The sequence below is a fragment of the Thamnophis elegans genome, chromosome 15 (assembly GCF_009769535.1).
Source record: "Thamnophis elegans isolate rThaEle1 chromosome 15, rThaEle1.pri, whole genome shotgun sequence".
In the NCBI taxonomy this organism is placed as follows: Eukaryota; Metazoa; Chordata; class Lepidosauria; order Squamata; family Colubridae; genus Thamnophis; species Thamnophis elegans.
Genome location: NC_045555.1, coordinates 18902558 through 18974646, shown reverse-complemented (window position 1 = coordinate 18974646; position 72089 = coordinate 18902558). Strand labels below are relative to the sequence as shown.

The window sequence follows — 72089 nt, the reverse complement described above, 5'->3', positions numbered from 1 at the left end:
TGCCTTTTTCTCCTCTCTTTCTAGTATATTATATTCTTTCTACTTAAGGATTCATGATATTAATGGGTGATATTTTGTAGCAGTTTTAATGTATTGTTACTGATATTTGTACTTTAAGTTGTAAGTTTAATAAAGGAAATTTAGCACAAAAAGAAAAAAAAATAGAAAAAAGAATGTGATGGATCTTGTCCTCTGCCTCTCATTAAAAATGGCTGCCCAATAATCTAGTGAAAGCAATATGTATTTGCCTTTGTGTATTTACCTTTGAAGGGGCGTGGTGGCTCAGTGGCTAAGATGCTGAGCTTGTCAGAAAGGTTGGCAGTTTGGCTGTTCCCTAGCGCCGCATAACGGAGTGAGCTCCTATTACTTGTCCCAGCTTCTGCCAACCTAGCAGTTCAAAAGCATGTAAAAATGCAAGTAGAAAAATAGGGACCACTTTGGTGGGAAGGTAACAGTGTTCCATGTGCCACATGCCGGCCACATGACCACGGAGACGTCTTTGTGGCTCTTAGCTCTTCAGCTTTGAAAAGGAGATGAGCACCGTCGCCTAGAGTCGGGAACAACTAGCACATATGTGCGAGGGGAACCTTTACCTTTACCTATTTACCTTTGAATCAAGGTAGAGTGTGATTAAGAAGCTGAATCTTTGAGCAGCAGTCAATTTGGAGGATTTCAGTCAATTTGGAGAATTTCAGTCAATTTGGAGAATTTCTTCTTCAAATAGATCAAGATTTTAAAAAATTTAGCAATTAATTTTTGAGGAATTGACCTTCAATTTCTGTGGTATGCACAGGGGTCATTACATTTTTCAATTTATAATTAAAAATTTCAAAGTTCACAACCTAGAAAAAGCCAATGATTGCATTTAAAATTGGGAATTTCTGAACTTTATATAGTGTTTTTCTCTTTTATAAATTGTTACTGCAGTTTTTACCTTTGCAGTCTAGGAAACTTATCTTTGCACTTTGAAACTGTTATGTTCAAGCATCAAGTAAGTACTTAAGTCTCAGATACTTCCTATTTGTTACCTTAAAATATGTTTGTGCATCTTTTATATTTTCAGTATATTCCAGGTATTGTTTGAATTCATATTTATTGGAAGAAATAAACTTGAGTTGATTTAGATATCACTCTGAATTTATCTTGGGAAATTCTTTGACATACTTGATTTGTTCACCCATTTCTTCTGAAATTACTATATTTGAATTTATATTTGTTTCCTCCCTTTTTTTTTGTAAACCAGGTTGGTAAATTGTGTAACCATGTTCATTCTTTCAACCTATGATTGTTTGTTGACTGCTGGCTTAAGGCATTTGATTTCATTTCCTCTGTTGTGCATCCTTTCCATACCTCTTCAACATATATTATGAGCAGGGGGTGGGGTTCAAAAATTTTAGCAAGCGGTTCTCTGCCCAGTTGCTGGGTGGGCATGGCCATGGTGGTTGTGGCCTAGTTGGCCTCCTGCACCATGGCGGGATAGGGGGGACAGATGGTATTTTCGCTCTCCCCGGGCTCCGGAGGCTTTCTTTGAGCCTTCAGTAGGGCGAAAACAGCCTCCCCCGGGCTCATCTGGGAAAACCCAAATGTGAAAGCTTCTAGGTTTTCCCCACCTAAAAGAAACTCTAAGCCCCTGTCCAGCATCCACATGTCTGTCACATGGTCCAATTAAACCACTGTCCCAACTGGAGATGCCTCCCAGTCACACCCCTCCAGGTGCAGGGCAGATTGTCCTTGACTCTTGGAGAAAGGAATGTTGTTATGACTATACATCTCCCCAGCTCCCTACAATCCCCCCTTCCAGTTTTCCTGAAGATCCAGTGCCCAAGATGGCTTCCAGGCCTGACACTATCAACTATTCATTAAAGCAATCTGTTGATTTTCAGACTTCTGAGATGATAGTCTGGTGATGTGGCTGCTTTAAGAAGTGCATTAAATATAACCAGTCAAGGCTTAACATCAGTGGCAGATTTCTTCAGGCCTAAAAATTGACTGGCTGCTTTAGTGGGTAGCTGAGGGGTACTGTATTCAAGGATGAACTAAAATACTTCTAAATCATTTTCAATGTGTGAAAATCCTATGTTACAAGAGTGCTGTGAAATGAAATAGGAGTGAGGTCAACGCTTTCAGCACCTCATTCTAAATTGTAGTGGATAAATTCTTGCGGCCATAGCTGGCATCAGAGATTTCTGAGAATGTGACCAAACTTCAATATTCATTCCTGTTGCATCTTTTCTGCTTCTCAGACCAGGAGGCAAGGGTGAAATCCTCCCGGTTCAGCCTGGTTCAACTGAACCGGTCTAGTAGGGATTATCGTCGTTGGTTCTGAAAACCAGTAGTGGGGGGAAAAGTTTCAGAATATCGTGTGGCCTCACAGCTGATAATTGGAAGCTTCCCCCCCCCCACTTTTTAAAGCATTTTATTCCTGCCTATTTGGGTGAATAGGCAGGAAAAAATGCTTTAAAAAGCGCGGGGGGGGGGGGTTCCATGACAATCAGCTGTGCTGTGCGATCGTGGGAAACCTTTTCCCCCACTTTTTAAAGAATTTGTTTACTACCTATTCGCCTGAACCGGTAGTAAAAAAATGAAGAAAAAAAAAGGTTCCCATGATTGCACGGCAGAGTTGAACCTTCCCCCCCCCCCACTTCTTAAAGCATTTTTCACTACCGGTTCAGGCGAATAGGTAGTAAAAAATGCTTTAATTTTTTTTAAAAAATGGCCACGCCCACCCAGTCACATGACCCACCCCCCCAAGCCATGCCCAGAGAATCGGTGGCAAAATTGTTTACATTTCACCACTGCTAAGAGGCCTCCTTTAATATGAGACCATACCATACATTTCAGAACAGCAATGAACTTGATCTTGACAAGGGAATCATCTAGAAAAAGGAATGTCAAACTTGCGTGCATGACAGATGCATCATGTGCTGGCCACGCCCACCCCGGTTTTAGCAAAGGGGGAAAATGTTGCACTACGTCACGTGACGTGTCGTCATGACTTTGACACCCCTGACATAGAAGCAGATAGAAAATTTAGCACATGATAAAGTTGCCAGATCTAAGCTTCAAAAATGTGGATAATCACTGCAAAAAAGGCAGGTATAACTTTAAGCTGCATCAATATGCCTCCCACTCCCCCAGTCAGGGAAATAATAATTCCACTCTATTCTGCATTCATCAGATTCTGCTGTCTAGTTCTGGGTATTTGACTTCAAGAAAGTTTCTGACAAACTGGTTGCAAACAAGGGTGAGAGTAAGGGAGCATTGAGAAAAGACAACTGCAGGGAGAATATGATAGCTGCACCCAGTGCCTGACGAGGTATAGAACAACAACAACAACAAAGAAGATGTTCTTATAAAGGGACGCGGTGGTTCAGTGACTAAGACACTGAGCTTGTCGATCAGAAAGATTGGCAGTTCAAATCCCTAGCGCCGCGTAACGAAGTGAGGTACCATTACTTGTCCCAACTTCTGCCAACCTAGCAGTTCAAAAGCATGTAAAAATGCAAGTAGAAAAAATAGGGACCACCTTTGGAGGGAAGGTAAGAGTGGTGGGTTGCAGACGGTACGTCCTGGTACGGGTGTACCAGTGCCCGCTGGGAGCACCAGGTACCGTTCTGGTATGGTGCTCCGGAGGGCCCACCCACCCGCCTAAACTCCTTATCTGTATTTGAGGTCTTTGGCGCTTCTGCACAAGTGCACGGAGAGTACGGCGCCTGTGCGTAGGTGTCTCGGAGGTGCATGTGGGGGATGCCGTGCCCCGGTTGCAAAGGGACCCGGCACACACCACTGCAAGGTAACAACGTTCTGTGCACCTTCAATGTTTAGTCATGCCAGCCATATGACCACGGAGATGTCTTTGGACAGTGCTGGCTCTTTGGTTTTGAAACGGAGATGAGCACCGCCCCCTAGAGTTGGGAATGACTAGCACATATGTGCGAGGAGAACTTTTACCTTTACCTAGGGAGAATATGATAGCTGCACCCAGTGCTTGTCAAGGTGTAGAACAATAACAACAAAAGATGTCCTTGTAACCCCAGAACTCAAAATAATAGAACAGTTATGATTGATTAATGACAATAAAAGTCACAATTGAAAACAAATATAAATGTTGCAGGATAATGTTGCGGGATCCAATCTGGGTCGGTCACTGCAACCAGAGGCATTGAGTCTTCTGAGCTTTCGGACTCATGCTGGAGCCCATCCTCAGGGAATTCTCTCTAACAGAATGTGTGACATGCAAGACCGAAAGCTTGGAGGACTAAGCATCTCTGGTCCCAGTGATCTACCTAGATTGGAACCTGCAACAATAAAACTCTTCCTAATGGTAAAGTATCAGTATCAGGGACTCCTACAGAGGACTGTCTGCAACAGTGGTGGGTTGCAGGTGGTATGCCCCAGTGCCTGCTGGGAGCACCGGGTACCATTCCGATACAGTGCTCCAGAGGGCCCACCCATCTGCCCGAGCATGGAGTGTATGGTGCCTGCAGGACGCTCCACGGAGCAGCTGGAGCGTCATGGAGGCATCACGGAGGCATCGCAGGAGGTAAGGATGCAAGCGTGTACTGCGCACATGTGCTGCGCATGTGCATGTGGAGGATGCCAGGGCCCTTTGCACTGTACCAGTTGCACTGGGATCCGGAACCCACCACTGGTCTGCAAGCAAAGGTGGCAGCTAGGATGGTGCAACTGAAGCTCTAACCCTCCCCGCCTTTTTATGTGTGACCCATGCAGACAGGCTCCTCCCCTCCCCTGCCCCTGCGATTTGGTAGGCTCCTCTTTTCTGGGTATGTTTAAGTGGAGGATGGGCAGTCACAACTTCGGATGCTTTAATAGCAATAGCAATAGCACTTAGACTTATGTACTGCTTTACAGTGCTTTACAACTTTCTCTAAGCGGTTTACAGAGTCAGCTTCTTGTCCCCACCCCACCCACAACAATCTGGGTCCTCATTTTACCACCTCGGAAGGATGGGAGGCTCAGTCAACCTTGAGCCTGGTGGGATTTGAACTCCCAAATTGCAGGCAGTCAGCAGTCAGCAGCAGTAGCCTGCAGTTCTGCACTCTAACCACTGTGCCACCATGGCTCATTTAACATGGATTCTTGCAGTGAGCAGACAGTTGATGGCTTAAATAACAGCAAACTCTGTTTTCTGTGATTCCAACCTGAAAAAAAATGCTGTCTTTAGATCAAACTTTATTCAGCAATTTTGAAATTCCTTTTCTTGAAGTTAATTGGGGAGCTACAGCAGAGAGCAGGTGAGGTCAGACTGACTGATGCCTGGAGATTATAGAATTTTTTCTGTGTGCTCTAATAAAGATCTTATCTGGGCTGCAGATGACTTGCTCCAACTATCTTCTTACAGGTACTCCTTGACTTACAATCAATTGTTTAGTAACTTTTGAAGTTACAATGATACTGGAAAAAGTCTCTTGAGACTGGTCCTTGAATTTACAGCATTTTTATGGTCATATGAACAAAATTTGGGCATTTGGCAATCAATATATATTTACAATAGCTGCAGCATCCCAGGCAGTGGTGGGATCAAAATAATTTAACAACCAGTTCTCTGCCCTAATGATTTCTTCCAACAACCAGTTCACCAAACTGCTCAGAAAGTTAACAACCGGTTCTCCCAAAGTGGTGCAAACTGCTGAATCCCACCACTGATCCAAGGGTCATCTGATTGACTCTGTCAAGGCACACAAAGGCCAAACAAGGAATAATGGATGGAAACCGAACAAGGAGAGATTCAACCTAGAAATCAGGATAAATTTTCTGGCAGTGAGAACAATCAATCCATGGAACAGAAGTTGCCCTCAGAAGTTGTGGGAGCTTCATCACTGGAAGCTTTCAGGAAGAAATTGGACTGCCATTTGTCAGAAATGGTGTAGAGTCATCTGCTTGGGTGGGGGGGGGGTTGGACTAGATGACCTACAAGAACCCTTCCAACTCAATTAATCTGTTAAATCTGATCGTCATTTGTGACCTTCCCTACCAGCTTCCAACAAGCAAAGTCAATAGTGGAAGCCAGAATTCCATTATAACATCATGATTCAGTTCACAATTCGAGTGATTTAGTTAACAATCATGGAGAAAAGTTTGTAAAATCCACTGTGACACACTTAACAACTATCTTGCTTAGCAATAGAAATTCTGGTCCCAATCATGGTTGGAAGTTGGGGATTACCTGTATATCTTGATGAATGTAATACCGTAGTAGAGTTAAGAAAATTGCACTCAAAATTTGTATGAAGGGAAAGACAGATCTGATGATTCCATGGCATCCAGGGTTCCTTTCAACTTGAGGATCTTGTGAAGGGAAGATCACGAGAGGTCTTTTCTTCTACATGAGCTCTTTTCAGCTAGAAGCCTAATTTGGAGTTATGGCCCTGAGAGATCCATTTTCTAGATTTCTGGTCCACAGAAAAACAATAGGCACAATGCTCTATGATACGGCTCCATTCAGATGTGTTGTGGCTCGCCAGTGCCAATGGAGCTGGCAGCACAGTCGAACAGTGAGGAGGTTGGGAAGGAACATGGGCCAATCCTGGAGGCTGGGGAAGGCTCAGATGAGGGCTCTGCATTAGAGGCAAAGATGGGGCCAAGGCCGTCTGACAGTTCTCAGCTGCCCTCGGAGCTAGACAGCAGTGATGCAGAAGAACAGCTGGAGCCGGTTCCCAGTGTCTGCATGCGCAGAGCTGCACATAAGAAAAGAACAGCTGAGAATTCAGGATCGACTTGGGAGTAAAGCCACAGATGGACGGTGAATGATTCCCCCCTAGGAAATAAAAGAGGAGTGAAAGGGGAGTGGGCTTTTGCAGGAAACAATTTGTTTCATTTCAATTCATTCATTTCAGGAGTGTGAAGATCTGTCCGTGAATCTCAGAGACTCTGTGCCAAGTCTTTCTTTGCACAGCAGTGTGTTTGGAAAATGTTTACACGACAGCTTTCCAAGCTAGATAAGGTCTGTGGTCATAAATTCATCTTTGAAAGACTGCTTACCAGGCCTTTGGTGAATGTGAATGAGAGGAATTCACATCGTTTAATAATTTGTGTGTCGGGACCAGGAATCTGCTTCGTGCTTTTTGGAGAAGCCTAGGGGCAGAACAAGATGCTCAAATGCAGAAAGGGTTGGTTGCTACCTGTGTCTTCCACCTATGTGGGAAAGAGTCTTGGCTTAGCCCAGTTAACAGGTCTTAAAGCAACAAGTCCAACTGAAAACAAGTGACATGGGAATACATTAAGAAGGCCCCAAATATTAGGGAACATGAGAGTATCTCCCTCTTCAGAAAGCAGGCTGCCCGAGTCCTGGACCTTTCAGGGCCCACATTCTTCTCCCCGCCATTGTGGCCTCAGGCCCATTCATACAGTGCCATCTGCTGGTAAGGGGCAACCTCTCCCCTCGGGGCTAACGCCAGAGGGACGAGATGCTGCGGGGCTGCCCTTTCCCTTTTCCCTAAAGTGGAGCAGAATAGCTGCACCCCAGGTTGACCCACGCAGCAGGCTGGGGCCAGCCTGGGGTCGCCTGGAGCAACAACTTTCCCAGTGGCCGAGGCAGTGGCCCATTGTGCTCCCATATTGGTTGTTTCCACGTATTCATCGCTTAATGAAGGTGGATTCCTCTGAGGAGAAATATTTACGTTGGCCTCCCCAGGTGGCCACGCTCATAGCTGGCAAACACAGAACCAGCTGCTCCCAATCAAAACCTCTTTAACTGGCTTTGAGGGGCAAGAGAGAGAGAGACAACCAAGACTTTTTCCCCTCCCCTCAGTGGAGTCGGTGGAAAGTCCATTTCTCATGCTAATCCCCTGGCCTTTCTTCACAACACCTTCTCCAAAAGTGTTTGGGAAAAGTCCCTGTGGCAAGTACACAGCGTCCTGCTGTTTGGATTCTTCCTTGTTTAGTCCTGTGGGTCTCTGACTCCAGCAGGGCCATTTATAAGGGGGAAGGAATTAAACAAAGCTTCAGGAGTTCATCAGCCTCCCACCGAAATTCACAGCTGCTGAATAAACTAATCCCCTCTTCAGGGCTTTCTCTCTTTCAATGGGGCTCTTGCTTCAAAGACACTTTGGGAAAGGACTTTGCAGGAACTCACACTGTTCCCTCAATAGAAGTTAGTGCAAGTATTGTGCCCAGAGCAAGTGCCTTTACAAACCCAAATGGTCGGAACAATTCAGCCCCTTCTGCCTTTATCCGGCTGAAAAGCCTCAATCTACTCTTAAGACATCATCTTATTTTCAGACACTGTTGAGTGTGACGATAGGCTCACATCCCCAGCTGGCTTAATGGAGGCAGAGACACCCACACCGGCCTTGGGATACTTATTGAGAGCCTACTGTTACAGGCAGAAGGGAGGTCCACGCGCGTCTAGCTATTAGTCAGCAGCATTACCTCAATGTGAAGTAATGAAGAAAACTAGGATCATGGAATCCGGCCCTGTCAATTCCTGGCAAATAGATGGGGAAGAAATGGAGGTAGTGATAGATTTTACTTCCCTGGGCTCCAAGATCATGGGGAGTGCGGCCAAGAAATTAAAAAACGCTTGTTCCTGGGGAAGAAAGCTACGGCAAATCTAGACAGCATACTAAAAAGCAGAGACATATAACCCTGCCAACAAAAGTGTGTATAGTCAAGGCTATGGTTTTCCCAGTTGCAATGTATGGCTGTGAAAATTGGAGCATGGCCCTCAGGACATGATAGGATTAGCCCTCCACCCATCTAGCAACAGAACTCCCCACATGGCACCTGAGGAGATTAAATCACCTAGCAAGATTCAACCAAGCTTGGGACTCAAGACATTTCAAAGTTACCCCTGCATGGCTTCATGGTAGTCTGACCACCAATCAGAAAACATTTCTTACACAGGAACAGGAAGCTCCAAGGAGGGGCCTAAGAGAGGGTATAAATCTCTCTCAAACCAGATGCTCATTTTTGCCCAGGACCTCAAACCCATGTGATCCTGTCCACCATTAAACCATCTTTCCAAGCAATCTCCATGTTTCCAGTGTCTTTTCCCCCAAATGGACATTTCTTCCAACATAGGTATTCAAAGAATGGAAATTTCTGTAAAAGGAAGGAGATTTTGGGATCTTGAATAGGAACAGGAAATCAAGAGCAGAGATGGGCAGCATCAAACACTTTCTTCAATGCCTTTCTTGCCCAAACTCTTGTACCCATGTTCTTAGGAGAAGGCCAAGAGTTATGCCAGTGCCCTTCACAAAATCCCAAGATGTGGAGACTCTAGAAAGAGTGCAGAGAATAGCAACAAAGATGATTAGGGGACTGGAGACTAAAACATATGAAGAACAGTTGCAGGAACTGGGATGTCTAGTTTGATGAGAAGAAGGACTACGGGAGACAGTGATAACAGTGTTCCAATATCTCAGGGACTGCCATAAAGAAGAGGGAGTCAAGCTATTCTCCAAGGCACGTGAGGGTAGAACAAGAAGCAATGGGTGGAAACTAATCAAGGAGAGAGGCAACTTAGAACTGAGGAGAAATTTCCTGACAGTTAGAACAATTAATCAGTGGAACCACTTGCCTCCAGAAGTTGTGAATGCTCCAACACTGGAAGTTTTTAAGAAGATGTTGGATAACTATTTGTCTGAAATGGTGCAGGGTTTCCTGTCTAGGCAGGGGGTTGGACTAGAAGACCTCCAAGGTCCCTTCCAACTCTATTCTATTCTAATCCCTGCTTCTGAGGGGGGATGTTATTATTTCTCCCCCTCCCGCAGATCAGTCCTTACAGCCATGAGGAGTACAGTTTAGTAATCTTCACTAATGACTAACAGAAAATATATTGCAATATAGACACTCCAAGAACAGTTATTCTCAAGTACACAGTTATTTTTAATAAAAAAAAACTATAATCTGCAAGAGTAGAGCGCAGTGTACCAAAAATCATCACCAAAGAGCTCTTAAGCCCCCAAATGTAACATTTTAACATAACCATAATCGGTAATGCTGCCACACAATGAAACTGAAGGGGAGGAAAAAGATCAATTAAGTTTCCCCTGCACTGGCTTTTGTCTAATTTTCATTGCTGCAGAACAAACCAAGCACAAGCCATCAGCTGACATGGGGACAATTTATAAGCCACCTGGGAACACTAATCCTTCTATCTGGATGCCAGGATGCAGGGGACAAACCCAGGACACATTTGAGACAAGTCACCCACTTGTAGTAGGCCCACATTCCTCCACAGAGGCCACTTTCTTTAGCCAAAACTCCTTATTAACATCTATCTCAAAGCAGCCAATTGACTCTTTTCAAATGCCTATTCAATCTCTTTGCTATCACGGGAGCAAATTGCAGGCTGGGTAGGATACTCAAAAGACCAATCCTTTTTTTTTTTTTTTTTGAGCACTTCTCAAAATGTGATATCCTTTTGTAACAGGAGACTGGGGACCACATCTGATTTAGAATTGGATGGATTTGGGGTTAATTCAAGTCTGGCAATTTGAAGCAAAGACTGGAGGGAGGATGAAAGGAGGATTAGCAATCCTGGCTAGTACAATCCTTTATCTGAAACATGCTTCTTTGCTATCTTTAATTGGTTTTAACGTCTCAGTGGAATCTCAACCTATCATCTATTTTATCCTCTCTCCGTCTCTCTCTTTCTCTCTCTGTCTCTGCCTGTCTCTCTCTTTTTCCTTCTTTCTCTCTTTCTCTCTCTATCCTCTCTCTGTTTCTGCCTCTGTCTTTCTTTCTGTGTCTGTCTCTGTCTCTTTCTCTCTCTGTATCTCTGTCTCTCTGTCTGTCTCTGTGTCTCCCTCTCTGCCTTTCTCTCTCTGCCTCTCTCTTTCTGCATCTTTCTCTCTCTCTGTCTCTCTCTGTCTTTCTCTTTCTGCATCTCTCTCTCTCTCTCTGTCTCTCTGTCTTTCTCTTTCTGTGTCTCTCTGTCTCTCTGTGTCTGTCTCTGTGTCTCTCTGTGTCCCTGTGTCTCCCTCTCTGCCTTTCTCTCTCTGCTTCTCTCTTTCTGCATCTCTGTCTCTCTCTGTCTTTCTCTTTCTCTCTTTCTCTCTTTCTACTCCCTTTTTCTTTCACTATCTTCATTCATCTCTTTTCCATATCCAATCACCAATTCCCAACTCTCATCGCTATTCCCTTCATTGTGGGAACAGAGAACGTTAGTCCTTTAGTCTGTCATCTGCACCTCTATAAATGTCTGGTTTGGCTCTGTAACCAAACAAGACAGACAGAGACTTCAATGGATAATTAGAACTGCAGAAAAAAGTAATTGCTACCAACCTGCCTTCCATTGAGGACCTGTATATTGCACGAGTCAAAAAGAGGGCTGTGAAAATATTTACAGACCCGTCACATCAACTCCTACCCTCAAAATGACTCTATAGAGCACTGCACACCAGAACAATTAGACACAAGGACAGTTTTTTTTTCCTAAATGCCATCACTCTGCTAAAGAAATAATTTCCTCAACACTGTCAAACTATTCACTAAGTCTGCATTATTATTAATCTTCTCATTGTTCCTATTACCTATCTCCTCCCACTTATGGCTATAACCATGTTGCTTGTATTTTTACGATTTATATTGTTTTATTTGTTTCCTAGTATGATTTGATTGCTTAATTGTAAATTATGACTATCATTAAGTGTTGTACCTTATGATTCTTGATGAACGTATCTTGTCTTTTTATGCACACTGGGAGCATGTGCACCAAAGACAAATTCCTTGTGTGTCCAATCACACTTGGCCAACAAAGAATTCTATTCTATTTAGTGCTGATTTGTCACAATCAAAGTCAAAATTAGCCCAGTGCAGGGCACATTTAGCTTCAGTACTTTGTTTCCCTGAAAATAAGACCTCCCCGGATAATAAGCCCAATCAGGCTTTTGAGCGCATGCGCTAAAATAAGCCCTTCCCTGAAAATAAGCCCTCACCGAAAATATTGCAACACAGCAGCAGTCATCAGGTGACCACACTCGCCGCCTCCTGCACCTGAAAAATAATAGACCTCCCCCAAAATAAGGCCATGTGCTTATTTCAGGGGTCAAAAGAAAATAAGACCCTGTCTTAATTTTAGGGAAATACAGTAGCTTGTACTGGTTCTGGATTTTGTTATAAGCAGGCCTACTTCAGCCCTCTGGCTAAAGGGATGGTTGATCAGTTTTGCCCTGAAGTGAAAGGAAAGAACTAGAGAATTTCTGTACTGACAATTACTTGGCATTAATGGGTACAGAAAATGCCCAGTTTCGGTTACACCTCTTTAGGAAATGTGCCAGATGGGGGCAGATTAAAAAACATAAAACTGCAATAGTTTCTGAGACTCCTGGATGAAGGGAATTATCTGAACCACTTCCAATCTTGATTTAGGACTTGATATGGGACCAAAATTGCACTTGTCACTTTTGGTTTGCCAATTGCACAATGGCAGATAGGACAATGCTCCAGAGGGTCAACGTCATTGCCCAAAAGATCATTGGTTGCCCTCTTCCCTCTTTGGAAGACCTTTATAGCTCCCGCTGCCTTAAGAAATTTCAAAACATTCTTAAAGATCCAGCTCATCCTGGATACCCCCCCCCCTTTTGAACTATTACCATCTGACAATAAAAACAAGGACAAATAGGCTGAAAAACAAATTCTATCCCAGAGCAGTAACTAAATGAATTCTACCGTATAGTGCAGTGATGGAAAACCTTTTTTGGCTGCCGCGCCAAAAGCAGAGGTAGCGCAGGGGGGACGTGCACTGGTGCACCACACTCATAATGCTATGCATGCGACTCCCCCACACATGCATGCGTGCAATCAGCGACCCCCCATTTTTGCCTCAGTTTTTTCACCTTCCCCAGGATCCAGAGGCTTTCTAGGAGCCTAGGGAGGGCAAAAACAGCCCTCCCCTCAGAGGCCCTTAAAACGGACATACGGGGAACCCGGAAGTTCGGCAATGAGGACTTCTGGTTTGTCCGTAGAGCTTATTTTAGATCTCTGGAGCCATCAGGAGGCTTCCCTGAAGGCTCCAGAGGACGAAAAATGGACCTACAGACAAATAGGAAGTCACTTCCGGTTTGCTCATAGGGCCGGTTTTTGTCCTCCGGAGGCTTCAGGGAAGCCTCCGAAGGCCCCTGAAGGCTCCTGAGGTTGAAAACTGGCCCTACAGACAAATCAGAAGTTACCATTCCTGAAGTTCTGGCTTTCCCGTAGGGCTGATTTTCGACCTCCGGAGCCTTCAGGGGCCTTCAGGAGGCTTCCCTGAAGGCTCCAGAGGGTGAAAAACGGTCCTACGAGCAAACTGGAAGTCCATTTTTGAAATTCCAGTTTGCCCATAGGGCCGGTTTTTCGTATTTTGGAGGCTTCAGGGAAGCCTACGGAGGGCGAAAAATGGCCTCAAAAAAAGGCCGAAGTCAGTTGGCCAGCGCACGCATGCATGCTGGCCAGCTGACAGAGCAACGCCTCGTGTGCCCTGACAAATGGCTCCGCTTACCATAGGTTCGCCATCACAGGTATAGTGCAATATTAATGCAATATCGGGTTTTCAATTTCAATTATATAGCATATGAAGGATGTTTGTTTGTGTTTTTATTTTTACAGTTATAATGTACACTGAAGATGGCATTTAACTTTGTTGTTCAATGTGCAATGACAATAAAGTAAACTACTAAACTCTATCAGGAATAGGATAGGATATCTGTCCTTGCTCTTTTTGTCCTCTTAGTTGCTGCTTTCAATGCCATTGACCACATTATCCTTCTGAATCAGCCCTGCTACTGCCGGTTCGCTCAGGGATGCACTGCACGCGCTTGATGCAAACTACACGCATATGCACAGTACTTAAAAAAATGCTTCTGCACAAGCGGAGAAGCCAAAAACAAGATGGCGGTGCCTATGGTGCAGCTGATAGAACCGGTTCAGGCCAAGTTACTACCTACTTGGCAGGCCAAGTTACTATCTACTCGGCCCAACTGGTCTGAACTGGTATGAACCCACCTCTGTGATGGTAGTGTATTATTCCTTCCTCTGGGGCTGATTCCAGTCAGTGTTGATGACAGAAGGAAACATCCTACCCTCAGCCCTTGCTTTGCAGGGCGCCACAGGACTCTGTCCTTTCTCCTTTTGTTTAAAACGTACATGAGGTGGCTGGAATAATCTGGCAGTAGGCTGATGATATCTGGCTAAATGTCTTCAACCTGGGCCAACTAAGTGATGCCTTGGATCACTCATTGTCCTCAGTCCCTGGCCTTTCCAAACATGCCAAGGGAGACATGCCATCCCTGTTGGATGATCCTCGTTCTAACTCCTCTGAACTGGGCTTTGATAGGGGCATGACAGTTCTGGATTTAAATGCTTCAGCCCTTTCTGCCTAGATAATGGTTCTTGTGTTCACCATTAAGGTCATATTTCTTCTTTACAGCTCTGCTCCACCCAAGGATGAAGTAGCAACTTCTCCAAAGCACTTCTGCTTAGGGGCTTTCTTGGTAATTCCATTCATATTTTCCCACAGATATACTTCAATGTGTCTGTTAACAGTTTTCCCAATTCTGTTTTGTCTACAAAGCAGAATTGGGAGAACTATTTGGGTTCAAGATTCTCTCTTTGGCTTAAGAAAGATTCAAATATATAACTTTCAATTCCCATGGAGCCTCTTATACTGAATGCAGAATTCTACTTTTAGAACTAAAGTTCCCAGCTCAGTCAAACATCAGATTTGAAAAAGAGATGTTGAATCATGTTCTCCCCTAGCAAGGAGAAACAGAAAACTACTTGCTCGAGAAGCACCCTTTGACTGAAGTGAGAGTCAAAGAGCAAACATATTGCAATCCTTATGAGGCCTAATAAGGGATGCGGTGGCTCAGTGGCTAAGATGCAGAGCTTGTCGCTCAGAAAGGTCGGTAGTTTGGCAGTTCGAATCCCTAGCGCCACATAACAAGTGAGCTCCCGTTACTTGTCCCAGCTTCTGCTAACCTAGCAGCTTGAAAGCATGTAAAAATGCAAGTAGAAAAATGGGAACCACCTTTGCTGGGAAGATAACAGAGTTTTGTTCATCTCCGGCGTTTAGTCATGCCGGCCACATGACCACGGAGATGTCTTCAGACCGCGCTGGCTCTTCGGCTTTAAAATGGACATGAGCACCGCCTCCTAGAATCAGGAATGACTAGCACATATGTGCAAAGGGAACCTTTACCTTTACTTTACGAGGCCTAATAATGCATTCAGAAATCAACTACTAGAACTCAGGTTCCCAGCTCAGTCAAACATACAATTTCAAAGGAGATTGTCTCCATCATTCCCCTCTTCTACCCCTTAAGCCTGCCTGACTCTTCCTCCTCTGTCAGGTCTGCTCAGCCTAACACAATCTAACAATCTAATCTCCTGCATCTATTAGATCTTCCTCCTGTCTTCTGCTGTCTTCTCAGTCCATCCTTAGCCACTCACCTGCTTGAAAGATCCAGTCTTTCCCCATGTCAAAACAAATATTTTCATTACATGCTAATTACACTCATTAACATTTATTATTTCTCTCATTAGTAATAGGAGGCTGCTTCACTGCTACATTCTTTATCTAGCAGTTTGATTGTCTTTGTTGGGAAACAACGACAGCCTCCAACCAATAGCACTTTCTGCCACCCAAGGAAGTGCCAATACTAAAAGAATGATACTGCCCTCTACTGGACAAGAAAAGTGCAGCTGAGTGGAATTTTGACATGACAAGGCGTGTTGTGTGAAAACAGCAAAAACGAGACAGCACAATAAAAGGTGAAAAGTACTTCCACACAGTTTGACTGCCTGCATTTACTACCATTGGCAAGTAGGAAGAATGCCCAGGCCATTGGCTCCGTGGAAGGGCCTAAGCAGGACAAGCCATTTTACTATCCCTTAAAGGATCATGTTTTCATTTGTTATTTTCTCTAACACAGAGATAATTCTAAGCACTTTTCTTAATAATGTTTGTAATATTCTTAAGTGATTTATCTAGTTTTGTTTTGTTTTAATCAGTATTCCTGATACAAACAGTTAAAATACAGATATCCTGTTTCCCTGAAAATAAGATCTCCCGGGATAATAAGCCCAGTCGGGCTTTTGAGCGCATGCGCTAAAATAAGCCCTCTCCTGAAAATAAGCCCTCATCAAAAATACAGCAGCAGCCATGAGGTGACCACGCTCGCCGCCTCCTGCACCTCAAAAATAATAAGACTTCCCCGAAAATAAGGCCAAGCGCTTTTTTCAGGGGGCCAAAAGAATATAAGACCCTGTCTTATTTTCAGGGAAACATGATAGTGCTTGACTTGTGAGAATTGAACCCAAAATTTCTGTTGCTATGTGAGACAGTTAAGTGAGGTTTATCCCATTTTACAACCTTTCTTGCCACAATTGTTAACTGCAGTTGTTAAGTTTGTAACACAGGCGTGAGGTGAATCTGGCTTCCCCACTGGATTTGCTTTTTGGAAGATCGTAAAGGAGGCTCACCTGATCCCGGGACACTGCAACTGTCATAAATATGAGTCAGTTGCAACAGTCTGAATTTTGATCACATGAGCATCAGGATGCTGCAAAAGTTGTGTGAAAAATGCTAACAAGTCACTTTTTTTTCAGTGCTGTTGTAACTTTGGTCACTAAATGAACAGTTGAGGACTATCTGTAAACAAAAGAGAGTTTGTCTTATATCGCTGCAGGTAATTTGGAGGCCTATTGGGAGCATTTATTTTACTCACACATCAAAACTGCCTTCCTAAGGGCCAAACACGCATTTGTCCTATAGCCAAGGTTTCTCATTTATGAGACAAATTCATATAAATCTTCGTTCTGAGAAATTGTGCCCCCAGTATTTAATTTTGGATCTTTTGCCATAAAGGCAGAAGACTTATTAATTTCTAATTCAAACCTGCACAAAACTGTCACAAGTTTACTCCTCAGTTATTTTTGTTAGTATAATTACAGATTGTAGAGTTATAGAGACTAATTTGATTTTGAACTTAACAATGGCAGCAAGATTGTTGGTGGCAACAACAATGGAAGAAGGAAGAATTGCCTACTATTCAAGAATGGACGTTAAAAGTAACAAACTTAGCAGAGATGGCTAAAATATCAGCATACCTTAAGGACCCCTTAGATGAGAAATACAAGTTGGAATGGAGAAGGGGGATTAATTATATTCAAAATAAATATGGGACTAAGAAATTTCAGTTAGCTTACGAATGAATGAACAAGGAATGTTACAACTTATGTGAAGTTAGCTTTACAAAAGGGGAGTTAAAGCACAAGCGAAGGGACGATGCTAAAGTTAATTAGTTTACTTTAGTGTATGATTACTAAATGTTTATACCCTGTATTTGCTCTGGGAGGTTGGGGGGGGAGGGTAGGAGGGGATGTGGGATTGGGGGGGAGGGAGGGAAGGGGAAAGGTATTTAATTATAAAACATTAAAACTTTTAATTAAAAAAACAAAACAAAACAAAAAACTGTCACAAGTTTTTGTGGCGCATCCAGTACCAGACAACACATAATCTACTTGCTTGCTGGCTATATTAACCCTTAGCAATTTAAATATTTAAATCATTCAATTTAGTCTTTTGATTACAAATTTAGATTGTGTTAACGAAGGGTGGATTCCTGCCAGCATCACTACTGGTTCGGCGCCTGAAAAATTTGCATCTAAAAAGGTCTGCGCATGGGCACATTAAAAAAGGAATTAAAAAAAACACATTTTTTCAATGAAGATTGTTTTGTACATGTGCAGAACAGAAAATCAAGATGGTGCTGCAGAGGATAGAACCGGTTCGGGCGCATGTCCGTCTGAGTTACTACCTACTCAGGTGAACTGGTAGGACCCCACCTCTGGTGTTAACAAATTTAAGAGAATGCAGCATTTGTAATTTCCGTTCTATCGTCTTGAATAATTTTAGTTGATTTTTAAACCATCATATCTACCCTTTAATTCAATTAAACTCTGTGAAACCGGATAGGTCTGTTTGAAGCTAATCGTGAGATCAAATGACTTAATGATCAATACTGAGAAAAATTGTCCAGCCTTTCAATCAGGGTAGTTTTGAATTTAGAATAATTCCTCCTCCTTTACCAGAACAATTTCAATGCTATTCTGACTATTCAAGTTGTTTAGGAAGCTCAGAACAATCCATTGTAAACTTAGAATAGCTCTGGTGATCTTGAACCTTTAGCTTTTCTCATCAAGGGAAGAGGCAGTAATTTAATTCAGTTATTTATTATAACTGAAATGGCTGACCACTCAACATGTAATTCAGACATACAAGGGATACAATCTCTCTATATAAATGGTTGTGTGTGTATGTTCCAGCATAACTCTGGAACATCTAAAGCAATTTCAACCAAACTTGGTACAGATGACCCCCACCCCCACCCCCTGAGGGGCTCTGAGGGGCATGTATTGTTGAGAGCCTGTTGTGCCTTAAAATGGTTTCTATTGTACAGTGCGGTGGATTTGCCATGATAATGGTTTCCCAGTACTCCACAAGGGGGCTCCCTCTGGTAAGGGTGAAAATCCAATATTAGGAATTACGTTTGGTCCAGACAATTCCCTCCTATAAATAAATACCTGGACAAGGCCAGGTTATCAACTTAGTTGGTATTTAATAAACATCTGGGATGGAATTAGAATTTGATTTTTGATTCAGAAACTCCATTCTCAGGTCTGACAATTGAACATGCTTACTCAAATACTTTCTCTTGTGTGTCTGTGTCTGTTGTTTATGGTTCTGGTATTTGGGAAGGCAAACTGACTTCTACAGAGCAAGCTGTCTGAAAAATGTGTATGTTTTTTCTAAAGACTAATTTAAATTATACCATATCCTAAAACTGGTCTCTGGCCAAAATGCACAAGCAACCAATAACCAATATAAGTGATGGCTTTTAAAAAGTATAGTATAGTCTTTATTGTCATTGTACAAAATAAATAGAACGAAATTGATTTTAGCCTCACTGGTGCAAAGTTATAGCGGAAACGAAAAAAGAAAGAAAAAGAAAAAAACTAGTCACACGTTTCCACGTGTGCATGGAGTGATTGTGGTTGTATTTAAAAGTCTGACAGCCCAAGGATAGAAACTATTTTTAAACCTATTTGTTCGACTGGTTAAATTTTGATGTCTTCTGCCCGATGGTAGAAGTGTGAAGAGACGCTGACCAGGGTGTGAATCATCTCTTGAGTATCTTCCTTACTCTGCTAAAGCAGCGAGATCTGGCAATGTCATCCAGTGGTGTTAGAGGGCAACCAATGGTTTCTTGTGCTGAATTGATCACTCTCTGTAGTGCCTTCCTGCCCACAGCTGTTAAACCAGCATATCATACTATAATGCAATATGTGAGGACACTAAAATAAGAGTTGATCTATTTTACATTTACCCAACAGATAATTGTTACTGGGTATTCTTTCAAGTAGATATGATCTTAAATGAATGAAGCAACCGATACAGTAGTGCTTAAAAATATGTAGCTTTGAATAATTTTTCTCAATGAATAAATGGACAAGTATAATGTTTTTGACTTCTCTTTCATTATTTTGACTTCTTTTGTTTAATTGGCCACTTTATTTTGTTTTAGGACTTATGTGGAAGTCAGGGGTCGGCAACCTTAACCACTCAAAGAGCCACAAAGGTCCTAACCGGAAGACCGCCGTTCAATTTTGGAGCCGACTGGAAGTCTAGTTTCCCCACGATAGTTTCCCCTTTTTCCTCTACCTGTCCTAATCAAAAGTCCTATCAATTGTGGAGCTGACTGGAAAACCCGCCCCTTGCCATAGAGTCTCCTCCTGGCATGCCTTGATTCCTCCACCCTAACCGGAAGCTCCTCTCAAAATTGTGGTGCCGACTGGTGATAGGGAGCTGCAGCAGAGGGATGAAAGAGCCACATGTGGTTCCAAAGCCATGGGTTGCTGACCTGTGTTAGATCATATTAATGCAAATATTGAAAGTTCAAAAGGATTCACAAACATAAATTACTGTACCTCTGATTTGCGTATTTGATGATGCCCAAGGATATATTTCCCACCACTAGGAAGAATTAACAAGTGTAAAAACTCATACATTGGTATATCATTACATTTATTTTTCTTTTCCTTATGCCATTCAGACTTCTCATGCCCAATGCATATTGATGCAACATTCTGCAATGTTTCTCCTTTCTTTATGAACAAAGTGATAGGATACAGGTTACACCTGGAAAGAAGCATCATTGCTTTTCCATGATGATCTTACAAGATCTTACAAAAACAAGAATTAGGTAAAATATAGGTCTACCAAAGGTCAAACCAAACTCCGGAGACGTTTATATCTCATAATGCTTCACTGACAGTGGTTTAATATTGGGGTCTGATCTGTTCTCGAAATATATATCATCATAAGGAAACTGCTTTGGTCCCTGAAATGAAAGGACAGAGTAAGAATTAATTAATACCATGGAATGCTTAAAATGCAGAATCTCATATCAGAAGGCACAAATAACCAGAATTAAATCTGGTACCATTATTTGCTCTGTATAAAAAACAAAATATTGCCTGCTGATGTAATGCAGTGTGTGATGTGAAACTTGATATGGAGGCAGAAGAGGATTCCTTCTTCTTCTTGGCCCATATTGCTGAGCAACAGGAAGGAGCTCCTACAAACAACCTCAGGACAGACGTCAATGAGGATGCTGGAGAGTGAAGGTGGCATTGACCTTAAATCCCAGTAGCAATCCTGACACATTTAACATTGTAGATCAGGGGTCTCCAACCTTGGCAACTTTAAGACCTGTGGACTTCAGCTCCCAGAATTCCTCAGCCAGCAAAGCTGGGAGTTGAAGTCCACAAGTCTTAAAAGTTGCCAGGCATAGCAGGTAAGTCAGCCAATGGGCGCTTAAACAGACCTGAGTCTGTGCAAAGAATTGAAACAGAAACTTAAGCTGCTCTAAGAAGTAAACAAGCAGTCTGTCTGGGCTTGTCTGCTGAAATAAAACTGCTTGTCTGTAACTCTCCTGCCTTGTGTTTACTTGGACGAACCACCTGTTGGTATTGTACATTTATTCATCTATTCTTACGTACACAAAGAAGTTAATGAATCCAGATGAATCAGTTATGTCTGTGCTTCTGGATTTGAATTTATGCAACAAACTCTGACAAAATCTAAAAAAACTACCCATTCTTTCGGAGTGATTTTTTTTTTTCATTCAAAGAAGCGGGATACTTTCCATTTGCCACAGAAAAAAAACTTATGCTGGTAATTCCAAGATTCTACTTCCCCACCAGTAAAGAAAACATCCTTGAATTAAATGTGAAGTTTAAAGTTCCAAAGTCAGAAACAAGTTCTTTAAAAACCAAAGTCACTTATCTCTTATGCTCAGAGTTTAAAAAAAAGTGCAAAGGATAACTAATATCAAATCTTAAAGCTGACAAAACTTCAGCTAGTAGTAAAAAAAAAAAAAAGCTCTAAAAATGGTATTCACACGAGAGGTTTGGTTTTTGGAACCACGGTCTGAATTTTCTGGATCAACTTGCTATTTCAGTGATGTAAATGTTGCCCACAATGGGCACTCTAAACAAACTGCTTTAGCTCCACTTGCAAAGTATCTCCTCTCTCTCTCTCTCCCTTTTTAATTGGGAAGGCATCTACTGTAGTGGCCAAAATTATGGAAACCTTTTGAGAAAAGTGTATTCTTGAGATTTGATGGCTAATGCCACTACTTTGTTTGAAGTAGTACCATAAATTATGTATCAATGGAAAGATAATTTAATCAAGAATGTAATGCAACTAAGTTTGTTCAATTATCTGTATTCTATGAACAGTTATAGCCAAATAACTAGAAAAAGGAAGCACAACTCATTTAGGTTGATAACGGGTAGCTTTCCTTCACCTGATTGTAGCCAATGAATGTGTAGAGAGCTAATCAGGTGTCATCTTGTTTTGGAAATGAGCCAATCAGATCACAGTAGGACTCAGTTATTGAGGTCATATATTGAAGCTGAGAGGGGGACATTTGCCAGTGTGTTATGTGATCGCTATCAAGTTGGTTGGTTGGTTTTTTTGTGTTCTTTCATTTACTAATAAAATTAAAGTAATGGTGCAAAAAGTTGACTGGTCACCCAGAAAGTGATGTAAACTAGTATCATTAAGTCAACAAGGCTGCAGTTATAAAGAAATTAGAAGAAAAATTGGTGGAAACTTAACCAAAGGTGGCATTTCGAATTTTTTGACAAGGTATAAGGAGACTCAGCCACTACAAAATCACACTGGTAAAAGCAGGAAAAGGTGCACAACAACAAGTGAGGATAGAAGAATGAAGAGACTGTGCCTACATGACAGAAGAAAACCATCTGGGTGTATACAAGAGGAAATGGCGCAATGCAATGTGAACTTCAGCGCAAGGACTGTTTGGTGCAGACTGCAGGAATTTGGTCTAAAATCTAGAATCCCACAAAAAAAAGCTGCTATTCCAATAGCAAATTCTTCATAAAAGTTATTGCATTAGATTCTTGATTAAATTATCTTTCCATTGATATATAATTTTATGGTGCTACTCCCAAAAAAATCAAACAAATAAACACTGGTGTTATTAGCCATCAAACCTCAAAAATACTGTACTTTTCCCAAAAGGTTTCCACAATTTTGGCCACTACTGTATGTTGAATAATGTCTGCCTATGTCTCTCCCTTTCAACTACAGCAGCTCTTCTTGACTGGATTAAATCTTATGCATTCATATATACCATAGACATCCCACACAGCTGGGGGAAAAAAATTAATGCAACCTTCTACTACTGTCCTATTTCTTGAAACTATACACAGCTAAGAGGCAATTCTAAGATTCTAGTTAAAACGATTTTAATAGATGAGAGAGTGTTTCCTTTTCCTGAATTGTATCGAGGCACTTGAATTTAGGCAGGAACTTTTGCATATCTCTCCAACCACAGAGATTCAAGATCTCTTGAAAAAAAAAAATTAGATTCAGAACTTACCACAGGTTGGTATATTGGAAACATTTCACCAACAAGAGCCATGCCTACCATGATTCCAATAAACCCCCAAAAATATCTCTTCATGATATGCCAGGAAACTTGAGTTGGGGACGTATCAACCCGTGACCGTACAAACAAATCGAAGCTCTGGTGCAACTGATTAAAAAAGATAAGAGACAGGATTAAACATTGTGGTAATATACTGATCTCTCTCTCTCTCTCTCTCTCTCTCTTCCTCTCTCCTTCTATGTATAAAAAGGCTGCATGTATCTATGTTCCAGCATAACTCTGGAACGCCTCCAGCAATTTCAACCAAACTTGGTAGACAGATGACGTGTGTGTTCCAGCATAATTCTGGAATGCATGGGCCGTTAAAGAGGGAGAGTGTGGCATCCTAGAGCGGCAATTGTTTGCAATGTGATGGGAGGGGGAAAGGAGAACCTGGGCCATTAAGGAGAGTGAGTGCAGCATCCTAAAGCAGCAATTGTTTGTGATGTCAGTTCCTTCGCAGCTTCTTCTGGAAAGCCAACTGTGACATTCACCCTCCAGTGGACCAATGGGGAAGCACCTGATGGATTTGGGGCAAAGAGCCAGGATTGTAAACAGGGAGGGAAAGAGGAGTGCATGGGAGGGGGAAGGGAGAGGGCAGGGATGACGGGCATGGGAGTAGGGGGAAGAAAGGCCCCTTTCAATGGTCCCCCGTCAGACGAAAGCTTCGGGGCAAAGTGCCAGGATCGTAGACAGGGCGGAAAAAGAGGAGCTCATGGGAGGGGGAAGCAAGAGGGCAGGGATGATGGGCATGGGAGTAGGGGGAAGAAAGGTTCCTCTCAATGGCTTCCCGTCAGACAAATGCTTCAACTATAAATACCGGGGCAACGCTGGGTTATCCGCTAGTTGTTAAAAATAAAAGATGTCCACAAAGTTGCTGCTGAAAATATTATTAATCAGTAGTTCTCAATAGAAAAACCCAGTCACCCCTTTCACTTATAAAACTTATCTCTGAATTCTGAAACCTCTGAACACAAAGCAAAGATCTAAAGTTGGCTTCAATGAATGAAATAAAACAGGCGCAGAGTCTCCTTGACCTACGGTCAGTTGCTTAATGGCCATTCAAACTTCCAGTGGACCAACGTGGGAGATATTTACGACCTGGATTCATAGTTCCAATGGTCACCCCCCCAAGTCATGTGAACACGCTTGAGGTGCTAGGCAACTAGGCCTAATTTATGGCAGCATCCCACAATCACATGGCCGCGTTTTATGACAGTTTTGTTGAAAACTGGCATTCGCTGTTTTTGCCAAAAGCAAACCATCACATGATTGACCCACTTTATAACCATCATAGGCAGGCTCCATTACAGTTGTAATTCGAGAACTAGGTGTAAGCTGAAATGCTGTTTCACAACATATTTGTTAAAGACTCTTCATTTTTCCAAAGTATACTAGAATAGCATATTGAAGCCATCACTTTACTATTTATATTGCTTCTGAGGCAAAATGTGACAGGCCAATAGCTGGCCAATAAAGAACTTTTGGTCAAGTTTAACAAGGACACAGTGGTATTTTACTCCTTTCCAGGACACAAAAATAATGTCAGCACCAGAATCAGAGTAGGGATTTCAGTGCTGATCTAAAGTATATCGGGGAAAGAGAGAGAGAGAATATGCTTGAGTATTGGACTCATGGAAGGATCAAACTTTTTACCAAATATATTATTGCACTTAAGATATTCCATTACTAATGACTTTAATGTGGGATTCTGGATTACAAACTGAATTGGTAGGTAGACCTCAAATTAATTCTTTATCTTACCGGTTCTCCAAAATTACGCCTCAGTTCAGGGTAATCCCACTGATACCATGGATCTCTTTCCTGTGCGGATTGATCTGGGAGTTTGGGATAGTCACCATAACTATGAAAATATGAGAACAGAGCTTTTTATGGACCCAAGTTATTTCTAAATCTTTTCAGTGCTTTGATAAAAAAACAACAATACAATTTACTAGTGATTTAAAACAAGAAAATTTAATAATCTGTCTGCCAAACTTAAAAACTGGACAAGAGGGCTGAACCTTGGAATGATAGTAGTATCACACTACCATCTTCCTTTATCTCTTGCAGGTTGAATTGTGCATTTTTAAGTATGGGGATCGGACCACAAACATATTGTCTATCCATATTATAGACAAATTAACTGCTGGATAAATTCTGTGCTCAAAAATTGAGGAGAAATTAATTAATATAACCAACCAACATTTGAATATCTTACACATTTATCTTCAAAAAGCATTCCTGCAAGGGATGTCTCCACTATCAAACATTGCTTTCCCCTTTTCCCCCTTGGCTGCAAATTCAACATGTTATAGTCTTGTTCCAACGTTATAAGAAATACAACAAGGCAAAAAGATATTGGAAAATGATACAATCATGGTTGGAACAGATGGTGGGAGATCAAAGTTTGTTCAAACCAGAACGTTTTCTCTTAGGCATAATACCGGAGGGGTATAAGAAAGATGTGCTCTATCTAATTATACATGTATTAACTGTGGCGTGTATAACTTATGCACAGTATTGGAAAAAGAAAATATCCCATCAAAGTTGGACATAATTAGGAAAATTCTGGCCTATGCGGAAGCAGATAGGCTCCCCCTTGAATTAAAAGGGGAATCAGAATACTATGAAGTTTGGAATAGATTTTACAATTGGTATAAGACAAGGTGACAAGACTGGAACAAACTGTAAATAATGTGAATGGATAGAAGGATAGATAATGTATTAAGTAGGCTAATAGTTATTGAACGAGATTATTTGTATATAATGTGATTGTATGGTCATTACGATTTCTCTGTGTTGCATTGTTTTAAATGTAAAAACAATAAAAATATATTAAAAAATACAATTGTTCATCAAAGAAATACAGGATATTTATTACTTGAACAGAAGAAAAAAAATGTTTTTTGAAATCACAGGGCTAGAATGGGCCCCAATTTAATTCTAAGGCAAGCCATACTAACAATTTAATTAACTGATTAACAGTGTAATTCAAAAGCAAGCCATACTGATTAACACACTGTTGTTACAAATGCTTGGTGAGGGTAACAGGACTCCTTCCATGATTTAGACAAGCATACTTGGTAGATGTCTTATACCAATAGTAAAATCTATTCCAAACTTCATAGCAATCTGATTCCCCTTTTAATTCAAGGGTGAGCCTACCTGCTTCCGCATAGGCCAGAATTTTCCTAATTATGTCCAACTCTGATGTTCTTTTTTCCAATACTGTGCATGTCAAAAACAGATCATGCCAGACTAATCTTATTGCATTCTTTGATAATGTGAAAAAATTAGTGGACCAGAGGAATGCCGTTGATATAGTTTACTTGGACTTCAGTAAGGCATTTGATAAGGTAGACCATAACCTACTACTAGATAAAGTAGAAGAATGTGGGTTAGACAGCATCATCACCAGATGGCTTCTTAACTGGCTGATCAACCGCGCTCAACGGGTAGTCCTCAATGGAACTGCATCTTCATGGAGGGAAGTGTGCAGTGGAGTACCCCAAGGCTGTTTTAGGCCCAGTACTCTTCAACATCTTCATCAATGATTTGGATGAGGGAATAAATGGGGAACTCATCAAATTTGCAGATGACACCAAGCTGGTAGGAATAGCCAACACTCCAGAAGATAGGCTAAAGATACAGGATCTTGACAAACTTGAACATTGGGCACTATCTAATAAAATGAAATTCAATGGTGAAAAGAGTAAAGTTCTACATTTAGGCAACAAAAACGAAATGCACAGGTACAGGTGGTACCTTGCTCAACAGTAGTAACTGTGAAAGGGATCTTGGAGTCCTAGTGGACAACCATTTAAATATGAGCCAGCAGTGTGCAGCATCTGCCAAAAAAGCCAACACAGTTCTAGGCTACATAAACAGAGGGATAGAATCAAGATCACGTGAAGTATTAATACCACTTTATAATGCCTTGGTAAGGCCACACTTGGAATACTGCATTCAGTTTTGGTCACCACGATGTAGAAAAGATGTGGAGACTCTAGAAAGAGTGCAGAGAAGAGCAACAAAGATGATTAGGGGATTGGAGACTAAAACATATTGTATGAAGAACGGTTGCAGGAACTGGGATATCTAGTTTGATGAGAAGAAGGACTACGGGAGACATGATAACAGTGTTCCAATATCTCAGGGACTGCCATTAAGAAGAGGGAGTCAAGCTATTCTCCAAGGCACGTGAGGGTAGAACAAGAAGCAATGGGTGGAAACTAATCAAGGAGAGAAGCAACTTAGAACCGAGGAGAAATTTCCTGACAGAACAATTAATCAGTGGAACAGCTTGCCTCCAGAAGTTGTGAATGCCCCAACACTGGAAGTCCTTAAGATGATGTTGGATAGCCATTTGTCTGAAACGGTATAGGGTTTCCTGCCTAGGCAGGGGGTTGGATTAGAAGACCTCCAAGGTCCCTTCCAACTCTGATGTTGTATTGTATTGTATTATTGTATGTACTATTGGAAATAATACACACATTGCTAAGTAGACATTTATATTTCTGATTTAAATAATGTTGCACATGTGATTCCACTATTCCTTCCAAATGTAAATCTGCTTTTAATCTAGATTTATATTTTTAAAGATTTTACTCATTTCCCAATGAATGGCAACTATGGAAGTCATTTATTATGAGGCTATGATAAACCTATATAGACAAACGCTCCACAATCCTGATATCACAACATTTGTTCCTATCTTTGTACAATATTTGGTTTCTTGGATATACAAATACAACTTACCCCAGGCCATCATCTGCATATGTCTTATAGTCCTCCAGTGTCAGGTTGTATTTCTTTGCAGCAGCTGCCTGCTCTTCTGGAGTCTTGGGGTATGGCCCTGGAAGCAGATGTCTGGGCAGATCTGAAGCTAAAAGCAGAAATAGCAACAAATCAAAGATAGTGAAGAGAAAAAAAAGTGCAGTGCAGTCTGGCATATCTATATCTATCTCCTGAGTTTTACAAATAAATCAAGCCTTATACATCCAAAACACCTTCCTCCTTCTATTTCTCCCACAACAACCATCCTGTGAGGTGAGTTGGGCTAGAAGGATTGGCCCAAAGTATCCAACTGACTTTCATGGCTAAGGCAGGACTAGAACTCAGAGTGTCCAGCTTTCTAGTCTGGTGCCTTAACCACTAGACCAAAAGTATCTATCTTTACTTTTACTGATTGCATTAACGACGTAAGAGGGAATAAAAACCTACGTTACTTGTAGTAATAGAATACATGAATCCATTACTTAGTGCCATCTTAGAGTAAATTCAGATGGGATAATTAAAATTAGTCCATCAATGAAAAGGATCAAGGTTACTTTTAATAAAATTGTATTGAAAATAGAATTTTACAATAGAAACCACAGAAGCTACAGAAAGTAGAACAGAATACAGACACACTAGAAGACATCCAAGTTTCCTTCCAACTTTTCTTATTATATTAAATATGTAATATAAAGTATATATAATGTGTGTAATATAAAGTGAGAAACAGAAACAAAGGAAAAGGAAAATATTTAAAGAACTGCTTTCCTTTAAAGCAGTTATTAGCATAATTATTACCACTTTCTCCCTCCCAAATTATGTATCTTGGTTTTCTTCTTTCCATAAGCCACATTTTTAAATCAGTAAATCCTGAAATCACTAAACCATTTCTGTCCATTTTCAGAAAAAAAGTCCATGACTTTTATCAAAGTAATTACTGTTCCTTCCCTAAGTCAATTTAAACCCTTTTAACAAGTTCTAGCATCTACACAACCCACTCTTCCATTGTGGGTGGTTCTGTATATATATATATTTTAATCTCAGAAGATTAAATCATGGCAGCTGGACTAGAGTTTATGAAATGCTTTTGGCCTGGTTGATTGAATCTTCATTTACAAGTATTTTTGTCTGTTGCCCTAATTCCTTTTGTTTTGGCTACCTGACCCCACACATCATGATTTAAACCACTAGTAAAAAGGCTTGATTTAAATCAACTTGATTTAAATCATATTTTTTAAAGAGCAAGTGTGATCTCTGTCCCGCAGTGGCTCCTCCTCTGACCCGCCGTTGACTCATCAACAGTCCCATTCACTTCAATGAGATGGTTGGTGACGCGGCAGGGACACAACATGGTGAAGGACATGGCAGGCAGCAGGTGAGTGGATGCCCGCTAATAGTCGCTGCCATGATGGATCTGAAATGACAGGTGCTCTTTAATATTGCATTTATAAGCTGCTTAGAAGGTTTCACTTTCATTTTTACTGCTTGCCCTTCCTCCTCACGCTTAGAGCCTGGTACAGAGGCATTCCTCTTCACACAATCATACAGTTTGTAGTGTACATAGGTTTGCAAAACAATGGGATAAAAGAATATACCTGAACTTTATTTTATGATTTATCTCACGGCTACTGTGAAATTGTGTGACTGCATCAATGTGGTCCATGTTCTCTCAGCTTGCAGAGCTTGGATTCATTGAATGAGTTTACCAAAAATGTAAACACTGCAGAATATACAGCCTGATGCTACACAACTAAGCTCCATTTCATGCTGAAAAAACTAAATTATCAATGTATCTTAAATAGAAAACTATCTTTAGATTTTTTTTAACCCCAAAAGTACTTTATTAAAATAAATTTGATAAAAATAAAAAACCCTAATTTAAAAAACCCAATTTAAATTAAAAAAAAAATCTGTTTTTTTATTTATTTTTATCCACCCTGCTCAGAAACCCGCATGAGGAACTCTGGGAGTTGAGGCCCCTGAGGAATTCTGGTAGCTGAAGTCCACAAGTCTTAATGGGGAAAAAGACAGCCGACGTCCGTAAGTCCCCCCCCCCCACATCTGTCCCGCCCAGAGCCCAAGCTGCAAGGCCGCCCCACTTCAGTGCAGAGGTACTCACGGACCGAGGCGGCGGCTGCCGTCTCCCGGTGCCAACGGCCAGGCGACCTGGCGGAGGAGAGCGCGGAGGCGGCCCCGAGTAACGGTGGCGGCCATGGCGTCTCTCAAGGGCGGCCGCCGGGTCGAAGCTGAAAGCTACAGGACTTCCTGTTGGCCATAGAATTTTCCTGAAAGAGAGCCGCTGGCCTCACAAGGGCTGACCCGGAAACAGCTTGCGCCACCAGGTGGCGCCAGACGCTCCAATCCCATACTACGCTTCTCAAGCCAGAAGGGGAGGCGAGTCTTACGGGGCTCGATGGTGCTTTCTTCGGCCACGGAGTCATGTCCGCTCCCTCTTCATTACGCCGTAGCCACCTGGGAGATTAGCGAGCCCCGGACATTTATTTTATGTATTCAATTTAAGCATCTCTCACAGAAACTTAAAAAGTTTAGACAGAATACATGAAGTGGTGTGGGGGGTTGACTAGAAGACCTCCAAGGTCCCTTCCAACTTTGTTTAACAACAACAACAACAACAACAACAACAAGGCCGTTGCCGGTCCCAAGCCCGGATGAGAAAGGAGGAGGGTTGGGGTCAGGTTGGCAACCTGTCCCCATAAAAAAAATCCCGCCAACCCATACAATATGGTGAAAGAAATAAAAATTCTATACCGCATCGGTCATCGCGCAGGTTAACAATGGCTGTGGCGGATGTTGAGGTCCCTGGACATCCGTCGACAAGTGGGCTACAAGTAGACCAGCCAACAAAACGTGCATAATACACCAGACATCACACTGGTTGAGAAAAATAAGGTTACAACCATAGACATCGCAATACCAGGTGATAGCAGGGTCGACGAGAAGGAATATGAAAAAATCGTGAAATACCAGGACTTAAAAATCGAAATTCAACAATTATGGCACAAACCAGCAGTGGTAATTCCAGTGGTATTAAGCACACTAGGTGCTATTCCAAAAGCACTGGAATTACATTTAAAACCGTTAAAAATTGACAAAATCACCATCAGTCAAATGCAAAAAGCCGCACTGCTTAGATCTGCACGCATATTACGAAAATACGTTACGACGTCCTAGGTCCCTGGGTGGGGCCCGACTAGTAATCAATGCCAAATCCAGCAAAACAACTGGCTGCTGTGATACAATTCTGTTGTTGCAATAATAATAATAATAATAATAATAATAATAATAATAATCAAACAAATGCAAGTATTAGAAATAACAACTGAGATGGTCAAAAATCGAGTAAAAAAGGTAAAGAATTGGACATCACCTGGAAAGGACCAATTACATGGTTTCTGGCTCAAATATCTGACCAGTTTACATGCAATATTGGCCAGGCAACTGAATGAAATTTTACAAAAGGGCCAAATTGATGAATGGTTGACAACTGGAAAAACATACTTGATTCAGAAAGATGCAACTAAAGGAACAACACCTGAAAACTACAGACCAATAACATGCTTGCCAACAACCTTCAAATTACTCACAGGCATTATTGCAGATAACATGATGGATTATTTGGAAACAAACAACATCTTGCCAGTAGAGCAAAAAGGCAACCAAAGAAGGAGCAGGGGCACAAAAGATCAGCTCCTAATTGATAAAATGATATTAGAAAATTGTAAGAACAGAAAAACGAACTTGAATATGGTCTGGATTGATTATAAAAAGGCATTTGACTAACTGCCACATAGTTGGATCATAAAATGCTTAGAAACAACTGGCATTAGCAAAAATATTACATCCTTTACTGAAAAGGCGATGAAACAATGGAGAACTGAGTTGGCAGTAGGGAATGAGATCTACGGAATGGTTAATATCAAGCGAGGAATTTTCCAGGGTGATTCACTTTCACCTCTTCTCTTCATCATCACAATGATCCCACTATCAGTAATCTTAAAAAAATATATGAAATTAGGCTACCAAACAGCCAAAGAAGCTGAAAAAATTTCGCATTTACTATATATGGATGATTTGAAACTCTATGGAAAGTCAGAAATAAAAATCCAATCATTGACAAACACAGTCCGAGTATTCAGCACCGATATTTCAATGCAGTTTGGCATGGAAAAATGCGCCACTGTATCCATAAAAAGAGGCAAAATCACTGCACATGAGTGAATTGGCCAACTAATTAAATGCAACAAAAATGAAGCCTACAAATACTTAGGCATTCTGCAGTTGGATAATATCAAGCATGGAGAAGTAAAAACTATTGTCAGGCGAGAGTACACCAACAGAGTTAGGAAAATTTTGAAATCTAAATTGAATGGTGGAAATACAATCAAGGGCATAAATACCTGGGCAATACCAGTTATAAGATACACAGCTGGTATAGTTAACTGGACACAAGCTGATTTGGACATTTTGGACCGAAAAACCAGGAAACTAATGACAATGCACTACAGTTTACATCTACGTGGTGATACTGATAGACTATACCTGCCCCGAAAACCAGGTGGCAGAGGATTATTACAAGTGAAGCAAACAGTTGAAGAAGAAAAACATGCACTGGCTGATTATTTAAAAGAAAGTCAAGAACATCTATTAATTGAAGTAAAGAACAAAAAACTACTGAAGGCCCAACAGACGAAACAAGAATACAGAAAAGATGTGATAAAATCAAGAATGGAGAGTTGGCAGAACAAAACACTGCATGACCAATTTCTGGAAAAAATAAAAGATAAAGTGGACAGTGAACAAACTTGGTTATGGTTAACAACAGGTACATTAAAGAAAGAAACAGAGTCACTAATCCTGGCTGCGCAAGAACAAGCTATCCACACAAATGCCATTAAGGCCAAAATCGAAAAATCCTCTGATGATGCCAAATGCAGACTTTGCAAAGAAGCTGATGAAACTCTTGATCACATACTCAGCTGCTGTAAAAAAATCACGCAGACTGATTATAAATTGCGGCACAATTAAGTAGCACAAATGATCCATTGGAATTTGTGCAAAAATTATAATATTAAAACAGCAAGAAACTGGTGGGAACATAAGCCTGAAAAAGTCACCGAAAATCAGATGGTCAAAATCTTGTGGGATTTTCGCATACAAACAGACAAAATACTGGCGCATAATACACCAGATATCACACTGGTTGAGAAAGATAAGGTTACAATCATAGACATTGCAAAAAGCCGCACTGCTTGGATCTGCACGCATATTACGAAAATACATTACGACGTCCTAGGCCCCTGGGTGGGGCCCGACTAGTAACCAATGCCAAATCCGGCGAAACAACTGGCCGCTGTGATACAATTCTGTTGTTGCGAATAATAATAATAATAATAATAATAATAATAATAATAATAATCGGCTAATCAGAAGATATAGATTGGATACAAGAAACATCAATGAAGCTGTAGAGATTGTAAAACAGCAGATAACAGCAACAGCTAGAAAAATTGAAAGATATGAGGCACGAATCATCCAATATAAACAAAATCAGCAATTTCGATCAGACCAACGGCGTTTTTATCAAAGTCTTAATGTGAATGGTGACACCAAAAGTGAAAAACCAGAAAAGCAGGCCACAGTTGAATTCTGGAAAGAATTGTGGGAAAATGCAAAGGACTACAACAAGGAAGCAAAGTGGATACATGACTTTGAGAAAAGCATTGGCAACAAACAAATGCAAGTATTAGAAATAACAACTGAGATGATCAAAAATCGAGTTAAAAAGGTAAAGAATTGGACATCACCTGGAAAGGACCAATTACATGGTTTCTGGCTCAAATATCTGACCAGTTTACATGCAATATTGGCCAGGCAACTGAATGAAATTTTACAAAAGGGCCAAATTGATGAATGGTTGACAACTGGAAAAACATACTTGATTCAGAAAGATCCAACTAAAGGAACAACACCTGAAAACTATAGACCAATAACATGCTTACCAACAACCTTCAAATTACTCACAGGCATTATTGCAGATAACATGATGGATTATTTGGAAACAAACAACATCTTGCCAGTAGAGCAAAAAGGCAACAAAAGAAGGAGCAGGGGCACAAAAGATCAGCTTCTAATTGATAAAATGATATTAGAAAATTGTAAGAACAGAAAAACGAACTTGAATATGGTCTGGATTGATTACAAAAAGGCATTTGACTCACTGCCACATAGTTGGATCATAAAATGCTTAGAAACAACTGGCATTAGCAAAAATATTACATCCTTTACTGAAAAGGCAATGAAACAATGGAGAACTGAGTTGGCAATAGGGAATGAGAGCTACGGAATGGTTAATATCAAGCGAGGAATTTTCCAGGGTGATTCACTTTCACCTCTTCTCTTCATCATCGCAATGATCCCACTATCAGTAATCTTAAAAAAAATGAAATTAGGCTACCAAACAGCCAAAAAAGCTGAAAAAATTTCGCATTTACTATATATGGATGATTTGAAACTCTATGGAAAGTCAGAAATAGAAATCCAATCATTGACAAATACAGTCCGAGTATTCAGCACCGATATTTCAATGCAGTTTGGCATGGAAAAATGCGCCACTGTATCCATAAAAAGGGGCAAAATCACTGCATGTGAGGAAATTGAAATGCCCAATGGCCAACTAATTAAATGCAAAGAAAATGAAGCCTACAAATACTTAGGCATTCTGCAGTTGGATAACATCAAGCATGGTGAAGTAAAAACTATTGTCAGGCGAGAGTACACCAACAGAGTTAGGAAAATTTTGAAATCTAAATTGAATGGTGGAAATACAATCAAGGCCATAAATACCTGGGCAATACCAGTTATAAGATACACAGCTGGCATAGTTAACTGGACACAAGCTGATTTGGACCTTTTGGACCGAAAAACCAGGAAACTAATGACAATGCACTACAGTTTACATCCACGTGGTGATACTGATAGACTATATCTGCCCCGAAAATCAGGTGGCAGAGGATTATTACAAGTGAAGCAAACAGTTGAAGAAGAAAAACATGCACTGGCTGATTATTTAAAAGACACTCAAGAACATCTATTAATCGAAGTAAAGAACAAAAATCTACTGAAGGCCCAACAGACAAAACAAGAATACAGAAAAGATGTGATAAAATCAAGAATGGAGAGTTGGCAGAACAAAGCACTGCATGGTCAATTTCTGGAAAAAATAAAAGATAAAGTGGACAGTGAACAAACTTGGTTATGGTTAACAACAGGTACATTAAAGAAAGAAACAGAGTCACTAATCCTGGCTGCGCAAGAACAAGCTATCCGCACAAATGCCATTAAGGCCAAAATTGAAAAATCCTCTGATGATGCCAAATGCAGACTTTGCAAAGAAGCTGATGAAACTGTTGATCACATACTCAGCTGCTGTAAAAAAATCGCGCAGACTGATTATAAATTGCGGCACAATTCAGTAGCACAAATGATCCATTGGAATTTGTGCAAAAATTATAATATTAAAACAGCAACAAACTGGTGGGAACATCAGCCTGAAAAAGTCACCGAAAATCAGATGGTCAAGATCTTGTGGGATTTCCGTATACAAACCGACAAAATACTGGCGCATAATACACCAGACATCACACTGGTTGAGAAAAATAAGGTCACAATCATAGACATCGCAATACCAGGTGATAGCAGGGTCGCCGAGAAGGAACATGAAAAAATCGCAAGATACCAGGACTTAAAAATCGAAATTCAACGACTATGGCACAAACCAGCAGTGGTAATTCCAGTGGTAATTGGCACACTGGGTGCTATTCCAAAAGCACTGGAATTACATTTAAAACAGTTAAAAATTGACAAAATCACCATCAGTCAAATGCAAAAAGCCGCACTGCTTGGATCTGCACGCATATTAAGAAAATACGTTACGACGTCCTAGGCCCCTGGGTGGGGCCCGACTAGTAACCAATGCCAAATCCGGCGAAACAACTGGCCGCTGTGATACAATTGTATAATAATAATAATTATACCCAGTGTTTGTGGAGGGCACAGCAAAGCGACACATCTGCTCACAACTTGATAAAGACAAACAATAAATATACAAAAAGTAGTAGCAGTCATAGAAGCATCTGGCCGAACTATGAAGACCAGGAGTGGGGCACTATCGCCAAATAGATCCTGGCAAAGTTCATCCACTAGTGCTTGGTCTCCAATCTTGGCTGCTTTAAGACCTGTGGACTTCAACTCCCAGAATTCCTCAGCCAGCTTTAAGACTTCTGGACTTCATTATTCAAAAAATTATGGAATGTGCGGAAATGAGTAAATTGACATTTGAAATTAGAGAACAAGAAGATGAACAATTTTACAAAGTTTGGGATTTGTTTTATCAATGGTTAGATAAAAAAATCATGGTAATGGGAAAAGTGGGAGAACTTTTTATATTTTAAGAATAATAGAATTGTGGGAAGTTATCATCCAGCCCTCTCCCAGGAAAAAATGAAATATCCTAGGAAATATTGAAAAGGCAGAATATTTCTCTGGATGTGAAAAGAAAGAAACATGTTTTAAAAGACAGAATAGTTGTCTATAGCTTCTTGCCCACCCCCACTTTGTCAATAGGCCCATTAAGAAGGCCAGGCTAGCCCACTTTGCATAATAAAGACTCCTCCACTGCAGCTGTAGGGGGAAAGGATATTACTCAACTGACCACAAGGCATCTGAGAACTCATCACAGCCTAGAGAGTAGCCCCCTGCATGGCACCATGGGAGTCTGACAACCAATCAGAATACATTTTTTACACAGGAACAGGAAACAGAGAGGTGGGCAAGCCCCTTCCTCAGTCCTTCTCTCTTCTTCTCCACCTACATTGAAACATGTATCACCTTTTCTGGTCAGGGCTCAAGCCATGTGGCCCTGTCCAACAATAAACCATCTTTCCAAGCAGCCTCCATGTCTCCAGTGTCGTCTTCCCCACTTGGAGCTGAACCCAGAAGGACATTTCTTTCAACAGAATGATACATGCAATACTGTAAGGATTTAGCATTGTTAAACAGATTAGAACGATGTAATGGATGTATGATTTTAATATATAGAATATTCGGTTTAAAATGTAGGAATAACAATTGGAGTTGAATTATTGATGCAAAATGATGTTGTATGTATGGATTCAATATTCAGAACACCTTGTTTAAAATTAAGGAATAATAATGATAGTTGAAAAATTGACACATAACATTAATGTATCTATGTTTACCAAATGAACAATTTGTGACTCGATATATAATTGCAAGCGGTGACCATGGAAAGGACGCACAAAATCTTGTAATCAAATGACACGCTATATGAAATGGAAGAAGGATGTACGTGTTTTACGTTTTTGTTTGTTCTTGTTTGTTTAAAAATATTTTAAACAATATTTAAAAAAGACTTGTGGCCTTCAACTCCCAGAATTCCTCAGCCAACAAAGCTGGGAGTTGAAGTCCAACAGGTCTTAAAGCAGCCAAGGTTGGAGACCCCTGCACTAGGATATGATCCTGTGTCCAGATGAGATCACTGTGAAAAGGATCTAATTCAATGGTTCTCAACTTTGGCAAGTTTTAAGATGTTTAGAGCTCAGTTTTCCAGGATTCCCTAGCCAGCCTTCCTCAAACCTTCCTGTACAAGTCTCCTGCGTGAGCAGAGGGTTGGACTAGATGACCTTCAAGGTCCCTTCCAACTCTGTTACTGTTCAATGTTAAAGAAGAGACTTTGACTTCAAGGAAGGCCTCTTTCAGCTCCTTTTTCGTGGAAACCTACCCCGGAGGGTATTTACATTCGCGCTGACATATGTCTGTCTAATCAGTTCTCAAGGGGGCATTGAGGACCCTCGGGTCCCGATTCCTAGAGTGGCAAGTTCCGGTCCGCCAAGCCATTGTACCGGATGCGCGTTGCGCCAGCTTCCGGGCGCTGCGGCCTCGGAGGCGGCGCTACATCCGGTAGCGATGGAGGAGGAGGCCTCCGGGTCTCGCTCCGAAGCCGCCCAGGCGCCCCGCTCTCCGTCAGGGGTGGCCGAGGAGGAGGAGGAAGTATCCCCCCGTGAGTGGAGCGAGGCGCAATTCCGGCACTACGGCTTCGCCACGCGGCCCATCGCCCGCCTGCGCCACGGAGACCCCCGCGCCGAGGAACTGCTGGAGAAGGAGGTGAGGGCGGCCTCCGCCGCCTCCGCTCTCTCTTTCTCTCTCTCTCGGGGCTTTGGGGAGGGAGAGGGGATTGCTCCTCCCTCCCCTCTCTCCCTTCCTTCCTTCATTTCTTTCCCTCCCTTCTTCCTTCCTTCTCTTCTTTTTTTCCTTTCCTTCCCTTTCCCTCCCCTCCCTCCCTTCCTTCCTTTCCTTCTTTCCCTCCCTTCCGTCACTCCCTTCCATTCCTTTCCTTCCTTCCTTCTTCCTTTCCTTTCATCCCTCCCTTCCCTTCCTTCCTTCGTTTCTTCCCTTCCTTTCCTATCTTTCTTCTTTCCCTTCCTTCCCCTTCCCTCCCTCCCTTCTTCCTTTCCTTTCCTCCCTTCCCTTCCTTCCCTTCTTCCCTCCCTCCCTTCTTCCTTTCCTTCCATTCCTAACTTGCTTCTTTCCCTTCCCCTCCCCTCTTCCTTTCCTCCCTTCCTTCCCTTCTTTCCCTATCTTTCTTCTTTCACTTCCTTCCCCTCCCCTCCCTCCCTTCTTACTTTCCTTCCTTTCCTATCTTTCTCCCTTCCCCTCCCCCTTCTTCCTTTCCTTCCTTTCCTATCTTTCTTCTTTCTCTTCCTTCCCCTGCCCTCCCTCACTTCTTCCTTTCCTCCCTCCCTTCTTTCCCTCCCTTCCTTCCTTCCCTTCCTCCCTCCCTCCATTCCTTTTTGTCTGTCCATCTGTGACCTCCACTCTGTGTTTGCTTCCAGGAGCCGGTGGTGCTCACTGACACCAATCTGGTTTTTCCCGCCTTGAAATGGGATCTGGATTACCTTCATGACAACATTGGGAGTGGGGACTTCTCGGTGTACCGAGCCAGCACCCACAAATTCCTGTACTACGATGAGAAGAAGATGGCAAACGTGAAAAACTTCAAACCAAAGTCCAGCAGGGAGGAGATGAAGTTCAGGGATTTCATGGCACAACTCCAGGAAATCGAGCAGCAGGGAAGCGGAGAAAGGTAATAACAACACCTGGTGGACCCTTTATAGTAGGAGGAATTAAGGGGCTAAGGTGGGAGTTGCTTTGGGCTATAAATGATCTGCCAGGTTCCTGCATGGCACAGTGCAATAGCTCCTTTGAGTCCTCCAGGGGCCTGTTGTAAAGCAGAAGGACCTTAAGCTCTGTGTTCTGCATTTGGAACCTTTTGGAAATTGAAGAATTAACAAGGGTACCCTTCTTGATTCATTGGAGAGCAAAGCCAGCAGAAGTTCCAAAATCTTTTAATAAGGAAAATAGGCCTAGCTTGGAATTTGAAACAACAGGCTGTTATAGAGATCTAATGAGATGAAGGAGTTAAACATGATAGTATTTTTCAGGCATAACTGAAATATTGGAGAAGGGAACAATTTTGAAATATTAAATTTAATTTTTGAGGAAGTCCTTCACAAAATGAACCTTGAATCTGGGGCAGTTCATAGAGAACATTGGTTCCATTGAGGGCAATGGTTCATATACATTGAGAAGGAATATTTTGTGCTACTTAACATCTTATTTCATTGAACAGAGAGCTTGTTTAACAGAGGGAAAAAAGTGTATAATTCATAGCATCAGAGTATGCATCATATTTTTCTTTCATATCTGTGCTTTGTGATGCATGGCTATTTTGCCTCTTTGTAATCTGTCTATCCTAAAAGAAAGTTAATCTACATGCAGTGGATGGAATTGGAGTAGTTTGTTTACTTCCTGGATGTTATGTCTACAAGCATACTCCAACTAATATTTTATCTTATTATCTTATTAAATATTAATATTAATATATACATTATATATTAAAATATACTTAAGGACAGATATGTAACTGTAATGTGGCCCCTAGATTGTTTTATCCTCTTGTGAATGTTTTTTTCCAAAAAAGGACAGTGGTGTGTCTACACAACAATCTGATATAGTGTAGGCCATATAGTACACTATATAGTATACCCAACATGCTAAGTCATCATCCACGTACACACACACCCCTTTTCCTCCCAGTTCTAACACAAATAAACACCAATCAGGATTAATACACCCATTGCATCTTTAACCAAATTGTGTTGTATGAGCGCAGTGAAATGTATACTTACATACATATAATGCCTTGGTAAGGCCACATTTGGAATACTGCATCCAGTTTTGGTCGCCATGATGTAAAAAAGATGTGGAGACTCTAGAAAGAATGCAGAAAAGAGCAACAAAGATGATTAGAGGACTGGAGGCTAAAACGTGAAGAATGGTTGCAGGAACTGGGATGTCTAGTTTGATGAGAAGAAGGACTACAGGAGACATGATAGCAGTGTTCCAATATCTCAGGGGCTGCTACAAAGAAGAGGGAGTCAAGCTATTCTCCAAAGCACCTGAGGGCAGGACAAGAAGCCATGGGATGGAAACAAATCAAGGAGAGAAGCGACTTAGAACTAAGGAGAAATTTCCTAACAGTTAGAACAACCAATCAGTGGAACAACTTGCCTCCAGAAGTTGTGGATGCTCCAACACTGGAAATTTTTAAGAAGATGTTGGAAAGCCATTTGTCTGAAGTGGTGTAGGGTTTCCTGCCTAAGCAGGGGGTTGGACTAGAAGACCTCCAAGGTCACTTCCAACTTTGTTATTTTATTCTGTAAATGCATCCTAATCATACTCTGCTTTCCCAGTGTTGCTTGCTATTCTGGTAGTTGCTTTTCACCAAATATTGATCCTTGTGATTCTAGGTGCAGATACATTTTCCTATTGCATTTTTTAAAAAAAATCTGTCAGGTGTTTCTGCACTGCCATTCCAAATCCCGCAAAATTGCCCAGCATTTAAAAGCGAACTTGTTTCCTTTCTTATGTTTCAGTTTTTGACAAGAGTGGAAGGCAGCAGACCTCTGGCTGTATGCTGTTCCTTCCTGTCCTCTCTCTTTACTTTCTGAGGTATTTTCTGCACTCATGTGGTGGCAGAGGAGGAGGAGGCAGTGACACTGCTGTGTAGGCCCAGAACTCTGTTGCTTTCCTGCTGTGAAAGGTAAACATTATTTAGTTTTCTTTAAAAAAAAAACCAGAGCAATTTTTCTCAGTTGGGAACTGGGCTTAGCAAGTAAAATTGCTATTGTCTCCTGTCCCTGCTTTGCCCAGTGTAGGTTAGTGATACTGGAAGTCCAGAAGAATTGCTACATTGAATTAACTAGACTTCTGATCACCATAATTTATACCGGACCCCAGGAACATAAGATTTTATTCTTTTTTCCATGGAACAGTAGTCATTTTTGGTACCATATTTTTCAGAGTATAAGACGCACTTTGCCCCCTCGTTAAAAGAGGGTGAAAATCTAGGTGTGTCTTATACACCGAATGTAGCCAAAAACGCGAGGCATGGAGGAGGTGATGGTTTGTGGCAATCCCTGCAGCCTGGAACAGCTGATTGGGGGTATTCCGGGAGCCCGATCCACCCGCCAGTCAGCTGCTCATGCTGAATCAGACTGCAATAATGTGCTGAAGCTGACCTGGCTGTTTGCTATTTGCTGCAAGGATGTGTCAGAATTGCAGCAGCAATCACATCCAGAAAGCACAGACAAGTAACTGATTCAGCAGGATTCAATAACTTCTCTTTATATATAGTATAACACATGAAGTAAAAATATTTGATACCAAAAGCAGGTTTACCAACCTAGTAAAATACAAGCAAAACACAAGCAGAGGAGTTTCAGTTTTAAATTCAGAGATCAGCACAGCATGCATCTTTAGTACAGAACAAGTCACACCCAGGCTCCTTGCTTCCTTGTTGCTCACACAGCAAATACTGTTTGTTTCCAAATAGCCCTCAACTCTCTCACACACTGACAGGATGCTAGCCAGATGAATACCCTGGATGCTGGAAGGCAGAGGCAGATTTTTTTTTCTTATTTTCCTCCCCAAAAACTAAGGTGCAACTTATATTATGGATACTTATACTCTGAAAAATATGGTAATTTAATACTCATGACAATTCTTTTTCCAGCTCTGTAAGCTAGGTTTTGTTATCATTTCTATAAGAACTATACAGTTGACTGATGGATAATGAAAGAGCTAATTGGATACAGCTTTGCACCCACTTTTGCATTTCTTTTTTTCATTATTTTCTGGTATATACAGGCTATATCTCCAGCAGACCTTAAATGACACGGTTGGAAGGAAAATTGTGGTAGATTTCCTGGGCTTTAATTGGAATTGGATTAAAAGACAGCAGATGAAGCGAGGCTGGGGTCAGCTGACATCCAACTTACTACTGATTGGCATGGAAGGTAACCAACTTGCCTCTTTGGACAAGTAATTTGGTTTTAAAAGTCATGTGCCTGTTGAGGCATTCCAATGGACAATATGTCAGTATTAGGTCACTGAATTTGGGTATAGTACTTTCTTCTCAATTATAATCTTACCAAATACAATATCCTCAACATGCTCCAGTTAGACTTAAGAGGGAGAGTCACGAGATATTTTTTTCCAAACAAGTTTTTTTATTTTATAATATTTATACATATCAATCTGTGAGTGGTGTGATACCTGGGTATCATACATTTCAATACAAATAAGCATAACATTGTTACTCATAATTATTACTTTTCATTTTCATGTTTTCATATTGTTTACACATTCCCTTACTACCACCCTTCAATTCTAAAATCTTAACTTAGCTTTCATTAGCCTCTGCTAACATCGTCAGAGTGCAAAAACCATTAAAGAGATATCTGTCTTTATGCACTATTAATCAGTTTGGCCCTTGCCCTAGTGATAAGCCCATCAGACAGCTCAGTGTTATTCCCTGGGGATGAGCAGCTCAAGCTGTGCTCGATAGGAGAGGAAGGAATAGGAACTAAACCTCTATCAATTAACATGACTGATGTAAAAACAACAAAGCTAATTGCAGGTGGGAGGTGGGTGGATGGTGCGCAATGGCCAGATTGATTAATAGTGTATAAAGGCAGATGTCTCTTTAATGATTTTTACACTCTGACAATGTTAGCAGAGGCTAACAAAAGCTAAGGAGATCTCAATGTCTGTTTCTTCTTTTATAACTACACCTGGAACTCGTATTTTTAGGATAATTCGCTACACATATTCACACACCCACACACTATTATTCCCCTCTTATTTCTATCTCTATTTTAATCTCCCTCCCATGCCACTGTAATATTCAAAGATGTTTGTTTTCTATTTCCAATCTTCAGCTGTTTTATTGTTCATATTTCCCTTATTTGTCTCTCCACATCTATTTATGTTAAGGTTTCATCCTTCCTTCTTTCATTATTCAATGTCTCAGTGTGGAATCCCAATCCCAATCATTTGAGCGTTTAAAGTACATCTATTCCAGGGGTAAAATGCTACCGGTTTGGGCCGGTTGGCCTGAACCGGTAGTATAAGAATGCTAAAAAAAAAGTTTTAAAAAAAGTTCCAACAATCAGCTGTGTGACAATCAGCTGTGACAATCAGCTGTGCTGCGCGATTTATATTTACTAGAAAGCAGGAAATCCTGCTAAATCTAAATCTAAATCAAAATCATGCGGCACAGCTGTGTCCCCCCCCCCCCTTTTCTGGCTGTTCTACTTACCTTTGCAGACTCAGAAAAGGCTTCTTAGCACCTGCCGTATGCATGCGCGCAAAGCGAACCCGTAGCAGACTTCAGAGCATTTTACCCATGATTCTGTCTATCTATTCATATTCTTTCCAGTCCAGAGATTTGATTGCTGCAGTTAAGCTGGAAGCTGACAAACAACAAAAGCTAAATTTTGGTAAAAATTATGTGGTGATAATCAGATATGATCCCAGACTGCTGGGAATTACAGTTAGTTCTTTGACTCCTGGCCATTCATTCAGCGGCCATTCAAAAATATGGCTCTGAACAACCAGACTTATGACGCCTGCCTGATATTATAGCCATTGTAGTCTCCCCATCCTATTCTGCTGGGTCGCTGCAGGTCTTGGGGCAGCTGTCCACTCCACCGGATCCTCCCCCTGCCAATTACAGATTGGTCACTTACCTTTTTGGTAGATCTTTGGGAAGCAGCTGCTCCCTCACAGTCTTCCTACCCAATGGAGGATGTGTGGCACCATCCTGGAAGTGGCGTCATTTTGGTAGCATTCACAATTGTGGGATGAAATTTGTGCACCCATTCCCAATAATTTGTACTTACAGACCTGTTGAAAATCAAAGTTTCATTTTGTAAAATCATTTCGAAATTTGTCTTGGCTTTTCTTTGTGCAGGAAATGTGACACCAGCTCACTACGATGAACAGCAGAATTTCTTTGCCCAGATTAAAGGATACAAACGGTGTATTCTATTTTCACCAGACCAGTTTGAATGCCTTTATCCTTATCCTGTGCACCATCCATGTGACCGGCAAAGCCAGGTGAGTTGACAACTAGGCCAAATAACATTTTTTTTTGCCTAAGACCACAAAGCATAACTTTTAATACTGGTTGATTACAGAATTCCTAGATACCTTTGTTTTCCTCTAACCATCTGCCTGAGGAGGAGTCTAAACCATTATATATATATATATATATATATAGATAGATAGATAGATAGATAGATAGATAGATAGATAGATAGATAGATAGATAGACAGACAGACTTCAAATGATCGTACAATGCACTTAATTCAATCATGGAGAGTTAATGTATCATACCCTGTTTCCTCTGAAAATAAGACCTCCCCAGATAATAAGCCCAATCGGGCTTTTGAGCACATGAGCTAAAATAAGCCTTCCTGAAAATAAGCCCTCCCCTAAAATATTTAAATGCATGCGCAGCAGTCCCCGTCATTTCTTTGGGGGAAGGGAGGGAACTTGCCACACGCGCCCTGTAGGCCAGGAAGTGCCTCATACAACTGCGGAGTTATTTGGTGATAAAATAAAAGGGTAATCTAAAGTGTTTACTACAGATTAGCACTTCTTTAATTATTTTGTGAGATAGGTCTGTAGCTACCCCGCGTTTCCCTGAAAATAAGATCTTCCCGGATAATAAGCCCAAACAGGCTTTTGAGCGCATGCGCTAAAATAAGCCCTCCCTGAAAATATTGCAACACAGCAACAGCCATGAAGTGACCATACTTGTTGCCTCCTGTACTTCAAAAATAATAAGACCTTCCCGAAAATAAGGCCAAGTGCTTATTTTTGGGGGGAGGGGTGTGTGTGTGTCAAAAGAAAATGAGACCCTATCTTATTTTCGGGAAAACACCTCTTCCAGACTCTCAAGAGGTTATATAGAAAGAATGAGACTGGATAAATTCCCCCTTATTCGGTCTGTAGGTGTTCCAGGATTGGACCTTCTAAGAGAGATTTCTATGTAACGTTGCCTATTGGAGGATTAGGAACTGACTGTTTCCTTCCCAGCAGCTGAAGAGGCTACAGTAACAACCACAACCAACCAACATTTTCCCATATGGCCTAGCCTTAACGGTATACTTTTAATGCTCAGAAGTAAATGAATTAACTCTGGACGAAGATGACTGGTCATTTGCTACATAAGGACAACAATCTCATTTAGCGCCTTGCTTGAAAGGTACAGTTTAGGCCAGTGATGAGGAACCTTTTCGGCACTCAGTGCCCAAACTGGAACATGTGCCAGAGCACTGGAAACCCAAAGACCAGCTGACCGGGGCACACTTGGCTTTTTTTTGGCTGTTTTTCAGGCCGTTTTTGAGTCAAAAATGGCCTGAAAACGGCCCCCAAACAGCCTGTTTTTTGGGCCATTTTTCAGGCCGTTTTCCAGGATGCCGGAAACCAGAAGTGCAGCTGGTGACGGCACATGTGTATACAGAGATGGTGCAGAGAGCGCATGCCAATGGTTCACCATCACAGGTTTAGGCCATAGAGCCCCAGCCCCCTCCTGGAATAAAAATTAAAGCTGGAATGAATCTAGATCACGAGCAAGAAATCTGTCCACATCATGTCTTGAATTATACATTTCATCACCCTTAACTGTTAGCTATATATTGTTTTCAGCTGATGGGATTTGGTCTAGTTCCCAACAATTTCATCCCAAAATATTTGGAGATACATTGTCTCCACCTTCTTCAAGAACGCTTGTCTCCAACAGGATGTTAATATACTAATTCCTGTTGTAGAAGAGTTGGCCATCTTTCGATTTCACCCAGCCAGTCACCTGCTGGCATTCATTGAAGTCCAACTTAGGCAAGAGTCAAACACTGAGAAAAGTAGATGCAGCTTCCATACAATTTGTCTGTAGTCTTGGTCACTTGAATTTGTGCATAGAGATGAATTAATAAAATTAGGGGAGTTGCCAAGCATGCACCAATGTCCCCACCTATCTTATTGGAACTGTAATAATGAGAATGGTAACAGCCTTCTCTTCGAAGTGCCAAGTGAGATTGACATGCCAGGTTGGCATCTAAGGATTCCACCAATCACTCAGAAAGTCTATGCCAGGGGTCGGCAACCTTAAACACTCAAGTTGCCACAAAGGTCCTAACTGGAAGCCCTCTCTCCCCCCGTTCAATTCTGGAGTTGACCAGAAGTCCGGTTCCCCCCCCCCTCCCAGTCTCCTCCTAGCACAGCATCCTTTTTCCTCTGACAACCAGAAATCTGGTTCCTCCCCCCCCCCCCAATAGAATCTCCTAGCATGGTGTTCTTTTTCCTCTTCTGATCGGAAGTCTGATTCCCCCCCACCATAGAATCTCCTCTTGTGCGGCGTCCTTTTTCCTCTACCTGTCCTAACTGAAAGCCCTATCAATGGTGGAGCCGACTGGTGACGGAGCCGCAGCAGAGGGATGAAAGAGCCACATGTGGCTCCAGAGCCGTGGGTTGCTGACCCCTGGTCTATGCAATGGTTGTGGATGCTGTGCTTTGATATTCTCATGCTTGTTTCAGCATCCTGGTTCCTCAGTAATCAGGGTACCCTGCAATAAAGGAGAGGATATTTGAGGGCAACTAAGTAGATCATCTCTTCCATTTCAACAATCTGCTGGTGAGAGCATTGTTAATCTCCAGTTAGCTCTGCAGTTCATTATATCCCTCTGTTGGTCTTTCTAAATTGTTGCCCCCAATCTGTGGAGTTTGAAAAGCTCCAGCGGATTTACTCTTTATTCGGAAGTTATATTAGCGGTCAGCGGTGCTGATTTATAGTCCTTCCAGGCTACTGTCATGAGCTTAATTGTTTGTATTTATTTCAGACATCTTCAGAATGATTTTCTTGGTTGTTAGATCAGATTTAAATAAGACTAGATTTAATCTTGATTTTTATCGGTATAGCAGAATTCTCCCAATCAGTTCCATATAAATACCTGATATTTTATTATATGTGTTCTGTGCTTTTATTTGATTGATTACATCTTAACGTAGTAAATACAAATGCTGTGTATATGGTTCACAAGCAACAAAACCAGTAACTAGTGAGAAGTGGAGTACAGTGTCTTGAACATGGTGATTTTTATCTCTAGTTCTTTACATATTTGTTAAAGTTAGTAAAGAAGTACATTTTCTTTGAAGCAGCTGGGTGGGAAGCAGAGGGAAAAATCATGTATTGTTTCCAGTGACTTCAGTGATGCCTTCTTCTCTCCTGCTAGGTTGACTTCGACAATCCTGACTATGAGAAGTTTCCTAATTTCCAGAACATAGTTGGCTATGAAACCGTAGTTGGCCCAGGCGATGTGCTTTATATTCCCATGTATTGGTAATACATTTAGGATGAGAATGGAACAGAATGAGCTAGTATGATTCTGCAGCAGAATCAAATTAGGGAACACACACACACACCTATCTCTACCTTATCTTATCCATCCATCCATCCATCCACCCACCCACCCACCCACCCACCCACCCACCCACCCATCAATACTAGGGGTGGGGATGGGGAGACAGCCCTAACACATCTCGGGATGTGTGTTCTGTTAAGATGCAGCCTGTTGTGTCTTCAAATGGCTTCTACTGTGCAGAGTAGTGGAGTTGCCATGGTAACAGCTTCAGACTACTCCACAAGGGGGCTCCCTCTGGTAAGGGGGAAAATCCAACATTAGAAATTACATTTGGTCCGGACATTTTCCCCCTATAAATAAATATCCCGGTAACGCCGGGCTATCACCTAGCGTTCTTATAAACATGGACTTTGACAGTTTTGGGGAAGTAACTGAATGAAGCAATTGTTCAGACCATTATCAAAGTTATACTTACAGACACAGGTGGTTCTTGTTTAATACCTGCCCTGTTTAGAAACCATGTGAAGTTATAACTGCACTGTAAAAAATAATGTTACGACTGCTCATATGGACATATGACTGTTGCATGTTGCAACATCCCCATGGTCATTTGATTGAAATTAAGCCACAGAGCAAATAATCACATGATTTGATCTGATTTTATGACCATTTTTACCATGGTTGTTAAGCGAATCACCACCAGGGTGGATAAAAATCGATGTTTTAAAAAAAGGGGTTTTTTTAAAACGGATTTTAAAAAAAATTTAAATTGGATTTTTAAAAATCAAATTTATTTTAATAAAATGCTTTTGGAGTAAAAAATCTATCTAAAGATAGTTTTCTATTTAAGATACATTAATAATTAGTTTATTTAGCATGAAATGGAGCTTAGTTATGTAACATGAGGTTGTGTATTCTGCAATATTTACATTTTTGGTAAAATATTTGATTCATTGAATCAATGAATTCAGTGAATCCAAGCTCTGCAAACTGAGATAACATGCACTGCATTGCACCCAATTTCACACTAATCATGAGATATAAATAATAAAACAAAGTTCAGGAATATTCCTTTATCCCATTGTTTTGCAAATCTATGTACACTACAAGCGGTATGATTGTTTGAAGAGAAATGCATCTGTACCACCAGGCTCTAAATGTGAGGAGGAAGGGAAAGCAGTAAAAATGAAAGTGAAACCTTCTAAGCAGCTTATAAAGGTAATATTAAAGAGCACCTGTCATTTCAGATACATCATGGCAGCACCTGTTAGTGGGCATCCAATCAGCTGCTGCCTGCCACGTCCCACACCTTGTTGTGTCACTGCCGCATCACCAGCTGTCTCATTAAAGTGAATGGGACTTTTGGTGAGTCAACAGCGGGTCAGAGGAGGAGCCGCTGCAGGACAGAGATGACAGTTGCTCTTTAAAAATTACGATTTAAATCAAGTTGATTTAAATCAAGCCTTTTTGTTAGTGATTTAAGTCGTGATTTAAATTGAGTCGATTTAAATCAAATCCATCCTGATCACTGAGGTTAGGTGAATCACCAAGGTGGTTAAGCAAATTCAATTTCCGCCACTGATTTTGCTTTTTGGAAGCTGGCTGCGAAGGTGACAACTCGGGATAGCAAGCTGCTTCTTTCACTGCAGAAGCAAACTGGCTGCTGAGCACTCAGATTGCAGCCATGACTGTAGAGAGGCCATATTTTTGAGGATGGGTCATAAGTCACTGTTTCGAAAGCCATTGTAACTTTGAACGGCCATTGAATGATCACTTAAGGAGAAGGACTATCTGAATATTTTCTAATGAATATATGCATACAAGTAGTTGTTTGTTCATTGGATAACTAAGAACTGAAAAAAGTATAATAAATTATAGAGTGTCTCCACCCCCCAAGTGAAGAATACAAGAAATAATTAAATCACAATTTAATTATTATACCACATGCTTAGTATTTGTTTTTGTAAAACTAATCTTGGAAATGCTAAAATCTGCAGTTTTAAATAAGGAATATTAAAAGAGTTCTCTTCTGTGGCTTGATATAGGTGGCATCACATTGAGTCACTGCTGAATGGAGGAATTACCATCACCGTAAACTTTTGGTACAAGGTAAGTAGGTCTGAATTTAATAAAATAGCAGTATAAAGTTTGTGTTTTAATTGCAAAATTATACAGTGCAGTATAATACTTGGTTACTGCATCATAAAAATCTATACGTTGTGGAGTTGGGTTAATGTCAAGGTTCTAAGTAACACACACAATACAATCAAAACTCCGAGACCTGGGGTTTCCTCAAAGTATGAATTTATTAGGCATGTCATATTGGCACAGCTGGTGAAAACCCGACTCTAAATGACCTGAGTGTCAGGGTTCCAAATAGTATCCAAAAATAAATCAGAGTCCAAGGCAAAGTATTGCTCAAAGTTCCACTTTATTAAGAGAGCCATGTTGGCATATCTGGGAAAATCTGAAAGCTGAAATTTGAAAGCTTCCCAGTTTCCTCCATCCAGTTGAAAGTTCAAGATCTTGCCTCCACACCCACAAGTCCACACCCATGGTCCAATCTCCCACTGCCATGCTGGCAATTCCACCCATCTAGTTCCGGACAGGTGCAGAGGTACGAAGACAAAGGATGACCTTGGCTTTCTAGAAGGAATTTCGTTATGGCTACATAGCATCTCACCCCGTACAACCCCCCCTCCCATTTTCCCACAATAGAAAAGGCATAGCAGAATAATAGAGTGTGTGGCAGGCCAAAGATCCAAAAGGAATATGGCTACAGGCCTGACACCGAGGTTTTCCCCACCCAAATCAAATCCCAAAGTTCTTGCCCCCAGACCACACGTCCATCATGTGTTTCAATCAGGTGCAACTCCAGTTGGCTTCAGTCCACACCCTCCCAGCACCTGGTGAGAACGCCTTTGGTTCCCAGGAGAAAGAATTTTATTTTGGCTACACATCCCTAGCTATCTCCCCCACTCCCATTCCCACAACTTCAGCTGGCCTTGCTGTGGCAACCCTGAAGATGCTCCAAAATGGTTTCAGGGCTGACATATATTATTTTTCTAGGTATATTTAGTAGCTTCAGCTGCTAAAATTGACTTGAATTCTTAGCTTGGTTTCTTAAGTATTATCTTAGAGATAACTTTGTCGAACCTTGTAATAGGTAAAGGCAAGGTAAAGGTTCCCCTCGCACATATGTGCTAGTCATTCCCGACTCTAGGGGGCATTGCTCATCTCTGTTTCAAAGCCGAAGAGCCAGCCTTGTCCGAAGACGTCTCCGTGGTCATGTGGCCAGCATGACTCAACACTGAAGGCGCACAGAACGCTGTTACCTTCCCACCAAAGGTGGTCCCTATTTTTCTACTTGCATTTTTACGTGCTTGCTAACTGCTATGTTGGCAGAAGCTGGGACAAGTAACGGGACCTCACTCAGTTATGTGGTGCTAGGGATTCGAACTGCCAACCTTTCTGATTGACAAGCTCAGCATCTTAGCCACTGAGCTACCGCGTCCCTAGCCTTGTAATATTTAATTAGAAATAGTGAACTCCTTTTCCTAGCTTTTCTAGAGGGAAGTCTCTGTGTGCCTTCAAGTCAGTGTTGATTCTTGGTGACTGCCTAGAATAGTCCCTGCAGTTTCCTTGGCAAGATTTCAGAACTCATTTGTCCTCATCCTTTTCTTTATAGTCCCAAGACAATGATTGGCCTAAAATCATTCAGTTGACTATGTGCCTAAGGCAGGACTAGAACTCACAGTTTGTTAGTTGCTAGCCTGATACCACTTCGCCAAACTGACTTCCTATAGAGCAGGGGTGTCAAACACAATTTCATTGAGGACCGCATCAGGGTTGTGTTTGATCTCAAGGGGCCGGGTTGGGCGTGGCCAGGGTGGGTGTGGCCAGCTTGACATCACTCGTGTTGGGGGGACCTGTGGTGGCCCGAGCAGTCTGCCAGCAAAAATGGACTCCTGAGCTCTGTTTTCAGCTGCGATGGCTTCCTGCAATTCTCGGCCAATGAAAATGGAGCTTGGAAGGGCCACATGCAGCCCTCTAGAGCTCTTTTTTTGCTGGCAGAGGCACTGCGGGACGGTCCTTTGCTGTTTCCAGGGTGGCCCCGCGGGCCAGATCTAAGCACTTTGTGGGTCGGATCTGGCCCCCAGACCTTGAGTTTGACACCCCTGCTTTAGAGACATAAGCTTTTTTTTTTTTTAAATTGAGTGGTAGTATTAAAAATAGCCTTTTTGACCAGTCACTGGCCTAAACATCTCCTTTTCATATGATACGTGCTATTTGATAGATAAGAAAATACCAACTCACCTTTTCTCATCTCTGTCGTTTATTAGCTTCTTGCTTTTTTAGTGCTAGGTGTATGTGAGTTTTTTAAAGCACTGTGAATCACTGTAAACCTGTTGATCTTTTCAGTTTCCTTTTGATCTTCCTGATGGTGCCTCAGAACATGGGATTTGAATCTTAGGGTCCAGATAATTGATTTCGTAATCTGTTTTTCAATTTCATGTTTGTAAATGTTGCAACTTGATGAGCTCTTGTTTAAGGAAGATATTTTCCCCCACTGCAGGGTGCTCCAACTCCTAAAAGGATTGAATACCCCCTAAAGGCTCATCAGAAAGTGGCTGTAATGAGGAACATAGAGAAAATGTTGGGGGAAGCGCTTGGAAATCCACAAGAGGTAAAGTCTGGGACTCAGGCTGGTTGTAGTAACCAAGTTGGCTGAGCTTGTTCAGCTTTTGATCTCATAAAATAAAAAATAATAGCAGAACAGTATATTACAGAAGTGAGTACACCTTTCACATTTTGTAAATATTTAACTTTATCTTTTCATGTAACAACACTGAAGAAACAACACTTGGCTATAATGTAAAGTACTGAGTATACAGCTTGTATAACAGTGTAAATGTGCTGTCTCCTCAAAATGGCGCAACATGCAGCCATCGACGTTTAAATCACTGGCAGCAAAAGTGAGTATACCCCTAAGTGATAATGAAAAGATATGCCATATTTTTCGAACTATAAAACGCACTGGAATATAAGGCACACCAAGAAGAGGTAAATTAAAAAAAAAGTGTTTGCACTCTGCAGGCCTCCCAAACCCTCTGCAGGCCTCATTTTTTGTGAAAAACAGAGCATGCAGCATGTTTGAGAGGCCTGCAAGTGCTCCTGGGGGCTGGGGCAGGGGCAAAAATGTGCAAAAAAACCAGCCCATTTTTTGCAAAAATTGTCCCATTTTTTTGCAACTCCCCCCAAAAACCGACATGATAATGCTTTGGGTGGCTTGCAGAGTGCTCCAGGAAGGGGGGACAAATATGAGCAAAAAAAGGCCCATTTTTCAGAAAAACGGGCCTGTTTTGTTTTTGTTTTTTTGCAAAAAACAGGGCATACATAGGCTTTGGGAGGCTTGTCCATATTTTGCTTGTTTTGCCATCCCCAGCCCCCAAGAGCACTTTGCAGGCTTCCCAAGCCTCTGTTTGTCTATTTTTGTGAAGGGGACAGAGTTTCGGGAGGCCAAAAATGCTGCATTCTGTGTATAAGGCGCACCCAGAATTTCACACACTTTTTTTGGAGGAAAAGGTGCGTCATACTCCAAAAAATATGGTACTTGAGGGGTGTACACTCTTCTGTGATATACTGTACATATTTAATGCCTTAAAATAGGTAGTGATGGCGTGGGGTAGGATAGAGCAGTATTTTTCAATCTTAGCAACTTTTCAGATGGGTAGACTTCCAATACTAGCATGCTGGGAGAATTCTGGGAGTTGGAAATCCATACATATTGCCAAAATTGACACTGGGATAGAGCATTCAAAACGTAAGCAGCAATTCTGCTGAAGATCATGGTATTACTCAAATCTTTAAGAGGAATTTTGGTGTTTACTAAACTAGGCAATATAAGGTCAAGAACAAAAGTTTGGACTTGACTTAAACAAGCGTAAATCGAAGCAGATGCCTCATTCAACATCTAAATTGTGTCTGCTCTGGAATAGCTACAACTTTCAGGCTAATTAGGAGAGTGGCTAAAATGAAATTAATTTTAATTGTAAGAAATTTTCCTCACTTGTAAAGTGATTATTCAAACATTAAATAAATTATGACTTCGGATATTTACATTAGCATACCTTTCTGCGCTGTTTGAAATATATAGGTAATTTCACTTACTGACCATTCAGCAACTGTTTCAATAGTGCTGGAAAAAGGATTGCAGCTGTCACAATGTCTCTGAGATCACAGGATAACAGTTTAGGCATGTTGCCACCAGCATATTTTTACAATGATTATGGCTGTCAAACTTGCGGCCCACAAGGCTGGATGCGTCACGCTCTGGCCACACACACGCCCGGTTTAGCGAAGGGAAAAAAGGTCATGATAGGTCACATAATGATGCTGTGATGACACAAGTTTGACAACCCTGGATTACAGCATCCCTCAGTCATTTCCGTTTGGATACCTTCATAGCTGGTTTCCAAGAAGTAAAGTCAATGGGGAAGCCACCAGGAACTTGGAAGTCATATTATGTGATGTCACAGTTAATGACTACGATGATTGTCAGAGTTTGTTGCAGAAATCAAATACAGAAAGCACACACTGATTCAGCAGGATTCATTAACTTCTCTCTATATATAATATAATACATGAAGTAAATATACAATACCAACAGCTGGTTCACAGGCAGAGGAGAGAACAGTTTCAGTTTCAATTCAGAAGACAGACCAGTTTAGTTCTCAGCACAGACTTGCAGCTTTTAGTACAGAAAAGCAGTTGGACTAAGCCACGCCCAGGCACCTAGCCGTCTGGCATGGCTTTCAGTCACCAAATAGTTCCCATTGGCTGACCCAGTTGCCATGCCTATACATCGGCTGACCATGTCCTATTCCAGCCAATCCCCAATGGCTGACCTGTTACTATGCCCTATTCCAGTTCATGAATATTCTGACAGTGATACATTCTTAACTACATCTGGAACTGAGGTCATATGATGTTTTACTTTAAGATAGCCTTTCTTAGCAAGAAATGAAGTTGCTGGTCCCATTTGCAGCCAGTGAGGACAATTTGTATGTTGACCAGTTTTACAAAAAGTGTGTGTGTGTGTGTGTGTGTGTGTTAGTCACTAAATGTTATCATTGAGGAAGATTTTTTGAAAAGATCACTGCTACTTGAGAGAGAATTGGCAGATATTCTCATGAGTGAGCTCTTAAAATAGTTGATGTATATTGTGATGACATACTTAACGTTTATTTTCTGGTATATATAGTTTTGCAATTTAATGTGACTTTAGCCTGTTGATAAATCTGTAGCTAAAACAGCAATGTGTTTTGTTGTTTTTTTTCCTTTGAACAGGTGGGTCCCCTGTTGAATATGATGATCAAAGGACGGTATGACTAATCGCGGACTTCCGCAGGATATTGGCGCTATTTCACCTAAATGGGGAAGATATTAAGCGCTAATATTGCACGCGGCACTTAAAAACAGATGGATTCCCGGTCCAGCTCTGATACACTCCACCCATCAAGGGGAATGCCTAGAACTCTGAACTCCACTCGTCACTCCTTCAACTTCACCAAACTTTGTTGAATAATTCATCCTTACTAAGGAAGAACCCGTCATCAGTCACTCCATGATCTCCGTCTGCCTAGATGCAACCATTGGCACCTGGTACTTGGCGATATTTATTTGTGAATAGCACCTTTGTGATTGCCTACATAAGAGTTACCTAGAGGAACAATTTTGATTTCCTTTTCTCTATTTCCATGTTAGGAATCAACATGGATGACTTCCAACTTTAAATCAACTCATATCAGTGGTGGGATTCTTAATTTTTTTTTACAACCAGTTCTGTGGGCGTGGCTTGGCTTGGTAGGCATGGCAGCAGAAGGATACTGCAAAATCCCAATTCCCTCCCTACTCCTGGTGGAAGGATGCTGTAAAATCTCCATTTCCACCCCACTCCAGGGCAAGGATACTGTAAAATCCCCATTCCTTCCCCACCTCACAGGGCAACAGAAGAAGCCCCAGCTGATCAGCTGGGACTCGGGAGGCAGCGAATAGATGGGGGCGGGGCCAGTTAGAAGTGGTATTTGCCAGTTCTTTGAATTACTCGAAATTTTCGCTACCAGTTCTCCAGAACCAGTCAGAACTGGCTGGAATACCACCTCTGACTCATATCTATAATTAGCATATTTCTTTAAAGGCAACCTTCTCTTTGATATTGCAACTTCTTAAACTAAAGCCCATTGAAAACGAAGGACAAAAGAGATGGAGACTTTAAGAGTTTTCAAATCCATTGTGTCATTTTTGTCATCAACAATACATTGATTTCTAATTCTTTAAAACCAGGCTAAATGGGGCTATGTATGGAAATTGACTTTCCCCCCACACTCAGGATGTTAATAGAATGGGACAAGCCATAGCGAATGCCCTTAGTCAATAAAATCTGTGTGTCATATTTTCAACTTAACCATGCATGGTTATGCTTCCTCATTGCACTCTCCTTTCTCTAGGCCAAATTAAGTGCCAGATCAGTTGGTGAAGAGAGAAGGTCAGCCATTCTTTATCAAATTTCCATTTTGCTCTTTCATATGTCTGGAAAGAAATACGCGTATGGGTTTTGTAATTGTATTTCATTAAGCTAGGAATGCAGATTTTAGAACAGTGTTGGCAAAAATTTTCTGCCCTGAGTGCTGAAACAGGGGCGCGTGTGTGTGCAGGCATGCTGGAAACTGGAAGAGCAGCTGCCCGGTGCACATGCATGTGCCAGAAAGATGATTTTCTGGTTTCCGGCACATGCATGCACACTGGGCCACCTGGTCTTCTGGTTTCTGTCATGCATGCGTGCACGAAGACCGGCTGGCTGGTGTGCATGCGCGTGCTAGAAACCAGAAGATCATATTCTTGGTGTGCATGTACTGCTCTTCTGGTTTCCGGAGGTGCCCCGCACATGAAGACCACCTGGCCGGAACCCGGAAGAGCCAACAGGCGATGGCTCGCATGCCACTTCCGGCACGTGTGCTATAGGTTTGCCATCACGGTTTTAGAGTTTAACTCCTAGATAGCCAAAGAAAAGTTTCTTCATTTGCCACGAAGTCACTTTTCTAAGAGAGTTTCTATGACCCTGGGTCATTGATTTTTTTTGAAGATCATTGATTTTCACCCACCAGCAAATTATAGTTAGATATTGGAACAACATCTCTACGTGACAACCAGAGTTTCTGGGATCCTCTGCATTCCTCTTTACTGTGAATTCTATACAGAGCCGAAGAAGTCCGAAGCCAGGATTCTTGGCTTCCTTTTTTGGGGAAGGCGGAACCTGAATATACCATGCAGCTTTGTTTACAAGTAAAGCCTTTGATATCATTTCGAGGCACAAGGAGGCAGCAGAAGACTCCTGATGCTATCACATATAGACCAGGAAGAAGGTGGCTTCGGGAAGGCAACGTTGGACTTGATGAATAGTAGTATCAATAAAATCCTTCTGCCTTTAGCTGAAACAAACCAATTCCTGTGTTTAGTTCTTGATGTGAAATGGCACCTCAGACTGGAACTCTGGAATATTGTGCTATAGAGAGAGGTTCATGTAGAAAAGCCCAGTGTCTCAAAGAAGAAGAGTTGAAATGCAGCCTTCCAACATGTTTTTCTTTTTTGCCAAAGGTGTAAAAATTTGAAAATGTCTAAAATAGTTGGGTTTGGGGAAAAAAGGATACATTGCACTTTAGTAGTGCAGAAGCTTAGTTTACAATGCACTGATGAAAGACAGTTTTAGGTACTATTAACTTTTGTTTTTTTTTAATCTTGTGTTTTGATGCTTGCTATTGGGGGAAAAAATGTGTCTGTGATGTGTGAGAATATGTGGGAAATACAGAATACCTTCTGAAATGTAGTTCCTAAAATACAGCTACTGTTGAATGACACAAATACTTGCTCCCCTTCATTTTGTATGATATGTATTCCTCATCTTATGGGAAGGGCAATACTTTGAAATTCATTTTGAAAATTCAGTTGTTCCCATGGTCTTGTGATTTATATATAGGTTAAAAGATTGCTACTGGTGATATTTTCTCCTTTACTTTAGTGTACTGTATATAATTAGGGAGAAATAACCTCAGATACGCAGATGATACCACTCTAATGGCAGAAAGTGAAGAGGAACTAAAGAGCCTCTTGATGCTGGTGAAGAAGGAGAGTGCAAAAGTTGGCTTGAAACTCAACATTAAGAAAACTAAGGTCATGGCATCCGGCCCTCTGAATTCCTGGCAAATAGATGGGGAAGAAATGGAGGTAGTGACAGATTTTATTTTCCTGGACTCCAAGATCACTGCAGATGGGGACTGCAGCCAAGAAATCAAAAGGCGCTTGCTCCTGGGGAGGAAAGCTATGGCAAATCTAGACAGGATACTAAAAAGCAGAGACATCACCCTGCCAACAAAAGTGTATGTAGCCAAGGCTATGGTTTTCCCAATTGCAATGTATGGTTGTGAAAGTTGGACCATAAGAAAGGCTGAGCGCCAAAGAAAGGAGGCCTTTGAACTATAATGCTGGAGAAGACTCCTGTGAATCCCTTGGACTGCAAGGCGATCAAACCGGTCAGTCCTAGAGGAGATCAACCCTGACTGCTCTTTGGAAGGCCAGATCCTGAAGAGGAAACTCAAATACTTTGGCACCTAATGAAAAGGAAGGACTCACTGGAGAAGAGCCTAATGCTGGGAAAGATTGAGGGCAAAAGAAGAGGACGACAGAGAATGAGGGGGCTGGATGGAGTCATTGAAGCAATCAACATGAGCTTAAATGGACTCCAGAGGATGTTAGAGGACAGGAAGGCCTGGAAGAACGTTGTCCATGGGGTCACGATGGTTCAGACACGACTTCACAACTAACAACAGCATATAATTTGATTAATCAATCATGAAATTGCCTTGCAGATGGAGCAGTGTCTCCTCTGGACACCTATAAGAGCTTGCCCCCTGCCAATATATTTGGCTTGATACTTTCTTCACACACCCCTTATGTCCCCAGCTATTTGTTTGGGAGGGGTGAGGGGCAGATCCCCACAACTTGTCCTGCTCCACAGAATAATTTCCAACTACCTTCTTTCATAACACGAATCCTGCCCATTGCTTTTACAAAAAACAAATGCTAAGATGCAATTAACAGATTTCCTAAGAACACTTAATAATATAATTTTGATATTTCATATAAGATGTGGCAAGAACTGATAATATTCAACTGATGTACTGGTTAGTTCCCCCCCCCCCAAAAAAAAATCAATATGCAAGGCTAACTTTCCTTATTGCTTTCTTATGATGTGAAAAGATCATCTCCATTATTGCATCAGGCTTTTAAATTGTGCTAAAGGTGGATAGGCCCTCCATCTCAGAAAATTACCCGCTTTTTACATCTGAAAGCTTTAAATTCTGACAATAGTGAATCACTAAACATGCTAAAAAAAGAGAGAAAGTGTCATTCCACTGGACAGACTTAATTTATAGGTGATGGGAAATAATTGCAACTGATGACTTTCAAACAGGAGAATACATATTCATAACAACAACAACAAAAAATACATGAGAAACAACATAAGGAAACCAAATGATTGAATTAGCATGCTGGCTGGGGAATCCTGGGAATATAATTCCACACATCTTCAAGCAGCAGATTTTGAGAAACTCCTAAGGATAGCCGAGGTGGCGCAGTGGTTAGGGTGCAATACTGCAGACCACTTCAGCTGACTGTTTATCTGCAGTTCAGCAGTTCTAATCTCACCGGATCAAAGTTGACTCAGCCTTCCATCTTTCCGAGGTGGGTGAAATGAGGACCTAGACTGTGGGGGCGATATGCTGACTCTGTAAACTGCTTAGAGAGGGCTGAGAGCCCTATGAAGCGGTATATAAGTCTAACTGCTATTGCTATTGCTAATATAGAGAAAAGAAAAATATTTTCTAAGTACAGGAGGAAATGTTCCGCCATCTCATTGGAACTCCCAAGATTTATCTTGAGGTATAAAAGCCAGCTAGAAATGAATGTAGAAGATAAATTCATCCAAGGGTAGTTGAAATAGCCCGATATCACTCATTCAATCACCTTCAAGAAAGGAATTTTATTTGCCAACCATGTATGTATGTATGTATGTATGTATGTACGTACATATGTACATATGTACACACAAACGTGAAAATCACGCCACATCACAAAATCTCCAGAACTGTAAAGCCTACAACCTTGAAATGTGGCACATATGTTCCTCTTGGCTTCTATGTGCTTGCTTAGAAAAGATTTTTCGAAACGACCATCGGATCATTAGTATATATTGTATTATTGTTAACAAGCATTAACATGCTAAGGAGTTTTACTCATCCCCCCCCCCAAAGATCTCTGTTCAAACTGCCACTTGGGCATGGCCAGCGCATGACTCATCCGGCCTACTGGCTGGGAGTTTGAGAGGAGCCTGAAGGAAAGAAGGGGGTAAGATAGGAGAGGTTTCTGTGGGGCAAGGCTGAGGGAGAGAAGAGGATAGGATAAAATAGGGGAGGATTTGGTGGGACAAGTCTGAGGGAGAGAAGGGGAAAGGCTAGGGGAGGATTCTGTGGGGCAAGCCTAAGGAGAGAGAAGGAGATAGGATAGGGGAGGTTTCTGTCTGCGCAGAGGTGGTGTGCGGCTGCTCACATTTGCGAACCGGTAGCAAAGGTAAGTAGATTTCACCCCTGGGAAAAATCAAAGGTATAAGTACAGATTAGGTGAGACCTGGCTCAAAAACTAACTGAGTGGGACCTTTGAATCTTAGTGGAAGATCACCTAAACATGAGCTGGCAGTGTGCAGCACCTGCCAAAAAAGCTAATACAATCCGTGGTCGTATAAAGAGAGGCATAGAATCAAGATCAAGTATTAGTGCCACTTTACAAAACCCTAGTAAGCCCACACCTGGAATACTGCAACCAATTTTGGTCACCATAGTAAAAAAAAGATGTTGAGACTTTGGAAAAAATTCAGAGAGGAGCAACCCACCTTTGACTCTACTCCTATTCCACTCCACTCCATTCCATCATATATTTATTGTTATTTAACCAAATGTTAGCCATTCAAGGAGAATCCTTGACTAAGGCTAAGATCAGAGCCCCAACCTATCATCACAACCCAGACAGAAGTGGGTTGCTGCTGGTTTGGCCTGGATCAGCTGAACTGGTAGTAGCGGCGACGGGAGACTCTGCCTACCTGCCCTGGCACTTCTGCGCATACACAGAAGCATTGCGTGCGGGAGTGTGCTTGAACTGGTAGTAAAACGTAAAATGATTACCACCCACCTCTGAACCCAGACCACTTCTCCCAGGAGCAGAGCTCATGGAACTTACACTCAATATCAAACATTTTGGAGGCACACAAGTGATCCCTCATAAGCCTGCTCATTGCTCTGATTTGCTAGACAATCTCTCTGAGAAATGGAAGCACAGGCATGCTTGGAAGTTTTACCCCTCCACAAGCAAGCAAGTCTCTTAATTACTGCTTCACAAAGTCAAATATTTGTTGCAAGCAGAAGAGGATGAAGTGGCAGGGGAGGGAGCAGCTATGGCTGCTCCTGCAGAATAACATGAACAGATGCCCGTATGCCTTAGGGAAACACAGTTTTCTTCTGCAAATCAGAGCTTTAAATTACAAGGCTTTTTACTGATGCCAACAATTGTGGAAAGTCATTTACGTAATGATTTTTGTCACTGCTGATTAGACAGTAGATGAAAGAAAGAAGTTTGACAATTAGGAATGAATGGCCATTAATCAGAAACTTGCTTAGGAAAAGATCCCCTTTTATACTTTGTGTTCCACAGCAGCCACACTTTTGTACCTGGCAGTCCACTGAAGAAGTAGTATGATTTCAGAGTATTAGCTACTAATCTTAATTCATATATATGTATGTATGTATGTATGTATGTATGTATGTATCTATGTATGTATCTATGTATGTATCTATGTCTGTCTGTCTGTCTGTCTCTGTGTGTGTGTGTGTGTGTGTGTAGTGTCTGTCTGTCTGTCTGTGTTCCAGCATAACTCTGGAATGCCTCCAGCAATTTCAACCAAACACGTCTGGAAAAAAAAATACAATGGGGAATACACACCCCTTGGAGTGTGTGTTCTGTTAAGATATAGCCTGTTGTGCCTTAAAGTGGCTTCTACTGTACAGCTCACTGAAGTTGCCATAGTAATGGCTTCACAGTATTCCACAAGGGGTCTCCCTTTGGTAAAGATGAAAATTCAACTTTAGAAATTACATTTGGTTCGGACGTTTGTGAATGTCTAATACAGGATTGGGATAAACAAATACCCAGGTAACGCTGGGTTATCAGCTAGTAACAGATAAAACAACTCAAACAGGTGGAACCATGAGCAGGGGGACGGGGGTTGGGGGGACAGGGATGAGACAGGAAATAATTTTATTCAAGCAGAATTAGATGAGGGGTTTTCAGAGCCAACTAATCTAATTCTTAATTAGAAAACATTGGTTATCCTAACCTAAACTGTTCCCAGTGATAGAACTGGGGTCAGAATGCTTTGACTATCTTAGTTCTTTTCTTTTTCTTGAATCACTGTTGAACACTCTCAGCAGTCTTCAATACCATCAACCATTATACATTTCTGCGGATTTGGTTTGGGGAGCATAGTACTTAGAGGCTTCTCTTTTCTCTGAGTCAGTTGAAGTTGGTCATCGCCCGTGAAGAGAGTTTGGGCTACAATCTCTAATATGTGGAGTGCCACAGGGCTTGATGCCCTTCTGTTTAACACCAACATGAAGCTTCTGGGTGTGGTAATTTATTAGTTTGAGGTTACTTATTACCAATATGCTAACAATTCCCAGTTATATACAGTGTCCTAACCCGAAGTTAATAAAGCAATTCTTTCCCCCCCTAACTGGATTCAAAGAGCCTTCTCTTCTCTTTTCTTTTCTTCTCTTCCCTTCTCTTCCCTTCCCTTCCCTTCCCTAAGTACAGAGAAGTACGTCTTCTCTACCCATCTTCATTTATATAATGAACTAGATTACTCAGCTAAAGGTAAGATTTGTGCAGTGGATTCAATTTTACTCTGAAAACAACTAGTGAACATTTGTGATCTCTTAAGATAAATGCAGATGACTATCAGTCATGAATCCAATGTCCATAAATACCTTTATGCAAAAATACTATTTGCTGTCATTCAACTGATGAAGGTTTGCTGAGAAGGCAGTGTATCAGAATATCACAGTTTGCTTATTTTCCACAATTGGCATCCTTGGAACTACTTTCTGTGCCAGGATTCCCACTGCTGTATTCCTTGCACATTAGAAGTCACAGTTTAGGGTAGGATGACATCATCTGACCTCACAATAGATGCCAAGGTCTATAAGTTAGGTTTTCTTTCTTTTTACTTCCTGACTGCCTTCAGTCCTGGACTGCAAATGTGAGGCTGTTAGCCACAGTTGCGATGGTGACACTGAGGGCACCACCATTTTGTCCCTCATTGTTGGGGATATTGATTTCGTGTCTTTTTGGCTGTAAACCACAGCGTTTAAAGAGTAGGTTGTGAATATTTGGCCTCGTTGAGCTGCAGAAGTAATCTTTCTCAGCCTGGCATTAAGTAGAGGATAAAGACTTTTCCACAGGGTATGTTAGAAAGGGTGGGAGCAGCAGTTCTGGTGGCTTGTGACCTTTTTCCGAGCAGGTATTGACACAAGCTAAGCACAGTAGTGGGGAGGAAAGGCACTTCTACTGTTATAATAGCAGTTATAGCAATAGCAGTTAGACTTATATACCGCTTCATAGGGCTTTCAGCCCTCTCTAAGCGGTTTACAGAGTCAGCATATCGCCCCCAACAATCTGGGTCCTCATTTCACCCACCTTGGAAGGATGGAAGGCTGAGTCAACCTTGAGCCGGTGAGATTTGAACAGCCGAACTGCAGATAACAGTCAGCTGAAGTAGCCTGCAGTGCTGCACTCTAACCACTGCGCCACCTCGGCTCTATACTATAAAGTTTTCTTGACTGCGAAAAGGGGGGAAAAAACCCCTCTAGTTAACTCTCAAGTCTTAAAACATTTCTGATGCCACAGACAGGAAGAAAGCTTCCTGCTCTTCTATATTCCTGAGTGCCTTATGCCTTTTATGCACCAAGGGCATTTGTAATCAGTGGATTAAAATGAAACACTTCAGAGGTGAAACAAAGTTCTTGGTATTACTGTATTTTTCGGAGATAAGGCGCTCCGGACTATAAGGCACACCTACCTTTCTTGGGGAGGAAGACAAGAAAAAAAATATCTGCCTTTTGCCTCCCAGCATCCATCCAGTATTCATCTGGCCCATTTGCCACAGCCCGTTCAGTGCTGTTGCAGCCCATTCACCACCACTGCCCATTCTCTGCCACCCATTAGCTGCTGCCATGGCCTGTTCACCACCACTGCGGCCTGTTTGCCACGGCCCATTTGCCCCTGTGGCCTGTTCAGCACGGCCCATTCGCCGCTGCCCATTTGCCATGGCCTGTTGGTTACAGCCCGTTTGCCACTGCTGATCGCTGCTGCCTGGAACCGGCTGAAAATATGACATGCGGAGGTGAGAAATGGGGCATGTGGAGGCTGAGAAGGTGACGTGCGGAGGCCGAAAACAACCAGCGGGTTGGGACTGGTGGGTGGGGTTTTGGCAACATTTGGTGTATAAGACACACCACAATTTTCACCCACGTTTGTGTGTGTGTGTGGGAGTCCGTCTTATACTCCTAAAAGTACGGTATTTCATTATTGGCATCTCCTGATACCTTCCAGGCAACCAGCACCTTCTAAGGAAGGGGATCTCTTTTGCAAGTGGCAGCAATCATCACCCATTGTACTTAAGAGGATTTAGAAGGGAGTTTACAGGATTCCTTACTCTTTCCTTAATTTAGGGAGGGGAAAATACTGGATCTTATTCCAGTTTCTGGTAATAGAACAAACTGTGGCTTTCTAATTCAAAGTTAGACTCTTCAGAAGATGCTGGAATGCAACTTGCATCCATCTTCCAAACTGGCCATGCGAGGCGGATCTTTAACATAGAGACCCACATGTTGCTCACTTTTGCTTTAAATTTTTATTATTTTCAAAAAATGAACATGGATTTTGAAAGTGCTCCTATAGTGGCCATATTCATTTCATGAATAAACATTTCTACTATTTGTTTTATTATTCATTTATACAATACCCTTAATATGCAAAACCTTTTATTTTTATTGTCGTCGGAATAATCTCATAAAGTAGATAAACATTTTTACAGACGAGAGAGAATGACTGGGGATAAAGTGAGATGTACACCCAATTTTTCTATGCCTTCAGGGCTTTCGCATTAAATTAAATCCACTGGGAACCAAAGATGAAAACCCTGAAGTAACAAGTTCAGATAAGGACTTCTGCACCGCAGGAGTGAGAGAGTAACTAAATGGGGGCCTATTAAACCACTCAGTGAAAAATCAGGGAGAACATTGACTAATAAAGTTCACGGCCTTTGTTGTCTATGTACTAATGCTCAGATTATGGAAAATGAATAAGATTATTAGCACAAAAAAGTGAATGCCATTTAAAGCTATAATTGAGAAGATGGCATCTATGCCTGGACTACAGCAATTAAAAAGTAGGATTTGTTCAAAAGAAATTTTGAATTCTGGGAATTCCGAGTCGCCAATGAGAAGCATAACTAGGAGGGCGCTCTCTCAGGAGGAAGAGATCATTTGGTTAAAATTAGAGGAAAGAATGAGGGAGAAAGGGAGCAAACAAACTCCCATGTTTTCCCAAAAATAAGACAGGATCTTATTTTCTTTTGAACCCTGAAATAAGCGCTTTGCCTTATTTTCGGGGAGGTCTTATTATTTTTGAGGTACAGGAGACGGTGAGTGAGGTCACCTCATGGCTGCTGCTGTGTTACAATATTTTCGGGGAGGGCTTATTTTAGCACATGCACTCAAAAGCCCGATTGGGCTTATTATCTAGGGAGGTCTTATTTTCAGAGAAGCAGGATATGGTGAAAAGAAGAAAGTGGGTGCTCTTTCAGGAAGGGACCATGGCAACAAGGAGAAGGAACAGTGGTGGGATACTACTGGTACGCCCCAGTACGGGCGTACTGGTGCCTGAGTACTGTGCTCCGGAGAGCCCACATGCCCACCCACCCTCCTTACCTGTATCTGAGCCAATCAGGGTGTACGCACAAACAGAGCGTATGGTGCCTGCACAATGCTCCGCCGAGCAACTGGAGCGTCTCAGAGCCATTGCAGAGCATTGCGAATGGTAAGTACGCACATGCACATGTGGTGGATGCCTGGCCTCATTGCACCATACCACTGAGAAGGAACTATATTGTCTGTATTCATGACAAAGAACTCAAGTCACCATTAGCAGGAGACGCTTCCAGCCAAAACCAGAGTTTGGGAGCCCGTTTTCTCTGACAGAGGCACCATGGGCTGATCCTTCGCTCTTTCCAGTGGCCCTGTAGGTCGGATCTAAGCACCTCACAGGCTGGATCTGGCCCCCAGGCCTTGAGTTTGACATCCCTGCTCTAGAAAGAGTGCAGAGAAGAACAACAAAGATGTTTAGGTGGACTGGAGACACAATGAAGTATTAAGAGAACTAGGTATGTCTAATCTAATGAACAGAAGAACTAGGGATGATAGCAGTCTTCCAACACTTGAGGAGGTGTCACAGAGTTACAGGTCAACCTGTTGTAATATAGTTGCAGAGCCATGCTGAATCACACAGGAGAAAACAAACTCCTAGAACGCCATAACATCCTGATAATGTATAACATAACATTCTGAGATGTGCCCTACCATTGACGTCCAGGATTTGACCATATATAGACTGAGCAGTAGATTAGAAATTGTACTTTTACAGGCTGTTTTTAAGCACATGCTATTGCTCCTCCTGCCTTTGTCCTATCTCAATAAAAGGGGCTCTCAGACCCCAATCTGGGTCGCTCCATCCCGAGAAAGGTTGTCTCCTGTCTTTTCTCAACATTGGCCTCATGGGCGAACCACGGGAACTTTACATCAACCTATTCTCTAAAGCAGGAGTCTCCAACCTTGGCAACTTTACGACTTGTGGACTTCAATTCGCAGAATTCCTCAGCCAGCCGGCTAAGAAATTCTGGGAGTTGAAGTCCACAAGTCGTAAAGTTGCCAACGTTGGAGACCCCTGCTCTAAAGCACCTGAGGGCAGGACAAGAAATAACAGATGGAAGATTGTTAAAGAAAGATCCCACCTAGAATTAAAGAAAAATTTCCTGTTGCTGAAGACAATCAGTGGAGCAGCTTACCTCCAGAACAGGGGTGACATTCAGCAGGTTTTGGAGAACCGGTAGCAGACATTTTGAGTAGTTTGGAGAACCGGCAAATACCACCTCTGGCTGGCCTCAGATAGGGGAGGGAATGGAGATTTTGTAATATCTTTCCCCTTACATGCCCACCAAGCCACATCCACAGAACTGGTAGTAAAATTTTTTGAATTTCACTACTGCTCCAGTTGTGGTGCTCCATCACTGGAAGTGTTTAAGAAGAGATTGGACAGTCATTTGTCCAGAATGGTTTAGAGTCTTCTACTTGAATAAGGGGTTCAACTAAAAGATTTTCAAGGACCCTTCCAACTCTGTTCATTAAACATTAAAGGAATAAAGATTTCACAGATTCAAAACTTCAGCTAGTGGGGAATTATTTTCCATTGTGCTGGTTCCATAGGAAGCTCCTCTTGAAGCTGTTCTTGGCAGCCACAATAGTCTGGTTAAAGCACTGCATTAGAATTAATTTGGTTGGAATTGATTCAAACATATTTTTAAGGGCCATCTTTCCCAACATGGTTGCACACAAGGAGTGGGTTCCTGCCTGTTCTAACCTCTTCTATAGAAGAGGTTCCACAAATCCACAGTGCTGTTTAGAACTGGTTCCAGCTCCCTCCCCCTGCCCGTCCGCACATCATCAAGATGAAGAGCGAGAGGAGGAATTATGGGAGTTGAAGTCCACAAGTCTTAAAGCTGTCAATTTTGAACACCCCTGGGGTTTTTTTCTAAACGGTTAGGGGTGCAAGGGTCTTGTAACTTGACAGCTTTAAGACTTGCGTGCTTCAAATGCCAGAGTTTCTGAGCCAACATTTTGGTTGCTAAGCAAGAGCGTTGTTAAGTGAGTTTCACCACATTTTACAAGTTTGCCGTGCCCACCCAGTCACATGGCTGGCCAGCCATTCCCACCCGGTCACATGGCCAGCAAGCCACTCCCACAAAGCAGGCCACGCCTACAGAAGAAGTTCTAAAAATTTTTGAAACCCATCACCCAGGAACATCTGGATCACCAATTCTCAACTACTACTGAAAGCACATTTAGCCATCTTGGCTTTGACCCCATCCTTCATTAATGGTAAAAAAAAAATCAAAATGGTGGCCACAATTAAATAGCACCTTTGTAAAATGTGCAATGCCATCTTGATTTGTTAAAAAAAAAAACACTGCTTACAAACTCTTTCCTTGCTATCACTATTTCTGAAGGTTAGGCTTCACTGATGTGGCCTTTTCTCCAGGGACAGACCCGGCATTAGAGATTGACATTATATTATGTAAAGAATAAGAAATAAGAAACATCAATAACAATAGCAATAGCACTTAGACTTATTTACTGCTTCATAGCCCTCTGCAAGCTCTTTACATAGTCAGATATTGCCCCTAACAATCTGGGTCAGTTGGATTGCCATTGCTCCCAAGTGACTTTAACTCAGGGGTGTCAAATTTGATCTCATTGAGGGCCGCATCAGAGTTGTGTTTGACCTTGGGGGGTGGGTGGGAGGTGGGGAATGGCCAGGGTGGGCATGGCCAGCTTGACATTACTCATCAAGGCTCCATTTTGGGCTGCAACAGCCTCCCACAGCCCTCTGCCAGCGAAAATGTAGCTCGGAGAGGCTATGTGCGGCCCACCTGGGCTCCGTTTTCACTGGCAGAAGGCTGCAGGAAACTGTCACGGCTGAAAACAGAGCCTGGCCGGGCCAGATGCAGCCTCCCTGAGCTACACTTTTGTTGGCAGAGGGCTGCGGGAGGCCATTGCATCTGAAAATGGAGCCTGGGTAGGCCATGTGACATCCTCCATCGCTCCGTTTTCTCTGGCAGAGGGACCACGGGCCGGTTCTTCACTGTTTCCAGGGCAATCCAACAGGCCAGATCTAAGCATCCCGCAGGCCGGATCTGGCCCCCGGCCCTTGAGTTTGACACCCCAGCTTTAACTGAACACAATGAACTTCCCCTGCTATCTGCTAATTTACTTTTCTGATATAACAACCCCCAATTTCAGAAAAACATTTAGGCTTAGAAAATATGATACCTTACTTACTGAAAAACGCAGGCAAGTTCTGTATTATAAGAGGTGTTTGCTTTTTCAGCTCTGGGGAAATTGAATCAACAGCAATCATCCTCCTACATCAATGTTTCTCAACCTTGACTGAGCCTCAGTGGCGCAGTGGTTAGAGTGAAGTACTGCAGGCTACTTCTGCTAACTTCCAGCTGCACTGCAATTTGGCAGTTCAAATCCCACCAGGCTCAAGGTTGACTCAGCCTTCCATCCTTCCGAGGTGGGTAAAATGAGGACCCAGATTGTTGTGGGCAAGAGGCTGACTCTGTAAACTGCTTAGAGACAGCACTGTAAAGCAGTATATAAGTCTAAGTGCTATTGACAAACTTAAAATGCGTGAACTTTCAACTCCCAGAATTCTTCAGCCAAAATTCTGGAGGGTGTTGAAACCCACAGATCTTAAAATTGCCAAGGCTGAGAAATAATGTCCTACATAACATGTTTTTTCTTAATCAGGAAATGTGGCATTCCCCCGTAGGGATTATCCCAATGTTACGGTTCTTTTGGTTTGACCCTGACGCATCTCAATGTTTTGTGAGCCAACTATGTTTCATATAAACTTAGCTAAATCTTGTTCAGTAGCCCTAGGATTCAAAAGATTGGGGAAAAAAATCTAAAACGCATCTCTGGTTTAGTGTTAAGAATGCTTCTCTAATTTCTTTTTATTGTCATAAATAAATTTGTTTTGCGATTCTTGTTTCAGAATATTTTATACTAATATGTATTTTCCTGTGCATGTAAGCACATGATCGTGTCACTGGCTGAACTAAAGTAATTTGATTTAATTTGTTTCTGATGGGTGGCACACAATTATTGCCTATTAAATTCTCAGGCATTTAAAAGGCAGGAGGTTGGCAGAAATTTGCAAAATGGCTCCATTCGTTTTCATTTCAAAATGTAGCTGTTTTTGCATCAGTAATCGTGCTTGTCAATTATTTTTTTAAAAAAAAATAATGTTAAGTAGAATATAATTCAGAGAAAAGAGCACTGATAAAAAAAATGGGAATGTCTAATCTTCCATGAGGCTGATCGGGAGGATTAATTTTAAGGGATTTACTCACCAGTCCTTTTCATTAAATTAATTGGCACTGGGTAAACATCTAGTTAATGCTGCTTCCAGAGCAGCATCACACAGTCCATCAGAATGAACAAGAGGATGCAAATGAACTGAAGGAAGGATAAAAAATAACAAGCTGCAAGTTTTATCTAACCTCAACCGCAAGATGCTATGATTGGAATGGCCAATGGAGCACTAGCTGTATAGATGTTTAATTGAATCCTGCGGCCTCCCTCTCTCAAGCCAACCACCATGCAAAAACTAACCCTACCATATACAATGGGAGTACCACAAATGACCACCAGAATTCTCCAAACTCTAGGACCATGATGGCGAACGTATGGCACACATGCCACAGGTGGCACACGGAACCATATTTGCTGGCACAGCAACCCTCATGCGCAGATGGGGAGGGTTGTGCATGCATCCACAGATGGGGTGGGCATGCATGCATGTGCAATAGCATGCACACAATTTTGGCACACTTTTAAAAAAAGGTTAGCACCACTTCTCTAGGAATATCAATAGATCACAAACCCATAGCCACACTTTGCCAGGAATTATCCAGAACCAACGACAAGATACAGATGGATGAAAAAAAAAGCAATTTACAAAATCAACTGTAACAATTGCAACCGTTTCTACATGGTGCAAACATCACATCAGTTGAAAACCAGAATCCACGAACACCAACTGGCAGTCAATTGCCATGATCCCTAAACTCTACCCAATAGCACCAATTCGATTGCAGTAATACTAGGCCAATACATTGGCCACACTACCACCCACCATACACATAAGTTTATTGAAGTCTGGCACTCCACAAACAATTCCACCAACAGACATATCCATTTACAACCAGCTTACACACCCCTTAGAATTCAAATCAATTGTACAGCCAACCAGTGACAGCACCAACACTCAGCAAACCCATGCAACCCACCCCCCACCTAGCACTTCACCTCCCAATGACCCTCACTTGGTATCAGGGGTGAAATCCAGCAGGTTCTGACCGGTTCTAGAGAACCGGTAGCAGAAATTTTGAATAGTTTGGAGAATCGGCAAATGCCACCTCTGGCTGACCCCAGAGTGGGGAGGGAATGGAAATTTTGCAGTATCCTTCCCCTGCCATGCTCACCAAGCCACGCTCACCAAGCCACACCATGCCCACCAAGCCATGCCCACAGAACCACTAGTAAAAAAATTGAATTTCACCACTGCTTGACCTCCCCATTGCAAGTCCCATCACAAGTCCCTCACTTGGCATGGGCCTCTACATCACAAGACCTATTGACAAGCTGTTATAAACAGAGGAACACTGACATCCCCTAAATTCTGCTGAAGATGTTACCAAGCCTGGTAATGAAATGTTCAGAAACCAACCCACAAGCTCGGAGAAGGAACCTCCACCCTCATTTAAATGATTTTCCACTATGACTCAAGATGTCGCACACAGTTTGGCATTAAGCCAAATTTCATCTAGTCTGTACCTATACAGTTGGTTTTTTTTGCCTAAGTATATACAATTAATTTTATCTATGTTGAATTTCATTTTGTTAGATAGGTCTCCGTGTTCAAGTCTGTCAAGATCTTTTTGGATCTTGATCTTGTCTTCTGGGGTGTTGACTATTCCTGCCAGCTTGGTGTCATCTGCAAATTTAATGAATTCCCCTTCTATTTTCTTGTCTAGATCATTTATCAAGATATTGAACAGAAAGTAAAGGTAAAGGTAAAGCTTCCCCTCGCACATATGTGTTAGTCGTTCCCGACTCTAGGGGGTGGTGCTCATCTCCGTTTCAAAGCCGAAGAGCCTGTGCTGTCTGAAAACATCTCTGTGGTCATGTGGCCGGTATGACTAAATGCCAAGCACGCGTGGAACACTGTTACCTTTCCACCAAAGTGGTCCCTATTTTTCTACTTGCATTTTTAGATGTTTTTGAATTTTCAGAGTCCATCTGCTTTCTCTGCAGTCACTTCTTTCAGTAAAAGTTCCTTTTGAAACTTCCTTTTGTTCACGAGTCATACTTTCCTGAAAAGATAGCTGAGGCAGGTCTTTATAAAAAATAA

The 72089-nt window shown here is 41.7% G+C and overlaps 2 protein-coding genes across 3 annotated transcripts; one reads left to right on the top strand and one right to left on the bottom strand.

Moving 5' to 3' along the window:
- Window positions 1–20008: 20008 nt before the first annotated feature.
- On the bottom strand, window positions 20009–30038 carry NDUFB8 (NADH:ubiquinone oxidoreductase subunit B8). 2 transcript variants are annotated; one of them, XM_032232014.1, is made up of 5 exons: window positions 29867–30038; window positions 27726–27852; window positions 24729–24828; window positions 22965–23072; window positions 20009–20345 (listed from the first exon to the last, which is right to left on the bottom strand). In XM_032232014.1, the coding sequence occupies exons 1-5, from the start codon at window positions 29955–29957 to the stop codon at window positions 20253–20255; spliced, it is 519 nt and encodes a 172-aa protein (XP_032087905.1). In that variant the 5' UTR covers window positions 29958–30038; the 3' UTR covers window positions 20009–20252. The 2 variants fall into 2 exon arrangements, with proteins under 2 accessions (XP_032087905.1, XP_032087903.1); XM_032232012.1 differs by having other exon boundaries at window positions 22917–23072; window positions 29867–30034.
- Window positions 30039–37221: 7183 nt separating this feature from the next.
- HIF1AN (hypoxia inducible factor 1 subunit alpha inhibitor) lies at window positions 37222–55371 on the top strand. The gene is made up of 8 exons (XM_032232024.1): window positions 37222–37946; window positions 38675–38925; window positions 42051–42199; window positions 44158–44303; window positions 47481–47587; window positions 49655–49718; window positions 52186–52296; window positions 54960–55371. The coding sequence occupies exons 1-8, from the start codon at window positions 37749–37751 to the stop codon at window positions 55002–55004; spliced, it is 1071 nt and encodes a 356-aa protein (XP_032087915.1). The 5' UTR covers window positions 37222–37748; the 3' UTR covers window positions 55005–55371.
- Window positions 55372–72089: the final 16718 nt, after the last annotated feature.

Coding starts and splice junctions, on each gene's coding strand:
- HIF1AN (XM_032232024.1), top strand. CDS start 37,749: ATGGAGGAGGAGGCCTCCGGGTCTCGCTCCGAAGCCGCCCAGGCGCCC. Junction 37,947..38,674: donor AGGAACTGCTGGAGAAGGAG/GTGAGGGCGGCC, acceptor GTTTGCTTCCAG/GAGCCGGTGGTGCTCACTGA. Junction 38,926..42,050: donor CAGCAGGGAAGCGGAGAAAG/GTAATAACAACA, acceptor TGGTATATACAG/GCTATATCTCCAGCAGACCT.
- NDUFB8 (XM_032232012.1), bottom strand. CDS start 29,957: ATGGCCGCCACCGTTACTCGGGGCCGCCTCCGCGCTCTCCTCCGCCAG. Junction 27,853..29,866: donor AGACGGCAGCCGCCGCCTCG/GTCCGTGAGTAC, acceptor TTCTGCTTTTAG/CTTCAGATCTGCCCAGACAT. Junction 20,346..22,916: donor TTCCAATATACCAACCTGTG/GTAAGTTCTGAA, acceptor CTTTCATTTCAG/GGACCAAAGCAGTTTCCTTA.